Source organism: Rhinoderma darwinii, chromosome 1 (assembly GCF_050947455.1).
Source record: "Rhinoderma darwinii isolate aRhiDar2 chromosome 1, aRhiDar2.hap1, whole genome shotgun sequence".
NCBI classification, from domain to species: domain Eukaryota; kingdom Metazoa; phylum Chordata; class Amphibia; order Anura; family Rhinodermatidae; genus Rhinoderma; species Rhinoderma darwinii.
The window spans coordinates 19,974,477-20,046,565 of NC_134687.1; positions in this window are offsets into that span (position 1 = coordinate 19,974,477).

The window sequence follows — 72,089 nt, forward strand, 5'->3', positions numbered from 1 at the left end:
CAGATAGCAGTTTTGTTTGTTTTATCTCTCCTTAGTCAACAGTAAAGGATCTCGGAAGTACTTAGTAAATTAATCATCCCTAAAAATAGTCAAGAAACTTAAAATCGATAAAACTAACTTAAAGAGACAGAGATTAAAATAAAATCTTGAGTGTTCTAGTTAAAGTGTCAAAAAAGCTTGAAGTCTGTTGATAAAGCACTAGGAGAAAAATGAGTTTGAAAAATGTCTTTTCCGTGATTACTTACTCTGGAGATAAGCAGCCGTCCCATTCATGCTGATTAATAGCTCTTTGCTTCCATTAATATATCTCTTTCAGTTGTAGATATGTGATAGATACACGCTGTCGTCTGGCAGTTCTGCTAAATACAATTACTAGGTTGCCGGCTAAAATGCAGGGCAAATGGTTTTACATTCTGCAAAGTATATTGGTAATTTAAAGGAACAGTCATCTAATTTGGCTTTGCCTTTTTAAAATTGTAATTGCAATTACAGTTTCTTCCACAAGAATTAAAAGGGGTATTCCCACCTCAGACATTTATGCCATATTCACACGATACGTAAAATTTGTCTGATAGATGCGAAACCCAGCTCTGGACTCACACTAATCTTGAGAACAGGGATCCCCAGACCCCTTCCCTCCCACTAGCCCTCACATCCAGGTAGGAACATAGTGGCAAGGTGGCCAGGAGTATGGAAACAGCCGAGTTTGCTGTTCTACGCTGTTTCCATAGCTCCCATAGAATTGAATACGAGTTACAGAACTAAGCATAGCTCGGAGAGTTCGGCTGGGTTCACACGACCTATTTTCAGGCGTAAACGAGGTGTATTATGCCTCGATTTACGCCTGAAAATATGGCTCCAATACGTCGGCAAACATCTGCCCATTCATTTGAATGGGTTTGCCGACGTACTGTGCCGACGACCTGTAATTTACGCGTCGTCGTTTGACAGCTGTCAAAAGACGACGCGTAAAATTACAGCCTCGTCAAAAGAAGTGCAGGACACTTCTTGGGACGTTTTTGGAGCCGTTTTCTCATAGACTCTATTGAAAACAGCTCCAAAAACGGCCAAAAAAACGCCGCGAAAACGCAGCGAAAAACGCTGCGAAAAACGTGAGTTGCTCAAAAAACGTCTGAAAATCAGGTGCTGTTTTCCCTTGAAAACAGCTCCGTATTTTCAGACGTTTTTTGGCTCAGCGTGTGAACATACCCTTCAGCTGTTTCTGTAAACTCGGCACCTTGCCACTAAGTCTCCGTCTGGATGCAGCGGCCAGCAGCCACCTTATAAGAAAGGAGGGTGTCAGATGACCACTATTCTGGGGATAAATGTAGGTCCCAGATATGTGACCCACATCTATCAGACATTTATGGCATATCATGTAGATATGGAGTAAAAGTCTGAGATAGGAATACCCTTTTATTAAAGGCATTTAGATAATTTTATGATTTGCAGACAGTCAGTAGTGGATCATTTGAGTTAAAGGTGTTTTCTCTGCAGGGCAATCCAATTTCCATGTGTCCTATTAAGGCATACAGGTCCTTCTCAATTAATTTTTACATTTTTTTTTATGATATTCTATTTCAGTAATCCAATTCAAAAAGTGAAACTCATATATTATATAGATTCATTACACACAGAGTGATCTATTTCCATCATTATTTTCTTTTAATGTTGTAGATTATGGCTAACAGTTAATGAAACCCCAAAATGTAGTCTCTCAGAAAATTTGAATATTGGGTAAAAGTTGAAGATTGTCGTCTCATGGTGTCACACTCTAATCAGCTAGTCAACACAACACCTGCGAAGGTTTCCTAAGCCTTTAAATGGTCCAACAGTCTGGTTCAGTAAGCTACACAACAGGGGCGTAACTAGGAAAGACTGGGCCCCATAGCAAACTTTTGACTGGGCCCCCCCTCCCCTGGGCATCACACAACCCCTCCCTTGTAGATAGTGCCTCCCTATAGATAGCACCATACAGCCCCTGTAGATAACATCATATAGCCCCCCTGTAGATAACGTTATGCAGCCCCCTTTTAGATAACGCCATACAATCATCCCCCTGTAGATAATGCCATACAGCCCCCTGTAGATAACATCATACAGACCCCCTGTAGATAACGTCATACAGCCCCCTTGTAGATAACGCTATACAGCCCTCCCCTGTACATAACACCATACAGCCCTCCCCCTGTAGATAACGCCATACAGCCCCCTGTAGATAACATCATACAGCCCCCTGTAGAAAACGTCATACAGCCCTCTTGTAGATAACGCCATACTGCCCCCCCTGTAGATAACGCCATACAGCCCCCCTGTAGATAACGCCAAACAGCCCCCCTGTAGATAAGGCCATACAGCCCCCTGTAGATAACGCCATACAGCCCCCTGTAGATAACATCATACAGCCCCCCTGTAGATAACGTCATACAGCCCCCTTGTAGATAACGCCATACAGCCCTCCCCTGTACATAACACCATACAGCCCTCCCCCTGTAGATAACGCCATACAGCCCTCCCCATGTAGATAACACCATACAGCCCCCTGTAGATAACGCCATACAGCCCTTCCCCTGTAGATAACGCCATACAGCCCCCTGTAGATAACATCATACAGCCCCCTGTAGAAAACGTCATACAGCCCTCTTGTAGATAACGCCATACAGCCCCCCCTGTAGATAACGCCATACAGCTCCCCTGTAGATAACGCCATACAGCCCCCTGTAGATAAGGCCATACAGCCCCCCTGTAGATAACGCCATACAGCCCCCTTGTAGATAACGCCATATAGCCCCCTGTAGATAATGCAAGACAGCCCCCTGTAGATAACGCCATACAGCCCCAAACCCCCCTTGAGATAATGCCATACAGCCCTAAACCCCCTATAGGTAACGCCATGCAGCCCCAAACCCCCCCTCAAAAAAAAATGCCTACAGTTTGTCCTACAAAAGCCATGCTTCCCCTATCCACAGTATAGGGGATACATGTGTGGTCACTGGCATCGATAAGGAGAACAGGGGACCGAAAATCCCTCGAAATTCTCCATGACAGACCTCGGACTTCCGGGGTCTGCACAGTTCAATAAAAATGAAAGGAGCGCTGGTCACGCATGCGCACAAGCGCGACCGGTGCGCAATTCATTTCTATGGAGCTGCCGACAGACTCCGGAAGTCCGAGGTTTGTCATGGAGAACTTCGAGGGACTTTCAGTCCTTTGTTCTCCTTATCGCTGGGCGTCCCAGCGATCCCACGTGTATCCCCTATCCTGTGGATAGGGGATGCATGTCTTTTGTAGGAACAACCCCTTCAGTGGCGTTGCGCTGTAGCAGCCATAGCGTCTTCTAGCGGAGCCTCCAGCCATGGGAGGGGGTGCCCGTGCCGGCGGGTGGCAAGTGCCCCCTCATGCTGCGGGCCCGTAGCAGCCGCTACGGCTGCTACAGCGGTAGTTACGCCACTGCTACTCAATCATGGGGAAGATGGCTGACTTGACAGGTGTCCAGAAGACAGTCATTGACACCCTTGCGGTCCAGTGTGAAGTTTCCACAGTCAGTGATGGTTTGGGGAGCCATGTCATCTGCTGGTGTTGGTCCACTGTGTTATATCAAGTCCAGAGTCAGCGCAGTCATCTACCAGGACATTTTCCAGCACTTCATGCTTCCCTCTGCTGACAAGCTTTATGGAGATGCTGATTTCATTTTCCAGCAGCACCGGGCACCTGCCCAAACTGCCAAAAGTACCAATACCTGGTGTAATGTCCACAGTATCACTGTGTGTTAAGGATCTGCCAGGCACAGCTTCTGTATCTACGCCCATAGGTAATTAGTCTGCACCTGCTTCTATGTCTGTGAGACTGACTCCATCTTCCACCACTCAGGATGGCAGGCTTAGGAGTGGGAGAGCCTATCACAGCCTGGCCAGACGGAGCTAGCTCCCGCCCTCTGTCTATTTATACCTGCCTTTCCTGTTCCTCCTTGCTTGTGATTCTTCTCATTTGGTTTCCTGGCCCTGCTGCAGCTTATTGAACTATTTGACCCTGCTTCATACTGACCCTGGCTTACTGACTACTCTCCTGCTCTGCGTTTGGTACCTCGTACACTCCTGGTTTGACTCGGCTCGTTCACTACTCTCCTGCTCTGCGTTTGGTACCTCGTACACTCCTGGTTTGACTCGACTCGTTCACCACTCTTGTTGCTCACGGTGTTGCCGTGGGCAACTGCCTCTTTTCCCTTGCTTCTGTGTACCCTTGTCTGTTTGTCTGTCGTGCACTTATTTGAGCGTAGGGACCGTCGCCCAGTTGTACCCCGTCGCCTAGGGCGGGTCGTTGCAAGTAGGCAGGGACTGAGTGGCGGGTAGATTAGGGCTCACTTGTCTGTTTCCTTCCCCCATCATTACACTGTGCTTGATTGTCTAGCAAACTCACCTGACCTAAACTCCATAGAGAATCTAAAGGGTATTGTCAAGAGGAAGATGAGAAACCAGACCCAACAATGCAGACGAGCTGAAGGCCGCTATCAAAGTAACCTGGGCTCCCGTAACACCTCAGCAGTGCCACAGGCTGATCGCCTCCATGCGACGTCGCATTGATAATACCTCAGCAGTGCCACAGGCTGTTCGCCCCCATGCAACGCTGCATTGATAACACCTCAGCAGTGCCACAGGCTGATCGCCTCCATGTCACGCCAAATTGATAACACCTCAGCAGTGCCACAGGCTGATCACCCCCATGCATGCCACAATGATAACACCTCAGCAGTGCCTAAGGCTGATTGCCTCCATGCCACGCCGCATTGATAACACCTCAGCAGTGGCACAGACTAATCACCTCCATGTCATGCCACATTGATAACACCTCAGCAGTGCCACAGGCTGATCGCCTCCATGCCACGCCACATTGATGCAGTAATTCATGCAAAAGTCGCCGCGACCAAGTATTGAGAGCATAAACTGTACATAGGCCAACATTTCGGTTTTGAAAATAACTATTGAAATTGGGCTCATATAATGTTAAAATTTTCTGAGAGACTAAATTTTGGGTTTTCATTAACTGTTACCATAATCATCAACATTGAAAGAAAAAAGAATGCTGGAAATAGATCACTCTGTGTATAGTGAATCTATATATGAGTTTCACTTTTTGAATTGAATTACTGAAATAAATTAACTTGTTGATGATATTCTAATTCATTGAGGAGGACCTGTATAGTCATTATGGAAGGATGTTCTCTCCCGGGGACCCCCATCTATTAGCCAGAGCAGAAGGGCCCTGGAAAATATTCTTGTTTGCTCTGGTGGAACTGACCCGCTGCAGGGAACGCTAGAAGGAGCTTCTTCTGGCAATAGCAGCTAATCACTGGGTCAGTTTCTATTTAAAAAGGGGTTGTCTTCATGATTCACAGCTGTGTATGCGATGTTTGTGGTGGAATCCCATTAACTATTATGGGATACAAACTGATGAAAAAAAGCATTTGTTTGAACCTGTGCTGCATTAACAAACTCAGCTTGTAGACATCTGTATTTCGTCATAGCTATCTTAATATATTATTTGAGATGGACTGTTAATCCAGTGATTTTTTTTCCTACCATATTTATCCCCTAAGATGAAGTCACTTGTCTACTTCATCAGAATGTTGTCTTGTCTCTTTCTGGATCAGCACTCAAATGTGTCTTACTTTTTTTTTCATATCCCAACATGTGTGGCACAAGATGATCAGCTTTGAAATAAACATGAATTTGTGATACTCTGTCACGAGATGTCTATGCTATATGTGTTAGTATGTGACCACCCAGTGGTTGTAATGTGGATTGCAGCCTGTCAAAGATTTTACTAGCAGGTCGCAATGTTGTTTTCAATTTGTTTCATGAGAAAAGTAAGGGTGGAAACATCTGTACAGTATAATAAGTTGAATTAGTTGGATCCATGTATTTTACAATCTTGCTAGCTATTTTACTAGCTATGTAACCCTAGAGTACTTGTTTACAATGAATAGCTTATCACTGCTCCCTCACTATAGAGGCAATTTTGCACAAGTCCCATACTTTATAATGGACACTCCTACATCTGTCTATTCATCCTTTCTTTACTGTCTAATCAAACTCACTTTTGAAAACGCCAGAACACTCAAAATATTCTGCCAATATATTATTGTTCTTGCATATCAGCAGGGCTGGATCAAAATTGGTGGAGGTCCCTGAGCAAAAACTTTGGTGGAGGCATCCTCCCCAAAAACAATGTCACAAAATATCACGTAAAGTGGGAATAACTTCAGCTGCCCATATACATTAGATAATTGTCAACACATTTTGCTGGTGTCGTAAAAGACGACATCAAATGTATATTAGAGCAGCCTCACTGTCTTCTGGTATCTGTTATTGAGGAAAACAAGGTACATTACTTTTAACATGCCCAATGCTTTATTTAACCAGGAGATACGTTTCCAGATTAATTTTGCAGCTGCCTATCTACTCTCCCTTTAGCAATAAAAATGCATATTCATCCACCAGCAGGGGCGTAACTTGGAAAGACTGGGCCCCATAGCAAACTTTTGACTGAGACCACCTTGCCCGCAGCCAACACCCCCCCCCCACATCCCTCTCCCTCTCGACAATGAATATTTATCAGTTCTGTGTGCAATGTAAAAACACAGCTATGCCACCAGTGTACTCTTATTAACCTTTAGTTACAGGGTTACGAAAATTGTAACAGACAGTTAAGCGCTCATATTTTAACATTTGTTATCACTTAATTATGTTATTTTTAAAATTGCCTGAAACTTAAAGCACTGGGACACACCCCTGTAGATAGTGCTACACACAACCCCCTTGTACATAGTGTCCCACACAACCCACCTTGTACATAGTTCCACACACAACCCCTCCTGTATGTAATGATACACACAACCCCCCTTGTGCATAGTGCCACACACAACCCCCCTTGTGCATAGTGTCACACACAACCCCCCTTGTATATAGTGCCACAAACAACCCCCTTGTACATAGTGCTACACACAACCCCTCTTGTACATAGTGCCACACACAACCCCCCTTGTGCATAGTGCCACACTGCCCCATGTACATAAGGCCACATAGCCCCTTGTACATAGTGCCACATAGCCTCCCTTGTACATAGTACCACATAGCCACCCTTGTACATAGTGCCACATAGGCCCCCTTGTACATAGTGCCATATACCCCCATTGTAGATAGTACCACATATCCCCCTTGTAGTAGTGCCATACAGCCCACCCCTTGTACATAGTGCCACCCCAAACAAATAAAAAAACTTCTACTCACCTAGCCCCATTCCCGCAATAAACTAAGCTGACTGCTCCACAGCAGCCTGAGACGAAACTCTTGTGTAGGCCAGCATGATGATCACGTCATCACGCCGGCTTGTGCATGGACCCTGTCAGAGCGCCTTATAGGCTGCAAGCCTAACGTGGCCTGTAGCCTAGTAAACAGCAGAGCAGGGATCTAGCTCCCTGCTCTGCAACAGTGTTCAATTGTATCTGCATCCTAAGGACACTGATACAATTAAACGTGTCAATTGCCTGGGGCCCTAGATGCCCGGTGGTAGCAACGTCACCGGAAATGAGGCGGCCCGTGCCGCCCGGCCGAACACATATGTGTCAGACAGGGTGGCACAGGCCCCCTCATGCCGCCGGCTCTGTAGCAGGCGCTATGACTGCTACAGCCGTAGTTTCACCAAGGGCCGGTCTTAGGGGTGTGCGGGGTGTGCGAGCTGTGTGAGTGCACAGGGTGCTGCCCCCTCCAAGCATGTAGGGGGCACCAATGGGCTCTGCCTCTACTCTGTGCTCTTCTCTTAGTTACACACGGAGTAAATGAGAGCCGAGGAGCAGAGGAGGAACCTCCGCCCACAGCTCATCCTGCACCAAGCCTGTGATCCTGTCAGCAAGAAGAGATGGTGAGTATCTATGTGTGTCTGTGTGTCGGTGTGTATATGTGTGTGTATACAGTATGTGTCTCTTTGTTTGTATTTGTGTATGTTACAGTTGTGTGTGTGTGTGTGTGTGTGTGTGTGTGTGTCTCTGCATGTGTTTATTTCTCTTTGCAAGTGTAAAGGATTTGCCTGACACAGCTTCTGTGTCGACGCCCGTGGTTAATCAGTCTGCATCTGTGCCTAGGTCTGGTAGAGTGACTCGATCTGCTACCACTCAGGCTGGTAGGCTCAAGAGTGGGAGAACCTATCACAGCCTGGCCAGACGGTTCTAGCTCCCGCCCTTGGTCTATGTATACCTTCATTTGCTGCTTGTCCTTTGCCTGTGATTCTCTCTGGTTCCTGGCTCTGCTGTTCCTGCTACTTACATTTGACCTGCTCCATATTGACCCTGGCTTGATTGACTACTATTCTTCTGCTCTGCTTTTGTTACCACGTACTCTCCTGGTTTGACTTGGGTCGTTCACTGCTCCTGTTGCTCACGGTGTTGCCGTGGGCAACTGCCCCACTTCCCTCTCTTCTGTGTATCCTGTCTTGTGTTGTCTGTCGTGCACATATTGAGTGTAGGGACCGTCGCCCAGTTGTACGGCGTCGCCTAGGACGGGCCGTGCAAGTAGGCAGGGACTGGGTTGCGGGTAGATTAGGGCTCACATGTCCGTCTCCCTACCCCGTCATTACAGTAAGAGTGTGTGTTCAATATTAAAGTAGAACAGATAAAACGAAGATATCTGTGCTGCCTCCTATATACCCTGCTGCCCCCTATATACCCTGCTGCCCCTATATATCCTGCTGAGACCTGTATATTCTGCTGTCCCTTATATAACTTGCAGCCTCCTATATACCCTGCTGCCCCTTATATTTCTGCTGCTCCTATATACCCTGCTGCTCCCTATATATCCTGCTGCCCCCTATATATGCTGCTGCCCCTATATATCCTGCTACCCCTTATATACTCTGCTGCCTCCTATATACTCTTCTGTCCCTTATATACCCTGATGCCCCCTATATATCCAGCTGCCCCTTATATACTGTTGCCTCCTATATACCCTTCTGCCCCTATATAACCTGCTGTCCCTATGTATCCTGTTGCCCCTTATACTCTGCTGCCTCCTATATACCCTGTTGCCCCCTATATACCATGCTTCCCCTTTATACCCTGATGCCCCTATATATCCTGCTGCCCCTTATATAAACTGCTGACTCCTATATACCCTGCTGCCCCTATATAAGCAGCTGCCCCTTATTTATCCTGCTGCCCCTTATATACCTTGCTGCCCTTATATACCCTGCTGCCCCTTATATACCCTGCTGCCCCTATATACCCTACTGACCCTTATATACCCTGCTGTTCCTATATACCCTGTCGCTCCCTATATATGCTGCTGCCCTCTATATATCCTGCTACCCCTTATATACTCTGCTGCCTCCTATATACTCTGCTTTCCCCTTTATACCGTGATGCCCCCTATATATCCTGCTGCACCCTTATATACTCTGCTGCCTCGTATATACCCTGCTGCCCCTATATATCCTGCTTCCCCTTATATACTCTGCTGCCTCCTATAAACCCTGTTGCCCCTATATACCCTGCTGCCCCTATATACCCTGCTGTCCCTATATATCCTGATGCCACCTATATATCCTGCTGCCCCTTATATAACCTGCTGACTCCTATATACCCTTCTGCCCCTTGTATACACTGCTGCCCCTTATATATCCTGCTGTCCCTTATATATTTTTCTGCCCCTATATACCCTGCTGCCTCTTATATACCCTGCTGCTCCATATTCCCTGCTACCCCTTATATGCCCTGTTGCTCCTTATATACTCTGCTGCCCCTTATACACCCTGCTACTCCATATACCCTGCTGACACTTATATACCCTGCTGACACCTATATACCCTGCTGCTCTTTATATACTCTGCTGCCCCTTATATACCCTGCTGCCCCTATATACCCTGCTGCCCCTTATATACCCTGATGCCGCTATATACCCTACTGCCTCTTATATACCCTGCTGCCCCTTATATACACTGCTGCCCCTTATATACCCTGCTGCCCCTTATATACCCTGCTACTCCTTACAAACCCTTTTGCCCCTTATATACTGTGCTACCTATGTGTGTGTTTATATGTGTCTGTGGGTATAGTTATCATCTACGACATTATCTGTACTCAGGTAGTTATCACTGTGTTATCAGCGGTGTTACATAGGACTGTAGGTAACACTACTACATTATCTGTACTCAGAGAGTTATCACTGTGTTATCAGCGGTGTTATATAGGACTGCAGGTAACATTTACAGCTTTATCTGTACTCAGAGAGTTATCACTGTGTTATCAGCGGTGTTACATAGGACTGCAGGTAACACTACTATATTATCTGTACTCAGAGAGTTGTCACTGTGTGTTATTTGTGGTGTTATGTTACATAGGACTGCATATAACATCCACTACATTATCTGTACTCAGAGAGTTATCACTGTGTTATCTGTGGTGTTACATAGGATTGCAGGTAACGTCTACTACAGTATCTATACTGAGTTATTGCTGTGTTATCTTTGGTTTTACATAGGGCTGCATGTGAAATCTACGACATTATCTGTACTCAGAGAGTTGCCACTGTGTGTTATCTGTGGTGTTACATAGGACTGCATGTGAAATCTACTACATTATCTGTACTGAGTATATATGGGTCTGTTTGTGAATGTGTCTTTGTGCTTGTATATATGTGCCTTTTATGTATTTGTATATGTTCCTGTCTGTGTATTTATATGCCGGTGTGTGTGTGTGTGTGTGTGTGTGTGTGTGTGTGTGTGTGTATATGTGTCTGTACGTCTATATATATTCACCTGTATTTATATATTCCAGATTTGTGTATATTTGCCTGTATGTCTAAATATCTGTCTTTATGTATGTACAGTATATATGCTCCAGTATGTGCGTGTCTATATATGTGGTTAATTTTTGGTTTGTGTAGGGGGCGGCAATAGAGAGTCCCACACAGTGCGCCATCTAACCTATGGCCGGCCCTTGTTACGCCACTGACCACCAGATGTCTTCTAGACAGCAGCATAGACAGGAGAATGGTGACCCCTAGTAATTGATATTAAAGTGATTCTCCATACTCCCATTACAAAGGCTTATTTGCATCAGTATATGTGTGGCAATTACCTGATAATTATATTTTTCTCACTGGTGGTTTAGTCATCTATACGTTATAATAATTCTTCCCATGCTGTAATGGAAATCAGCTCTCCATCTATTCATTTCCTGGTGAATCTGTGATAGACTTGTGTTTATACATAGCAGTCAATCTAAAAAGGCAGAGCTGTAGTGGGAGGGAGAGAGCAGCAGCCGGAACCAATCATCAAACAGAAGGTGTGTCTCAGACTATCTCAGATTACCTTTAGGCACTGTATCTAAACTGTAGTCACAGATCGCAGCTCCCCACTAATGGAGTTGAGCTAAAAATAAGGCAAGCAGCAAGAACTGAGAAAATAAATAGCAGGAATCATACCCTGTAGGTACTGACTTACATATTATTTTTGAGCTTCTGACTGGGCAGTCATTTTAATAAAGTCAACATAGTTACCTCTTCTGCCACATTTTTAATCATGTTGAGGATATTCTCAAAATATTTTTAAAGCCCCATGTCTTGCTTCTGGGATATTCTGGGGGGAACTAAATAAAGTAGGCCCTGAGTAATTGTTCCTTTTACCCTCTGTATAATTTAGTCCTGTATAGAAGAATGATATAGCCGACCATGACAGTCAACAATTTTTTAGACTGAAGTTACAGAACATCAACATATTTTGTATCTTCCGGTTATGAATTTTCCTCTTTCGATGTTTCGTTGAACAAATCAATTTACATTATGAATATAAAATTGCATGTTGCTACAGTCTATAATTCCAAATGTTATTTGCGTAAACATGTCCTTGAGCTTTAACTCACTTTAATTAATCTCTGTCCAGTTTAAATCCCTCAGATTTATGATTATCCCTTCTTCATTGTTGGAAATCATACCTTGTGTACTGAAGTGGTTTGATGCATGCTAAATAGGTTTGATTTTCTGTTTCATCAAATGAAAATGTTTTTCAACTATTGTTAACTTGTCATTAAGCGTTTAAAAATGAAGCACATTCATTGAGTGCCTTCATGATGGCGCATTCATTTAGATCAGATCTCTCTGTCCCGTGAAGAGCTTTTGTGTCAAAGCTATTGATTCAGATTTTGCCTGGCTAATGCAAATGCAATAGGCAAATTTGTTTCATTTTGCAGTTGTCTGGATGTGTAACATCTCAACTAATTTAGAATTTATCACATATAAATAAAATCTTTCATTCATGGAGCCATTAGAATAAATAATTTTTCTCATTATGGCTATAAACAGCAAGTAAAAATATATTTGCATTTTATCATCATCATTATGAATTGAATTCCTAATTATTATGTAGAAGTAAAAATGGCATGCTATCAGTGTCCTGGCTTGCTCTCGCTGTAAATGAGATGAATATTTGACTTCGGTATTAGACTTTTCCTTTTTAACCTTGAGAACTTTTTAAGTCACATAAACAGAATAAAGTTTCCTTTACTAGTTGGCCAATAACATAAACAAGAAACAGAGGAATCAAATAGATCAAACTGTATGTTACGCATTGCATATACTAGTACATATATACACCCCCCAAAATTTTGTGAATGCTTTGTTGTACTAAATGAAAGAGTAGAGTTTAAAATGTGTTGAAACTGGGGCGATCTGAGAGTTGTCTCGGCCTCGGGCAATATGTATCAAGGGCCCTCACCATCCATTTGAGATATGATAGATGTTTTTAATTTCACATGATATAAAAATCATTAATATTTTAATTTACGCAACTGCTGCGTGACAACTGTAATCCATTATGTTGTAGAGACAAACAGCCCTCTAAGATTTTTCCCTGAATTGTCAGCAGAGATTGGAAACCCAACTTTAAAATGTAAAGTTGTGTAGACATAAATGCTGAGTTTTCAGTCGAATAAAAAAAAAAAACGTGATTCAACCTAACAGCCCTAAGCCCATACAGTGTCCTCTTATAATATTGTCACCCAGTGCCCACAAATACCACCACAATGCACAAAAAAAACTGTTTTACAGCATCTAAATAATACCACCATATAGTGCTCAAACATTACTGCCATATAGCTCCAAAATGTCACCATAAAAAATAATATTGTTGTACAGTGCCATGATAATATCTACACACAGTGCCCAAATTACTGTGCCATATAGTACAAATTTGTTACACAACTATACACTGCCCAAATAATATTACCATTTTTAATATTACCATGCACTGTACAAAATAAACTGTAACACAGAATACAAATAATACCCCCCAGCATTGTTTAGATAATGTCAAAATGCATTACATTTTACATACCGCCATACACCATGCAAATATAATTGACATTCATTGTTCAAAACATATTACCATTGCTCAAATAATACAATTACACCCCACACTGTATACATTATACTGTACTGCAGCATACAAATAAGGCCATGCATTGTACAAATAATGTTAAAAGGCATTGTACAAATTGTACCGCCATACACCATGCAAATAACTCTGACATGCATTGTACAAAAATATTGCCATTGTTTAACCCCTTAACGCACCATGACGTAACTGTACGTCATGGTGAGCAGTAAGTTCGCGCACCTTGACGTACAGTTACGTCAGTGCTTTGACAGTTAACCGCCGCGCGGCGCTACACCGCAGCGGCGGTTAACTGTGCAGGGTGTCAGCCCTGCTCTCCCCGTTGCCGATCAGCGGCCTGTCGCCGCTGATATCAGCAGTTAACCCCTTAATTGCGGTGCTCGATTTTGAACGCCACAATTAAGGTCTTTAGCGCCGATCGGCAGCCCCCATGTGAAATCACGGGGGCTGGCGATGGTACCCATGGCAACCGGACGCCAGACAATGGCTTCCGGGTTGCCATGTACAGAAGCCTATGAGGACCACCCCGAGGGTGGTCGTCGTAGGCTTCCTGTCAGTGTGACTGTCACGTCACAATGACAGTTGAAATGCATTACACTACGTGTGTAGTGTAATGTATTCCAGCAGCGATCAGAGCTGCAAGTCTAAGTGTCCCCTAGTGGGACAAGTGAAAAAAGTAAAAAAAAGAATAAAAATGTTTTAAAAAAAGTGTAAAAATAAAAGTTATAAGTGATATAAACAAGAACTGCTTTTTTTCCTATAATAAGTCTTTCATTATAGGAAAAAAAATGAACACGTAAAAAAAAAGTACACATATTTGGTATCACCGCGTTCGTAACGACCCCAACTATAAAACTATAATATTATTTTTCCCGCACAGTGAACGCCGCAAAAAAAATAAACGAAAAACAATGCCAGAATCACTATTTTTTGGTCACCACCCCTCACAAAATATGTAATAAAAAGTGATCAAAAAGTCGCATGTACGCCAAAATAGTACCGATACAAACTACAACCCGTCCCGCAAAAAACAAGCCCTTACACAGCTTTTTTGACTGAAAAATAAAAAAGTTATGGCTCTCAGAATATGGTGACACAGAAAATACATTATTTTCTAAATAAGTGATTTTATTGCTCAAACGCTGCAAAACATAAAAAAACGTATATACATATGGTATCGCCGTAATCGTACCGACCCGCAGAATAAAGTATAATAATCATTTATAGCCCAGGGTAAACGCCGTCAAAAATAAATAAAAATCATTGTCAGAATTGATGGTTTTTGGTCACCTGGCTTGCCGAAAAATTGAATAAAAAGTGATCAACAAAATCGCATGTACCCCAAAATGGTACCAATGAAAATTACAGATTGTCCCGCAACAAATAAGCCCTCACACGGCTCCGGTGGTGAAAAAATAAAAAAAGTTGCGGCTCCCAGATTATGGCGATGCAAAATGTGCAGAGTGTTCCAAAAGTGGATAAGATCGGGCACCATTTATCAGTGCGACACCGGCCACAGATCTGTGGATTATTATTTATTTACCCCATTATTATACCCTCTTATTATGCCCCTGATGTACTCTGCCCAGCCTACATGTACCCCCACATTATAAACTGAAATACCAGCAAAACGCCAGAGCTACTACCAAGCAAAATATGCGCTCCAAAAGCCAAATGGCGTCCCTCCCTTCTGAGCCCTACAGCGTGCCCAAACAGCCGTTTATGTCCACCGATATGGCATCGTACCAAAAAATGGTACCAATAAAAACGACAGCTCGTCCCGCAAAAAATAAGCCCCCACACCGCTCTATTGACAGAAAAATAAAAAAGTAGTGGCTCTCGGAAAGCGGGGAGGAAAAACGAAAAAGCAAAACATGAATCAGTTCGTAAAGGGTTAATTACTTTCTAATGAAAAAACATTTATGACCACATGTGGGGTATTGCCGTACTCGGGAGAAATTGCTTTACAAACGTTGGGGTGCATTTTCTCGTTTATCCTTTGTGAAATTGAAAAAATTCAACATTTTAGTGGAAATAATGTTGATATTAATTTTCACGGCCTAATTCTTATAAATTCTGCAAAAGACGTGTGGGGCCTAAATGCTCACTATACCCCTAGATAGATTCCTTAAGTGGTGTAGTTTCCCAAATGGGGTTACTTTTGGGGGGCTTCCACTGTTTTGGTCTCTCAGGGGCTTTGCAAATTCGACATGACACCCAAAAATATTCCAGCTAAATTTGAGCTCCAAAAGCCAAATAGCGCTCCTTCCGTTCTAAGCCCCGGTGTGGGTCCAAACAGCAGTTTATTACCACATATGGGGTATTTACGTAATCAGGAGAAATTGTTTTACAAATGTTGGGGTGCTTTTTCTCCTTTATTCCTTGTAAAAATTAAAAATGGCTACCTTTTTTCAGAAAAAAAGTAGATTTTCATCTTCACATACTAATTCAAATAAATTTAGCAAAAAAACTGTGGGTTCAAAATGCTAACTATACCCATAGATAAATTCCTTGAGGGGTATAGTTTCCAAAATGGGGTCACTATTGGGGGGTTTCCATGGTTTTCTTCCCTCCAGTGCATTGCAAACGCGACACGGCACTGAAAACTATTCCAGCAAAATCAGAAATCCAAAATCCAAATGGTGCTCCTTCTCTTCTGAGGCCTGCTGTGGGTCCAAACAGCAATTTATTACCACATATGGGGTATTGCTATAATCGGAAGACATTGCTTTACATATGTTGGGGTGTTTTTTCTACTTTATTCCTTGTAAAAATTTAAAATGTCCTACTTTTTTCACAAAAAAAGTAGATTTTCACCTTCACATACTAATTCAAATAAATTTAGCAAAAAAACTGTGGGTTCAAAATGCTAACTATACCCATAGATAAATTCCTTGAGGGGTATAGTTTCCAAAATGGGGTCACTTTTGGGGTGTTTCCAGTGTTTTGGCAGCACAAGGCCTCCTCACACCTGACATGGTACCTAAAATATATTCTAATAAAATAGAGGCCCAAAATACACTAGGTGCTCCTTTGCTTCTGAGGCCGGTGTTTCAGTCCATGACCGCGCTAGGGCCACATGTGGGGTATTTCTAAAAACTGCAGAATCTGTGCAATAAATATTGAGTTGCATTTCTTGGGTAAAACCTTCTGTGGTACAGAAAAAATTTATTACAAATGATTTTTTGAAGAAAAAAAATGAAATTTGTAAATTTCACCTCTACTTTGCTTTAATTCCTGTGAAACGCCTAAAGGGTCAAAATACTTTCTGAATGTGGTTTTGAATACTTTTATGGGTGCAGTTTTCAAAATGGGGTGATTTATGGTGACTTTCTAATATATAAGGCCCTCAAAGCCATTTCAGAACTGAACTGGTCCCTGAAAAAATAGCCTTTTGAAATTTTCTTGAAAATATGAGAAATTGCTGCTAAAGTTCTAAGCCTTGTAACGTCCTAGAAAAATAAAAGAATGTTCAAAAAACGATGCAAACATAAAGTAGACATATGGGAAATATAAACTAGTATGTATTTTGTGTGGTATTACTATCTGTTTTACAAGTAAATACATTAAAATTTAGAAAAATGCTAATTTTTGCTAATTTTCTCTAAATCTTTGCGTTTCTTACAAATAAATATTGAATTTAATGACAAAATTTTTTCAGTATCATAAAGTACAACATGTCACGAGAAAACAATCCCAGAATCGCTTGGATAGGTAAAAGCATTCAGGAGTTATTACCACATAAAGTGACACATGTCAGATTTGCAAAAATGTTGCTGGTCCTGAAGGCCAAAACAGGCTTAGACACTAAGGGGTTAAATAATACCATTCTATCATACACTGCACAAATTGTACTGTACTAAAACATACCAATAATGCATTGCACAAATAATGTCAAAAATGCATTGTAGAAATCAGGGCTGGCTCCAAGTTTATGTGGACCCGTGGACAGTGATGTCAGGGGCTTCCCCAGAGGCGGAGTCCTGGAGCAGAGCCGCTTTTAGCGCTCTGCCTGGGACTCCTTCTCTCCTCCTGACATCACTGTCCATATATGGACAATAATATCTGGGACTTTCGCAGAACCGGAGTGTTGGGCAGAGCGTTATTAGCTACTAGCACTCTGCATGGGAGTCTGTAGAGTAGTTAGTGGCAGAGTGGGGAGATAATTCCCTGCTCTGCCATAGAGTTCAATAGTATCTGCGTCCTACCAAAGCAGAATCCCCAGCAAGACTCTGGCCGGGAATTCCACTCCTGGAGGAGCCATGATGACAGCGTCAGCACCCGGCATCCAAGTGGGCCCCCCCCAAGGGTAGTGGGCCATGGAACTTGCCTGGGTTTGCCGGGTGCTGATGAAGACCCTGGTACCAATAGTACCAATCTGCAGTAAATACCCTATTGGTGCAGATACATAGATGATGTGTTGCTCATATGGTCAGACTCTGAATCTATATTTTTTCAATTTATTCATTATATTAAACCTTTCCCGCACCTTGACATAACTGCACATCCTGGTACTTCCCACACCAGGATGTACAGTTACTGCGCAGTTCCCGGTGCACACTGTCCTAACGGTATAATGCCACCCATAGATGTCCCCACAGTATAATGCCCCCCATAGCTGCCCCCACAATATAATGCCCCCATAGCTGCCCTCACAAAGTGTAATGGCCCGCATAGCTGCCCCCACAATATAATCCCCCCATAGCTGCCCCCACAGTATAATGCCATACATAGCTGTCCCCACAGTATAATGCCCCCCATAGCTGTCCCCACAGTGTAATGCCCCTCATATAGTAAAATGCTCCTATAGCTGCCATCATATCAGCCCCCCTTCCCTACCCAGTACAATGCCCCATAGTGCCTAATAGAAAAATAATAACATAATTACTTACCTATCCCCGTTCCCACGATGGGTGGAGGATACTTCTACTCCGGTCTGTGCTATGAGTGACTGGGCGCAGACTGTAGGCCCCCCAGGCTTAGGGGCCCGGTTGAAATTGCGACTGTTGCGACCCCTAGAGCTACGCCACTGTATACAGTATCTTATGGCAGAGCAGAGAGATGCCTCCCTGCTCTGTCATAGTGTTGAATAGCATCTGCGTCCGAAGGACACAGACACTATTGAGTGTGGCATTGCTACCGCTATAGCAGCCATCGCGGATGCTAGCTAAGCCTTTGGGCATGGGGGGGGCGTGCCGGCCGGCGACATGGGCCCCCTTATGCCGCGGGCCCTGTAGCAGCCACAATGTCTGCTACTGTGGTAGTTACGCCACTGGTACCAGACCAAGATGGTGAAGTTGCATGTGATATTCGGCTTGGCATGGGTACCGGACACAGATGGTGAAGTCGTCTCGGACATTCAGTTTAATACGGGCACTGGACACAGAAGGTGAGGTCATCTCGGACACTCGACTTAGGCACTAGAACTAGACACAGATTCTGGATATGGGAAACGGGATTCAGGATATGGGATACAGGAAACGGGATACAGAAAAAGAACCATTTGCAAGACAAACATAGGAAAGACACAATATTGCTCAGGCAAAGGAGGAGAGGGAAGGCCAGATTAAATATCCCTGTGTGTACAGGCATAGGCTAGGGAAACTTTTAGTGGCGCGCGCTGGCCCTGTAAGAGGCCACTAGAGCGCACGCGCACCCTGCGGGAACGGGGAGCAGGAAGTAACACACGCCGGTATCCCAGGGGATGAGGGAGATGCCGGCATTGAGGTGAAAGAAGCTGGCACCCACCAGGGAAGGTAGGATGGCGGTGGTCGGCGGCCGTAAGCGTTAAACTAGTCATATAGAAGTTGAATACATATGAGTGTTGTTTGACTTTTATGTTAAAGTGTACCTAACGTTATAGATAACTTTTCAGAATAAGCTGTCATATGTGTGTACACTACCGTTCAAAAGTTTGTGGTCACCCAGACAATTTTGTGTTTTCCATGAAAACTCACACTTATATTTATCAAATGAGTTGCAAAATGACTAGAAAATATAGTCAACACATTGACAAGGTTAGAAATAATGATTTTTATTTGAAATAATAATTTTCTCCTTCAAACTTTGCTTTCGTCAAAGAATGCTCCATTTGCAGCAATTACAGCATTGCAGACCTTTGGCATTCTACCTGTTAATTTGCTGAGGTAATCGGGATAAATTTCACCCCATGCTTCCAGAAGGCCCTCCCACAAGTTGGATTGGCTTGATGGGCACTTCTTGCGTACCATACGGTCAAGCTGCTCCCACAACAGCTCTATTGGGGTTGAGATCTGGTGACTGCGCTGGCCACTCCATTACAGATAGAATACCAGCTGTCTGCTTCTTCCCAAAATAGTTCTTGCATAATTTGGAGGTGTGCTGTGGGTCATTGTCCTGTTGTAGGATGAAATTGGCTCCAATCAAGCGCTGTCCACAGGGTATGGCATGGCGTTGCAAAATGGAGTGATAGCCATCCTTATTCAAAATCCCTTTTACCTTGTCCAAATCTCCCACTTTACCAGCACCAAAGCAACCCCAGGCCATCACATTACCTCCACCATGCTTGACAGATGGCGTCAGGCACTCTACCAGCATCTTTTCAGTTGTTCTGCGTCTCACAAATGTTCTTCTGTGTGATCCAAACACCTCAAACTTCGATTCCTCTGTCCATAACACTTTTTTCCAATCTTCCTCTTTCCAATGTCTGTGTTCTTTTGCCCATATTAATCTTTTCCTTTTATTAGCCAGTCTCAGAAATGGTTTTTTCTTTGCCATTCTGCCCTGAAAGCCAACTTCCCGGAGTCGCCTCTTCACTGTAGACGTTGACACTGGCGTTTTGCGGGTACTATTTAATGAAGCTGCCAGTTGAGGACCTGTGAGGCGTCTATTTCTCAAAGTAGAGACTCTAATGTACTTGTCTTGTTGCTCAGTTGTGCAGCAGGGCCTCCCACTTCTCTTTCTACTCTGGTTAGAGCCTGTTTGTGCTGTCCTCTGAAGGGAGTAGTACACACCGTTGTAGGAAATCTTCAGTTTCTTGGCAATTTCTCCCATGAAATAGCCTTCATTTCTAAGAACTAGAATAGACTGTCGAGTTTCACATGAAAGCTCTCTTTTTCTAGCCATTTTGAGAGTTTTATCGAACCCACAAATATAATGCTCCAGATTCTCAACTAGCTCAAAGGAAGGTCAGTTTTATAGCTCCTCTAAACAGCAAAACTGTTTACAGCGGTGCTAACATAATTGCACAAGGGTTTTCAAGTGTTTTCTAATCATCCATTAGCCTTCTAACACAGTTAGCAAACACAATGTTCCACTGGAGTGATGGTTGCTGGAAATGGGCCTCTATACACCTATGTAGATATTGCATTAAAAACCAGACGTTTGCAGCTAGAATAGTCATTTAGCACATTAACAATGTATAGAGTGTATTTCTGATTAATTTAATGTTATCTTCATTGAAAAAAACTGTGCTTTTCTTGCAAAAATGAGGACATTTCTAAGTGACCCTAAACTTTTGAACGGTAGTGTACATAAGGAATAAAACAATTTTGGGCTTTTATATGACTTGTATTCTGCATCATTTAGTAGTTTTCCTCTCTGCATGCTCTGTCACTAAGTCTCAGTTGTCTCTGAGCTAGTGGACAGAGCCGAATGGCTATCATGTCTTCTATATAATGCTCTCCTATATCTATCTATGAAATATATAAGCAGCTGCTGCATGGAGGAGATTATACATCAGTAATGAGCAGGGTAGCTGAGATTCCAGTACTGGGGTGACATATAAATCATACCAGCAGCCTGTGGTTTTTCTCACTCTGCTCCTGCTTCCTCCTCCTGATCCCCTCCCCTCTAGATAGACTTGAATGCAGCGTGTCTGTTGGTGACTCGCTCTATCTCTCTGCTCACTCCTCCTGCTCCCCTCTCCATAGATTTGTGTCTCTGTCTTGTTCTCTCTCTGCTCCCCTCCCCTCTCCATAGACTTGTATGCAGCATGTCTGTTGCTGATTCACTCTTTCTCTCTCTCTCTCTGCTTCCTCCAGCTGCTCTCCTCTCCCCTCTCCATAGACTTATATAGGCAAGAAGTGAAGTGATACACCCCCTTCTACAGCCCATCAATTCTGCTCTGTAACCAGGGATGGACTTTGTTTGACAACAGTGGGTAAACATCAGATTCCAGGAAGGGAGACCCCTAGTAGAAAAAACTTCCCACAGAATTTGCATGGATAAAACAACTACATTTTAACAGTAAGTAAATTACAAAGTTGATATATATCAGATATACTATCAGATTAGCATAAGTTGTTTGAAAAGTTTATGTTCATTTAAAACAATAGGAAAAAAGTTATTCCAACTTGCTGCATCTGTCATGTATGTACATGTTACTGCCTTGCAATGTAATGTCATATATGTATTTGTAGCTCAGTCTAGTCTAGCTGCTAGGCTTGTTTTCCTTGCTAACATGCTTTTTAGTAGTCTCATCTAGCACTACATTCCCACATCTCTTATTGTATCTCAAATAGCCTTAATTTCTTTTTAATGCTTTATTGTTAAACCTTTCATCAAGAAGGTAAAGCCCTGAAGACACACATGAGAATCCTGCTCATAATTACTACAGGAGTAACAATTATATTGCATTATAAATGGGATCTACGGGTTAATAATATCTGCCTAGACAACAATTGAGTTATTCCAATTAGCAGAATGCTATTTATCCCATACATGCAGGCCAAACATCCCGATCTAGAGACTCAAATATCATGACAATGATCCGATTTAACCATGAAACGCCCTTGACTATATCTACAATCGTAACAAACCTTTTACCTAATTTCTTAGGTCATAGTTTCATGACTGCGACAGAGATAATTTCAACTTCTTATCTGTCTTACTAGGGTACAGTATGGGAACATACACGTCTATGTGTGCTGTGTGCCATATTACAACTTTGTACAACTTGGAGCTTGTACAGAGCCAGAAAAATGCTGCTTTCACATACTGTATACACTATGTTTCAATTTCTTGCCATTTTCAAAACCTCTGCTTGCATTCAGTGTATGGATACATGCATATTTTATATATTTATAGACTTTAAATCCATCCTGATTATAGCCAACTGATACATGTGTTTCACCTATTACAAAAGAAAGCTCTGATGCACTGTATTTAGACATGATCACAACGGTGTTTCAGCCCCTGAATTTAAAATTATTTTTTCTATTTACTTACAGCAACAGAGTGTTATGTTCAGCCCACATGCTGATGTATGAATAGGCAGTCAGCTTGACGCTGGCTAAAATGGGGTGCATAGTCTAAGAGATCCCTGGTTTTACCCTTTAACCTCTGTACGGAATTGTGGACTTTGCTGCTGCAGAGCCGGATGAGCAAATGTGTTTATACGAGCCAAAAAGTAGTTTTTATCAGGTAACAGTCTAGAGAATGACAAAAGAATGAATACATCAGAAGCTAAATCAGGGATGGGCCAAGGGTCAAATATCAGAAGAAGGACTACTTGTGCATAAATAGAAGGCAGGCATGATAAGAAAATCTTAAACAAATTCTCTTGTGTCCTGGACTCCTGGTGAAATTAAATGAAAGGTTTATTAAGAAGCAAGTTTACAATAAAAAGTTTAAGAGAGAGAAGTAAAAACTAAGGCTTTTTTAGAGGCTCTGTCACCAGATTCTCAAACCCCTATCTCCTATTGCATGTGATCGGCGCTGCAATGTAGATAACAGTAACGTGTTTTTTTTTAAAAAAAACGTTCATTTTTGGCCAAGTTATGAGCTATTTTATATTTATGCAAATGAGCTTTGAAATGGACAACTGGGCGTTTTCTTTCTCGTTATGTCCAACTGGGCGTGTATTGTGTTTTTAACTGGGCGTGTTTATGTGTATGACGCTGACCAATCAGTGACCAGTCAGCGTCATACACTCCTCAACATCTGCACGCTCCTGTCCTGAAATATTCTGTGCTGCTGTGAACTCTGCTCTTACCATTACATAGCTCTCAGTCTGTTACCTCTCCTCCACTCCTGTCCTCAATAACACCTTCACTTGATTGGCAAGTCACCACCCCGCACAAGATCCGCACGCTCATCTCCTGAAATACTCTGTGCTGCCTTAAACTCTGTGGACAGGTCAGGATCCTGTTTTTTTTAAATGCTGCTGGGGAACCCGCTCGATCCACTATATAAGGCTGTGCCTCCATCCTGTTCTGCCCCAGTCACTTATTCCCAAGCACTGTGAACTTTCAGATTGGTTGTGCTGTGAATATTCGGAGAACGTGATTGGTTTATGTGCAGGGTAATGAACATACAGACAAGCAGTAGAAGACGGACTAAGGTCTGAGCATTTCATTGAATTCAGTCTTCTACTGCTTGTCTGTATGTTCATTACCCTGCACATAAACCAATCACGTTCTCCGAATATTCACAGCGCAACCAATCTGAAAGTTTACAGTGCTTGGGAATAAGTGACTGGGGCAGAAGAGGATGGAGGCGCAGCCTTATATAGTGGATCGAGCGGGTTTTCCAGCAGCATTTAAAAAAACAGGATCCTGACCTGTCCACAGAGTTTAAGGCAGCACAGAGTATTTCAGGAGATGAGCGTGCGGATCTTGTGCGGGGTGGTGACTTGCCAATCATGTGAAGGTGTTATTGAGGACAGGAGTGGAGGAGAGGTAACAGACTGAGAGCTACGTAATGGTAAGAGCAGAGTTCACAGCAGCACAGAATATTTCAGGAGAGGAGCGTGCAGATGTTGAGGAGTGTATGATGCTGACGGGTCACTGATTGGTCAGCATCATACACATAAACATGCCAAGTTAAAAACACAATACACACCCAGTTGGACATAACGAAAAAAAAAACGCCCAGTTGTCCACTTCAAAGCTCATTTGCATATATATAAAATAGCTCATAACTTGGCCAAAAATGACCGTTTAAAAAAAAAAAAACGTTGCTGTTATTTACATTGCAGCGCCGATCACATGCAATAGGAGATAGGGGTTTGAGAATCTGGTGACAGAGCCTCTTTATTTACATGACCGGGTGTCAAATTGGCCTTAAATAACAACCCTTTTCCACCGCCTATTTGCACCCAGGCGGACCCATTTTCGCGGATCCCTCGTAGAATTTAGTCTATTGAGGGATCCAGGAAAACAGGCAAAAAAAAGACATGTCTTATTTTTCACGGGCCGTTCACACAGTCCGTAAAACAACGATTGTATGAATAGCCCAATAGACATTGATTTTAATGCAGCCATGTGGCAGTCGTTAAAAATAACGTCCGTCACCCGGCCAATTATCCCTGTTACAGAGATCCTATCAAGTGTTAGACAGAAGATCTAAAGATTGGCATTTAGATTAGACATTTAAAGGTATTTTATGGCCTTACAAGTTACTAGCCACGTAATATATGCGTAATAATAACACATCCTTTAGTTTAGAAGCTTTACGTTGTCCAGAATATCAAGTTTGTCTCCAGTAAGCTTGGAAGTCTTATATCAGAATGGCCTTGAAGGCCTGGTAAGGAGGCCAGCAGTCTAATATTCAGAGAATACTGTTTTAGAACAAACCTTAGCTAGCAACATTATACAACATACATTTGAGAGGCAAAGTATACATATATGTAGCATAGGCATTTCTAATGATTATTAGCAAAAGCTATAGTGATCATTTTGCTTTATTAGGCAAATTATCAGACAATCCAGAGTTAACAAATGGATAGCAAGAACAAGCAGAATAAGAAATGCTATCAGACAAGCTGGGTCAGAATATAGGCTTTACAATAGATAATATACAACACAGGTACCGGGTTAGGTAAACTGATAATTGACATAGGCTGGACACGGGGCTCTCTGATTGGCCGGACTTCCTTACTGGCCTTACGGCCTTACCTGTAATATTGATTGGCTTGCCGTGCGCACGGTGCACACTGCACCCTCTACCTAACATCCCCATCATTCCTGTTGTGACTCTTGCAGCGGCTGGCAGAGGAGATTGGCGCAGGATCGTGGTCAGATAACATATTATACAGAAGATACATAGACACACTTAGACTTGCTAGATATAGTCATTGGCCTCATAATAAAGCACATAAAACATGCTAGCAAACTGCTAAATACTGCTAATATTTAGCATATTGCTAAATACTGTACAGTGCCGTAGAGATAATGCACCCAAAAATAGTAACACACATAATGCCTCCCAAAATAATGGCATACATGTATTACCCTTTAAAATTGTGGCATACAGTGTGCCCTGCAAAAAGTAGCCACTATTCATATTTACATATTCACACGTCGTCATCTAGCATCATGCAGGACTACTTGGGCTCTCTGGACCCAATGTAGATGTATATCATCACATCATGCAGGGGAGAGGGTACCTGGTATGTGATCTAAAAGAATAATGGTGCTGCAGGGAGCCAAAGGCCCTTCTTGTACTCACAAGACAACTGGTTTTCCTGATCCGATGTGATATTAACAACTGGATGGGAAGAACCTTCTTGGCCGTACCCTAGTATTCAACTGTATCTGAGACCTAAAGATTTAGATACATTCAAATTAAATGATCATTGGCTTCTGAGGCTTGGCACTGGTTCGGTTGACCGGCACTCTGAAATAGGGCAGCAATAGGTACTGATTTCCGATTATACTCCCACTTGCATTTGCTGATATAGAACTTGATGAAACCCTGCAGGGTTATTGGAAAGTCTCAAAATTGTAAAGGCAGCCATTGTGATAATAGCATAATAATACTATATTAAGGCAAATCCCTAAAAGTGGTTCTTAAAGGGAATATGTCAGCAGTTTTGTGGCATCAAAACTACTGCCAGAATAAAAAAAAGGGAGGGGGGACCTTTATTCTTGGCAATGCAAATTGCCTGATCGAGAACATTATGTTTTATTCTCCCGGCACACTGATTGCAAGTGACACTAAGGCGGAACTTGATGTGCAAGTACTCCTTCACTGCCCACTGCAAACCCTGCCTCTCTGCTCTGAGTGACGGCTCTTGCGGACTCCTGATTGGCCACTAGAGCCAACACTTAGAGCATTGAATGGCATTTGCGACTGCTGCAGAAGAGAATTCAAACGTTGGTTTGTTTAAAATGCCCTCCCCTATATCCATCTGTCAGCAGAGCCTCAATACTGCTGACAGATTCCCTTTAGGTCTTTACTATAATAATCTACCTTGTATGAGCTTCTATGCCCCAGACTATACATAACTAAGGTCTACTGAACTTGAATGTTTAGGCTCTATGTACTTTACAGAACATTAGTGTCGTACTGTTTTCTTTACTTCAATGTTTTTCTATTAGAGCCGAGTAACTTAAGCCAAATTTTATTACAAGAAGAAATATTCTTAACAGAACATTCGGTGAGACCACAGCACCTACTGTTGTGATTTATATGTCGCTATTATCAAGGTGATCTCTTTTTTCCTGAGCCGTTGCCTTTCATTAGCTAATATGTCCTTTCAATGTTGCAAGACAATTACTGTTTTTGGGCATATTTAATTGTAAGAGATACTTGTGCTCGAGTGATTTAAAGCTGAGGAAGGAGAGATGACACAAGGGACATGGATTGCTCCATTAACTTATGGAAATAGCAAATTAGATGCATTATAACTGTTATTCCCTTTATTTCTCTGCCATGTCGCTTTGCTTAATTCTTGCTTTTAGTTCAGCTCATGAGCAGATAGTGTCCTCCATTATAACTTCAGTGGAATAAACATGCAGCCTTTGGAAAGAAGAGAAGGCAGCATCATTTTATGGTTAATGAAATGTACAATGCACAAAAATGATCCTTCAAGGCTAAAAAAACAAATATAAGATAAAAGAAAATGTAAGCAGCAAGAAGTATATATATATGACGTAAGTCACATGACCTTGCATTTACATTTCTTATACATTGTGCCATGCTAAATAGGGACATACATAAAATAGATATGGCTCTCTACCCAGAGAATAGGCGCTTCGGCAACAACAAAAGTTGGTCCTCCCACTTGCGATTATACACATCAGCATCGAGCAGGAGACAGAGACCGTATAATGACCATACAGTTATCTGTATTGTCAGGGATCTGCACAACTCTTGTAACTGTCAGTGGAACTTAATTCATTTGTGCTCCACTTTCAGGTCCCTGCTGGGCAGGTGTGTAGCTATAGGGGGGTGCAGAGGTAACCCAATAGCCACTCTGCTACATATTAAAGTACAAGTTTTACAAATGCCATTTGGTTTGGGGGGCATTTGTTACAGATTTTGCATTGGGGCTTAGGGGCTTCCAGTTATGCCTTTGCTTCTGGGGTTCCCATGCTTGGCGGTAACCTAGGAAATTTGGACTACAATCAACGGCAAGATTTTGTAGAAGTCAAACTGTACAACGATATAAAACAGGAAACAACTGGAGACAGTTCCAAATAACAGCAAAAAAGAGGAAAGTGGATCCAGCGTAGATGCATTTAAAATGGAAGCTTGTTCCAAGTTTAATTGGTCAAAAAAATCTAAAAAGTCAGGACTTGGTTAGAGGTGTAGAATCCTGAGGTGTAAGGAGAGATACCATTCTTATATACAACCAATAATAGGCACATGGCTCCTCACTCCTTCCCCCAAACCTATTACCTGCCCTCCTACATGTGCTTGTGACCTTCCAAAACTGTGGAGGAGAGTAGATAGTTGGTATAGGGGAGAGGCATAAAGCCCTGTATATGTTTAATTGAAATATTCAGGTATTACATTTTTGTGGGGGAGGGACCATTCTTCTATTTGCCCTCATATGTTTAAGCATGGCTCTTCACCGCTCTTCCCCCCAATCTATTGCCTGCCCTTATACAGATGTAGCCATCTTTATCTTGAATTTTACCGCATTAAATACACAGTGTCAAGAAACTTTAAGTTGACTTTTCAATGACTTCTCAATGTCTTTTGTTGTGTGATATCACGCTGCAGCAAGATATCAGAGTCAAAATAAAGATGGCGACATCCGTACATGTGCTTGCGGAGGAGAGTGAGATGTTGTTATGGGGTAGAGAAATTAAGCCCTGCTTATGTTTACTGTAAATGTAGCATGTATTATGAGTTGCTGCTTTTTTTTTTTTTTTTAATTTGGCTAGAATCAGAAACCATATTGATTACCTGCTCTCCTTCATTTGCTGGTCAGCTTTACACATTACTTATGATCATGGAGGACGGCAGGTAATGGATTTGGGGGAGCGATAATAAGCTTCCCCAAAAAGAGATGGTGCAGCTACATATCCCCGATGTTAGTTATTGTGGCCTCCAAAGCGTGGGAGTGAAGAGCTAGTGACAGATGCAGCGCTGTTACTATGTTTAATGGCTCCTTTTTCTCTTTTTTTCATTTACGTAAATTTTAGCTTACTGCAGGGAAAGGTCGTGGTGGACATGAGAGGGGGAGATGAAGGCGCCATTAAACTTTATTACAGCGCTTCTTGGCTGTCATTCTTACAATTCCCCTGCACTACAGAAAAATTTAAAAAAACAGTCAAAACCGCTGCTAATGTTCCCTCCATATCCCACGAGCCGCACAGCAGGAACATGCAAGCCAAGTTGCAGACCCCTGATCTGAAAGAAGACTTAAATACAACTCCTATTAGAGTACTGTTCACCTGCCTAATTTCCTTAGCACATGAACACCACGTGCTTGTTCACCTCCCTCTCTACTTTCTTTAGGTATAGGGGATCATTTTTTTGTTCACCCCCTTGCCACATCAGGAGAGGATTGCCGAATGCCTGTCCACCTCCCCATCTCAGGACATCTATGTTACATTTTGGGTGAAAATTATTTTTAACTCATTGTAAGGTTGTAAAATATCTCAGAAGTACAATTATTTGTCACTATAGTTGTTCACTCCTGGATTGAGTTAGATATATATTTATCGGAGCTCCATAACCTTGTATAGACATATAGTTAAATTATAAAATACTTGCTGACTGCTGCCACCACTAGGGGGAGATAAGGAACTTGTGTACCCAGTCCAAAGTCCCCATAAACTACAGTGATCAATAAATAGCTTAAAAGATGCTGATTCCGAATCTGTAAGTTTTTACAGCCAAGTGCTTCATGCTGATGACGAGTCCTAGAAATCCTCTTCATCATATTGATGAGCTTAGGAGTTCTCTCTATGTATAAGCATCCAGCGCACAGCCTTTTTTTCCGGGCCTATAATAATGAAATGCAAGTAAGTAAAAAGATATAAATTAGACATTCGGAATCAGCGTTATTTAAGCTATTAACTGATTACTGTCGTTTAGAGGGATTTTTCATAGCTGAATCCCACTGACAATTTACTGACTAATTAGAAAAGTGGTGGAAAACTACGCCAGGTCTGACATGTCATTGTTATTATATCACACAACATACATCAACAGAGGGTACTGAAAAGTGAAAAGGTCAGTGGAAAATTTATTGCAGAAAATGCGGTTTCATGGCTGCATAAAGCAATGGCGCATACACGAGCATTTGAGGAGGCGGGAAGTAACATATAATGGCCCGGGGGATGTCAATCAAGGTCGGGGTTGTCGCCATTTCAATTTTCGTCTCAGGCAGTAGAAAAGCTAGAATCGGCTTTGCTAATAGGGCATATGGAAAGAGGCTGTCTAGGAGTAGCCTCTTTTATGATAAGTAGGAACAAGCTCATGGCAGCCGATATACAGCCCAGGAACTAGCTCTTCCTGTTACAGTTTTTATTCATTTCAATAGAGGTCACAGCCTGGTAGAAACATTTCTGATCATTTAGTAAGACTTTTGATGTTTATGATAAGAATACACTGTTTAGTAGTGTCCCCCGAAGGCACATCTCTACAAGAACAAATAACAGGAAAAATGCTGTAACTTATGAAGATGCATTTGCACAGTTTATTCTTGGTGTGTCATTGTGAGCTTTATTTTACCTTATCTGCTTTGCACTATTCCTCCTTTCATCCTCCTATCATTTCCTATTCTCCTGATAAAGTACCAATTACTGTTTGAAGCTTTGATGTCAATTCAGTTACCAGAAAACGGCTCGGCTATGTGACATTTCAGAAGGAAAAAACATATGCTGTAAAAATAGGCGCCTTTTAGTTGTTAAGGGTTGACGGCAACTAAACTACTTGATATTCATAAATTCCTCAAAGGTTATAGTTTTGTGGTGTTCTTTTGTACAGCTCTGTATTACATAAACTAATGTGACTTTCCATTGGTAGAACAATATGTTGTAGCAGAACATGGTTCATCATGTCCTAAAATAATGATATAACTAGCATTCATTCATTATAAATTAGTAGTTAATAATATTAAATGTTTAAAATGTAAAATTCTACTGGTAGATAAAGCTTTATGTCATTGTTTTTTTTTTTATTATAATAGGTGTTTTCTCATTAAGATAACTTATTTTTAGATTAAAGCTGGCCCAGTGCTTAGCTGATCGCTCTTCTGGAACCATACATTTTCCCCAGCAGTGGCCACTACAGGGAAAATGTAGTATTACAGTACAGATGTAGTCAAGTTTATCTTGCCTCTGATAACGTGCAGCATTATATAAACGTTTCTTACCACTGTATATTTAATGTGTTAACAGTCAAAATAATGATGACTACATCTGTACATGCTGACTGTTCGAATAAATAGCCATCCATGTAAAACATGGTTTACCAGAGCAAGAGGGGGTCTCGAGATATTTACATGTCCTATTAACTACTAAAAGTTATATTCTGGGTTGCAAGAAGCATATTTGTTGTATAATGAACAAAAAGTTCTACAATTTTGTAATATACTGTCTATGATGCTTTTCAAGATCTTTTCTGTAGACATTGAATGGGGACCTACGTCCAGAGGATGATAATCTGTTCTAGACATATGATGATCACACAGGTGCTCAAATATCACAAGAGATATGTGATAACAGACGCCCGTAGCACCACCAGCGGGATAGGATTTATTTGTTAAAACTGAAGTAGTTCTAAAGTAGGTTCTATAATTTTTTAATAAATATGTCTAAACTATGAGGTCACATGTAGTCACGTGTTTCTCTTAATCCCTTCCCGCGGCAGCCAGCTTTAGTTTTTTTATTTTCGTTATTTCACCCCCGCTATACAAGAGACACAACTTTGTTCCTCAACAAATTCGTCTGAGGGCTTGGTTTTTTCCGGGATGAGATGTATTTTTTATTGGCGCCATTTAATGCACCGCATAATGTACTGAACACTTTAAAAAAAAAAATTGTGGGGTCGAATTGAAAAAAAAGAGCAACTTCGTCATTATTTTATGGATTTTGAGTTTACGGCGTTTACCATGCGGTAAAAATGACATGTTAACTTTATTCTACGAGTCAGTATGATTATAGCGATACTACATTTGTTTTCTGAGCTTATATTTTGATCGTTTGAATAGTTACGGACATGGTGATATAAATTATGTTTTGTTTTGTTTTACATTGTTTTCCATAAAAAATGGGAAATGTGGAATTCTTTGAATTTTTTTATAATCTTGACATTTTTTATAACGTCTTACATTTTCTTTAGGGGATGTGAACATGCGATCATAGTGTACTTTAGCGTTAGGAGTGATATGATGATAGGCCTAGAGGCCTTTACTAGGCTGACATGACAATCCATTGGCACCCTGCAGTCCTGTCGAAAGAGGGAGAATAGGTTGACAGAGGGATACCCTTCTGTCTAACGACTTAGATGACGTGACCACCATTGACCATTGAATCTGACCAGCCCATTTTAGGCCTTAATGACCAAGCTATTTTATTCGTTTTTCTATAGTCGCATTCAAAGAGCTATAACGTTTTTATTTTTTCGTCTACATAGCCGTATGAGGACTTGTTTTTTGCGGGATTAGTTGTGCTTTTTAATGGCACCATTTTTGGGTACATATAATTTTTATATTAACTTTTATTAACCTTTTTGGGGGGGATTATAAAAAAAAACTGAAATTCCGCCATTGTTCTATGCGTTTTTAAATTGACGCCGTTCACTGTGCGACGTAATTAACATGTGACCTTTATTCTATGGGTCGGTACGATTACGGCGATACCACATATGTGGAGGTTTTTTTATGTTTTACGACTTTTGCACAATAAAAACACTTTTGAACTAAAATTATTTGTTTTTGCATCGTCGCTTTCCAAGAGCCGTAATTTTTTTATTTTTCCATCAATGTAGTGATTTTTTGGGCTTGTTTTCTGCGGGACAAGACGTAGTTTTGAATGGTACTGTTTTGGGGTACATGGGACTTATTGATTCATTTTTATTATGACTTTTTTGGGGGGCAATGGAAAAAAATTGCAATTTCGCCATAGTTTTTGGCATTTTTTTTTTACGGTGTTCACTTTGCGGTTTAAATTACATATTAACTTTATTAATGGAGTCATTACGGTCGCGGCGATTTTTTTTTTTTTTTTTACTGTACTTTTTATTAATAATCTTTATTTCACTTTGATGACTGATTTCATTAGTCCCACTAGGGGACTTTACTGTGCGATGTTCCGATCGCTGCTATAATGCTCTGGTATACTTCGTATACCAGAGCATTATTGCCTGTCAGTGTAAATCTGACAGGCAATCTGTTAGGACGTGCCTCTGGCGCGTCCTAACAGGCATATGTCCAGGGCAGACCTGGGGGCTTTTATCAGTCCCCCGGCTGCCATGACACCCCATCGGAGACCCGCGATTGCATTCGCGGGCCGCCGATGGGTGAGAGAGGGAGCGCACTCCCTCTGTAAACAAAGTTAAATGCCGCGGTCGCTATTGACGGCAGCATTTAACGGGTTAAACGGCCGCGATCGAAGTAAACTTCGATCGCGGGCGTTGGAGCAGGAGCTCAGCTGTCATCAGACAGCAGAGCCCCGGCTCCTGCCTGCACGGGAGACCCGTGCAGGACTTAGACTAGGCTGACGTGAAAAGGCGTCAGCCTAGCCTAAAGCCCAGTAGTGAATCACGTTAAAAGGCGTATTAGTGGTCACTAAGGGGTTAAATGACCATGATCGGAGTTAACTCTGATCCCAGCCATTAGAGCAGGGTGTCAGCTGTTGTATATAGCTCACACCTGCTGCATATGGAGCTCCATACTTGACCCCTCTAACTATAATGTACATGTACGTCAAATGTTGGGAATTAATTACAATTCTTTCTCTTCTGTACAATTGTTTTTGCAAACAAAGAGCGGCACTTGCTCTGCCAGACCCATCAGTCCATAAATTATATAGTCAGCCTTTCATTAAATTTTATTTCACAGCAGTGGCCGCCACAGGGGAGATGAATGGCCAGTCACAGCTTCTCCCAGCAATAACACCTGTTCACCAGGGGTCTTAGTAGCCGACCCCATAAAGAGCAGATGATCGCTGGTTTAATTTCTATTTAGGGGTGATCTTAACCCCTTCCCTCTTTAGCCACTTTTGACCTTCCTGACAGAGCCTCATTTTTCAAATCTGACATGTTTCACTTTATGTGGTAATAACTCTGGAATGCTTTCACCTATCCGGGCGATTCTGAGATTGTTTTCTCGTGACACATTGGACTTTAAGATAGTGGTAAAATTTGGTCGATACATTCAGTATTTAATTGTGAAAAACACCAAAATATAGTGAAAAATGGCAAAAATTAGCATTTTTCTCAATTTAAATGTATCTGCTTGTAAGACAGGCAGTTATACCACACACAATTGTTGCTAATTAACATCCCCCATAAGTCTACTTTAGATTGGCATCGTTTTTTGAACATCCTTTTATTTTTCTATGACATCACAAGGCTTAGAACTTTAGCAGCAATTTCTCATATTTTCAAGAAAATTTAAAAAGGCTATTTTTACAGGGGCCAGTTCTGTTGTGAAGTGGTTTTGAGGGCCTTATATATTAGAAACCCCCAAAAAGTCACCCCATTTTAAAAACTTCACCCCTCAAAGTATTCAAAACAGCATTTAGAAAATGTCTTAACCCTTTACACATTTCACAGGAATTAAAGCAAAGTAGAGGTGAAATTTACAAATTTCATATTTTTTTGCAGAAATACATTTTTAATACAATTTTTTTTATAACACAGAAGGTTTTACCAGAGAAATGCAACTCAATATTTGTTGCCCAGTTTCTGCAGTTTTAGGAAATATCCCACATGTGGCCGTAGCGTGCTACTGGACTGAAGCATCGGCCTCAGAAGCAAAGGAGCACCTAGAGGATTTTGGGGCCTTATTTTTGTTAGAATATATTTTAGGCACCATGTCAGGTTTGAAGGGCTCTTGCGGTGCCAAAACAGTGAAAATCCCCCAAAAGTGACCCCATCTGGGAAACTAGACACCTCAAGGAAATTATCTAGGGGTGTAGTGAGCATTTTGATCCCACAGGTTTTTTACAGAAATTATTGGAAGTAGGCCGTGAAAATTAAAATCAACATTTCTTCAAAGAAAATGTAGGTTTAGCGATTTTTTTTCTCATTTCCACAAGGACTAAAGGAGAAAAAGCACCGCAAAATTTGTAAAGCAATTTCTCCCGAGTAAAACACTACCCCACATGTGGTAATAAACGGCTGTTTGGACACACGGCAGGGCTTAGAAGGGAAAGAGCGCCGTTTGGCTTTTGGAGCTCAAATTTAGCAGGAATGGTTTGAGAGGCCATGTCACATTTACAAAGCCCCTGAGGGGACAAAACAGTGGAAACCCCCCACAAGTGACCCCATTTCGGAAACTACACCCATTGAGGAAATTATCTAGGGGTATACTGAGCGTTTTGACACCACAGGTTTTTTGCATAAATTATTGGAAGTAGGCTGTGAAAATGATAATCTAAATTTTTTCAAAGATTATATAGGTTTAGCTAATTTATTCTCATTTCCACAAGGACTGAAGGAGAAAAAGCACCATAAAATTTGTAAAGAAATTTCTCCCGAGTAAAACAATACCCCACATGTGGTAATAAACGGCTGTTTGGACACACGGCAGGGCTTAGAAGGGAAAGAGCGCCATTTGGCTTTTGGAGTCCACATTTAGCAGGAATGGTTTGCAGAGGCCATGTCACATTTATGAAGCCCCTGAGGGGACAAAACAGTGGAAACCCCCCACAAGTGACCCCATTTTGGAGACTACACCCATTGAGGAAATTATCTAGGGGTATAGTGAGCGATTTGACCCAACAGTTTTTTTGCAGAAATTATTGGAACTAGGCCCTGAAAATAATAATCTACATTTTTTCAAAAAAAGTCTAGGTTTAGCTAATTTTTTCTCATTTCCAGAAGGACTGAAGGAGAAAAAGCACCACAAAATTTGTAAAGCAATTTCTCCCGAGTAAAACAATACCCCACATGTGGTAATAAACGGCTGTTTGGACACACGGCAGGGCTTAGAAGGGAAAGAGCGCTATTTGGCTTTTGGAGATCACATTGAGCAGGAATGGTTTGCGGCGGCCATGTCACATTTGCAAAGCCCCTGAGGGGACAAAACAATGAAAACGCCCAAAAAGGGACTCCATTTAGGAAACTACACCTCTTGAGGAATTCATCTAGGGGTGTAGTAAGCATTTTGACCCCACAGATGTTTCATAGAATTTATTAGAATTAGGCAGTGAAAATAAAAACAGTCCTTTTTCTTCAATAAGACGTAGCTTTAGCGCAAATTTTTTCATTTTCTCAACAAATAAAGGAAAAAAAGAACCCAAAATTTTTAAACCAATTTCTCCCGAGTACGGCAATACCCCATATGTGGTCATAAACTGTTGTTGGGGCAAACGGCAGGGCTCAGAAGGAAAGGACCGCTATTTGGAGTGCAGATGTTGCTGGATTGGTTTCTGGGCGCCTGTGGGCCCAAAACAGTGGAAGCCCCCCAGAAGTGACCCCATTTTGGAAACAACACCCCTCAATGCATTTACCAAGGGGTGTAGTAAGCATTTTAACCCTGCAGGTGTTTTGTAGAAATTAGTGTTCACTCGATGTTGCAGAGTGAAAATGGGATTTTCTTCCATAGATATGCCAATATGTGGTGCCCGGCTTGTGCCACCATAACAAGACAGCCCTCTAATTATTATGCGGTGTTTCCCGGTTTTAGAAAAACCCTACATGTGGCCCTAATCTTTTGCCTGGACATATGACAGGGCTCAGGAGTGAAGAGTACCATGCGGAGTGGAGGCCTAATTTGGCGATTTACAAAGTATTGGTTCACAACTGCAGAGGCTCAGATGTGAAATAATAAAAAGAAACCCCTGAGAAGTGACCCCATTATGGAAACTGCACCCCTCAAGGCATTTATTAAGAGGTGTAGTGAGCATTTTCACCCCACAGGTCTTTTCCATAAATGAATGCACTGCGGATGGTGCAAATTAAAAATTTATATTTTTCCCTAGATATGCCATTCAGTGGCAAATATGTCATGCCCAGCTTATGACGCTGGAGACACACACCCCAAAAATTGTTAAAAGGGTTCTCCCAGGTATGACAATGACATATATGTTGAAGGAAACTGCTGTTTGGCACGCTGTAGGGTTCAGAGCCGAGGGAGCACCATTTGGCTTTTGGAGAGCGGATTTTGCTTGGTACTATATTTGTTTGAGTATTGCTGGTGTTTTATAATGTGGGGGTACATGTAAGCGGGGCGGAGTATATAAGGGGCATAGTCAGGTGGTATAAAAAAATAAAATAATCCATAGATGTGTGTTACGCTGTGACACAATCCTTTCTGCACAGGCTGGTGTCGCACTGATAAATGGTGTCATTTCTTATCCCCCTTTTGATCCACACTCTGCACCTTTGTAGTTTGAGGAATTTTGCTGGGAAGGGTTGTCCTGGTATAATACGGGCACCGTCGCTTCCAGCGGATATGTTTGGGCCCTCCCTTTCCTGGTTACCTAATTTTAGGTCCTTGATAAATCGCCTCTTCAAACTGAAGAAATGTTCCCCTCGGGCACAACTGCATATTTTTTTATTTCCTGACTTATTGGAGCCATAACTAATTTTATTTTTCATATACGTAGCGGTATGAGGGCTGGTTTGTTGCGGGATGAGCTGTAGTTATTATTGGTACCATATTGGGGTACATGCGACTTTTTGATCACCTTTTATCCTATTTTTTGGGATGCCAGGTTAACAAAAAAATTCAATTCTGGCACAGCTTTTTTCGTTTTTTTTATACAGCGTTCACCATGCTTTATAAATTACATGTTAACTTTATTCTGCGGGTCAGTACGATTCCGGCGATACCTAATTTATAGCACTTTTTTATGTTTTACAACTTTTTTCACAATAAAATTACTTTTGTAAAAAGAATGTATTTTTTTTCTGTCGCCAAGTTGTGAGAACCATAACGTTTTAATTTTTTTGTCGACGGAGGTGTATAAGGGCTTGTTTTTTGCGGGACAATCTATAGTTTTTATAGGTACCATTTTTGGATACGTGCGACTTTTTGATCACTTTTTATTCTAATATTTGTAGGGCAAAGTGACTAAAAAACAGAAACTCTGGTAACGTTTTTTACGTTTTTTTTTACGCTGTTCACCGCGTGCAATAAATAATATAATATTTTGATACCTCAGGTCGTTACGGTCGTGGCGATACCAAATACATATGGTTTATTATTATTTTTCAATAATAAAGGACTTGATAAGAGTAAAAGGGGGATTGTGTTTTATTTGATTACTTGAAACTTTTATTTTTTGCACTTTTTTTTACACTTTTTTATACTTTTTTTTACACTTTTCTTCAGGTCCCACTAGGGGACTTGAAGGTCCAACGGTCAGATTTTTTTTTTTCTAATACATTGCACTACCTATGTAGTGCAATGTATTAGATCTGTCAGTCATTCACTGACAGCAAGCCGATTAAGCTTCGCCTCCCGGCGGGGCCTAAATCGGCTTCCGTAATGGCAGAGCAGGAGACCATTGTGTCTCCTGTTGCCATAACAGCAGTCGCCAGTCCCGATTGCCTGTCAGGGCTGGCGATCTGCTAGTAACCGCTACGATGCAGCAATCGCTTTCGATTGCTGCATCGAAGGGGTTAATGGCAGGGATCGGAGCTAGCTCCGGTTCCTGCCGTTACAGGTGGATGTCAGCTGTACAGTACAGCTGACTTCCACCGCTGATGACGCCGGATCAGCTCCTGACCCGGCGCCATCTTGCCGGCAGCTACGGAAGCCGATCAGGCTCCGCCGCCGGGCGGATCTTGACTGGCTTCGGTGCTAGGCAGACCGGGAGGCCAGTATTAGGCCTCCGGTTGCCATTGCAGCCACCGGAACCCCGGCAATTTCATTACTGGGGTTCCGATGAGCTGCAAACACCTTAAGTGCAGCGATCGTGTTTGAGCGCTGCACTTAAGGGGTTAATGGCGGGGATAGAAGCTAATTTCGGTCCCCGCCGTTACAGTCGGATGTCAGCTGTAAGATACAGCTGAGATCCGACGATGATGGCACCGACTCAGCTTCTGAGCCGGTGCCAAACATTTGACGTACATGTACGGCATTTTGCGGGAAGTCAATGCTTTCCATGACGTACATGTACGGCAAATGTCGGGAAGGGGTTAATGGGACAAGCCACTTATGAAACATAGTTGCTTGAGTGTGAGGGGGGAGTCCAATGTTTCTTCACATACATTACGGTATCTGTCTATTTCCATAGAAATCTACACACAAATGTTGGTTATGAAGACAAATGGTATCTGACATTTCAAGTAAACATCTTGACTTACAGGTAAGGCTTTGTTCACATCTGCATCAGGACTCCGTTCATGGGTACCGTCAGAGCTTTCCATCAGGGGAACCCATGAACGGAACCCTGACTGAAACCAACCTAAACCAAAGGTTTCCGTTTGCATCACCATTGATTTCAATGGTGACGGATCCGGTGCCAATGGCTTCTGTTTGTCACCGTTGTTTAAGGGTTCTGTCGTTTTGATAGAATCAATACCGTAGTCGAATGCGCTGACACAGATGTGAACAAAGCCCAAAATGTGTTGTACAAGAGACTTCTTCGCTCTGCTAAGGCGGGATTCACACGACCGGGTCGTTCCCGAGCCCGAGTGCCGGCCGGTAAAATCGGCCATTCTGCCCGGCCGGTTTGCATAAAGTTATGCATCCGTGCCGGGCCGGGCAGATCCGGACAGTGACATCAGCGGCAGCTCCTGAAGGGGAATCCCCATGTGTTCGGGGATTCCGCTTCAGGAGTTTCCCCTGATGTCACTGCCCAGATATGGACAGAGACATCAAGCGCTCTGTCCAGGAGCGTGATCCCCGAAAACACGGGGATTCCGCTCCTTTAAGGAGCTAAAGTGCGGCTAGCACATAGCAGAGCGGGGAGATACCTCCCTGCTCTGCTATAGTGGCGTCGCTGCAGTAGTAGCAGCCGCAGCAGCAGCAGCTGCTGCTACTAGCGGCGCCATCGAAGGTGTCGCCGAGCCAGGGTGCTTTTAACAAGCAGGGGAAGGGAGCCAGCGCAGCGCTCCCTCCACCTGCTGTACACCCCGGCCCTGCAACACAGTGTACAGCGATGCCATTCGTCAGAATGGCATCAACTCCTCCTCCTCACATGCACTCTGCGCTGTGAGGAGGAGGAGATAAAGCGCAAGCTCCGGAAAACCCGGCCATCACTCGGAACACATTCCGGTGATGGCCGTGTAATACCCGGCCCCATAGACTTCTATGGGAGCTGGGCGGCCGGGTGTCCGGGCAAAGATAGAGCATGTCCTATTTTTTGACGGCCGGATTTCCCGGCCGTCAAAAAATCGGTCGTGTGAATAGCCCCATTAGGGGTCTATCATTCCTAATGCAGCCGGGTGCCGGTGCCGGCCGATTTATGAACGGCCGGCACCCGGCCGGGAAACCCTGCCGTGTGAATGAGGCCTTAATAGACTTGTTTATATCCCTCCCACTCAGCAACTGGAAAGATAACATAAACGACAAATAGAAAATGAGCAAGAAAAATAAAGATTGTATGTTATGTGCTATCTGTGTACTGGGAAGATAGCTTTTGGGAGAAACTGGGAATGTATTAAGATTGGGATTTCAAATACTAGTCCTAAAGTAATTTACGTGGGTGAAAAATGCGTCAAATTTATTAAGAGGTGCGCACCTCTTAATAAATGTGGTGCATCTTTAGCTGTCCCTGTGACAGAAATTCAAATCCAGATTTGTGCCATAACTTACGCCAGTTTCTGGCGTAAAGTATGGTAAATCTGTAATTCCGGCGGAGGCCCCAACCTATTTGGCTAAACTCCTTGTGAAAAGTGTAGAAACGTAAAAAGTCACGCATTTCGCTCAACTGCTCAATTGCGCAAAATGTTGTTATTTTTTTTGCGCCAGTAAACTAGCGTAAACTTTTTGATATATTCCCCCGATTGTGTACAAAAACAGTAGAAAAACAAACACTCTTAAAAGAGTTTTCTAGGATTAGAAAAAAGGGGTTGTCCCTCGGCTGTGTCTGGCATTGCCGCTCAGGCCCAGGTGAATGAGGCTTAGCTAATATAGCTCATGCAGTACATGCACAGAGGTGGCTTTGTTTCTGAAAAAAAAAAGCATATGGACAACCCCTTTAAGTAGTGTTTTTCAGGAATACACGTTGATGGTTTATCCTACCGGTGGGACTGAGTGGCTGTACCACATGTATGGATGCACCACTGTGCCTGGAAAAATATTAATAACCTATCCTTAGGAGCCCCTTCATTCTGCTGATTTTTGTGCGTCCTGGGGTTTACACATTGGTGGGTTATTATTTTCTGAATTTTTTTTTAACACACCTATAGCACACGGCTATGTAGCAGAGTAGAGATCTCATATTCATTTTTATGAATGTAAAAAAATATTTTTATAAAGATTTATGTAAATTCGGAGATGCCGGGAAATAAAGGTGCGCTAATGGATGACAGCAGAACAACAGCTTTTAGTGATTTGTAAGTGAAATTCTGTGTAGGGTTTGGTAAAAATCTTCTGAAAGTAGAGAAGAATCTTGAACCTTGTCTGCTATTCTCCCATTATTATTCTTCTGTCCTACACTGTAATTAAAATTTCAAAAATAATGGAAAATAGAGGTGAACATTGTAAGAAGACTCCGCAGCAGCCAGGAACGTCTCTGTGTATTCAGCCTGAGAGAGTGTTATTAAAGATTTTCTTCCAGAAGTGACTTGATATATTCATTAACCAGAGGAAAAATACTGACCCGGAGTTATTAGTTGTCTTATGCCTGACATACGATTAAAACATTGCTCGCCTCCTGGCTGTTTATGTGACGGTTGGAAGAATTACTTTAGTAATCGTATCATTTCAGCCTAACCACCTGCAATATTGTTCAGGAAAGAGCCTGCCGATAAAATTAAATGCAGAAAATCCAATAATACAAATTCAAAGGGAATCTTTTTGTTTCTATGTGGACTTTTTTATTTAAATAAATTATAAGAAATGTAATCATTTTCTGATTACATTTGTTTATTGCCTGTGCTGTAGTAGTGGGATTTATTGTTTATTTGGAAATAAATATGACTTTAGTTTTGTTTTGGGAAAGTACAATGACTACAACATTTGCAATTGAACAAATGGCATATTTGTTTAGAATATATATATATATGGAGTACATTGCCAAAGTTGTAACCTTTCGGATTAAAAACAACAACACTTAGGCCTTATATATCCAGTGCCCTTTCTTCATCTCTCTTCTCAGCTGAGGACTTTGCCACATATTTCCAGAGGCGTAACGATCACGGTTGCAGGAGGTGCGACTACGACCAGGCCTAAAGGAAAGAGGGGTACCGTGCGAGCGCAGCTTACTATGGTGGAGCAGAGAACCATTGGCTCCCTTCTTACTCGCTAACTCTGGTAAGCCACGGGCTGTTTTAGGCTTGTGGTCTACTAGACGTTCCTTAGGACGTCAGACTGACATCCCGGCACAGGTGACTTGACAACATCACTGTGTTGCACCACCTGTGCTGAGCAGTAGGCAGAAGACGCAACAGCTCGTTGTGGGAACAGGATTAGGAGAGTTTCAATAGTTTTTTTTTTTCATTGGCGCAAACAAGGTATTATTAACCGAGGAGGGGTCCTGACTACAAAATGGGGACTCCTATCTACTATGTGGGGTGCCAGACTACCATGTGGAGGCATAACTACTATATTGAGGTACCTATCTACCATATGGGGGCTTAACTACTATGTGTGGGGGGCTTACTATTATATGGCGCATCTAAATAATAAATTGTGCACCTATCTACTATATGGGGGGGGGGAATAACTACTATATGGGGGTACCTAACTACTAAATCTGGGTTTATCTACTTTATGGTAGAACCTATCTATTATATGGGGGCATTTACTACTTTATAAGGACACTTAACTACTATATAAGGTACAAAAGAAAAGTACTATACTGGGACACAAAAGAAAACCAAGGGACACACAAAAATTACTACTGTGTGGTAGCACTATTACTGTTTTGGGGGAACTATTATTGTGAGGGGAACTAAGAGGAGCATTATTACGGTGCAGGGCCTACAAAAAAGACACTATTAGTGTTTAAGAATGGGTAGGAAGAATGCAGGAATACGAAGTAGCCAAAGATATCTGTGTTGTGGCTGGAAGCAGCCGTCATGGTGGTCTGGCCTGGATGAAGAAGAAAAGAGAAAGCGTATGACTCCAATCTGAGAAATTATCACCTGTGAGTCACTAGATGTAACTGTGCTGTAATCACTTATACGGTCTGCAGGCCGCCTATGTAGAAATGATATCTACCACTACGTATATTGTCACTATATGGTGGTAATATTGGTCTATGTATAGTGTATTTATTCAGTAACAGTATGGTGATATTATTCAGTCACTATGTGGTGGTAATATGTGGTCATGATGTGGAGGCATTATTCAGTAACAGTATGGTGGTATTATTCAGTGTAGATTAATGACAGGATATACTTATATATTTGAAGACATAGCAAAGGGTCTTTATTCCTCCCGTTTCTTTTTCTCTGTTTGATTCACCAGGCCTGATAGTAAGGGCCCAATCCCGCTGTGGCAATGGTTCTTTTTCAAATCTTCCGGACATGTGGCATGTATACCGGTTTGAACAAAAAGCGTCAAATCATAATGCTGAGACCTGTAATTTCTCCAGTTATACCCGGGAATGTGGCATATGTTACTGGTTATCAGGGAGCAGAGGGAATGTGAAAGACCCAAACTTCGTGCTGGGTATATGTGGTGTTATAGGTAATATCATCAAAAGTAGGTTATTAAGTGGTCAGTGGTTGGGGATCCATATCTTGGTTGGAGTGACTGCCCATATTTTCAGCTGTCCCCACAGCCAGGATATCACCGCTGTACATCAGTAAAGTTTTGTTCTGTTTCTTTTAGCCCTTTTATTTTTTTAAACTGAATGCATTGTAACTGTATGTATATTTTTTCATCTTTTAATTTGACAACTATTTTTTGTATTGCACTGCACTAGTGTGTATTAAATTTGAAATATTAATAAGTCTCTTCTTTGTAGTCTTACAGAACTTAATCTTCCGAAGGTGAAGAACGTTACCTGTATTTTATGTTCCATTTAGATAACCTGTTGTCACGGCGCGAGGTGTGGACCGACTGGGCCGTACCGCGTAGCGAGTTAGCAGCTGGCCAACTAGGTACAAAACAATGTCTATAGTCCAGACCGGGTACCTGAGGCAACGTAGACAGTAGCGGAGGCACAACTTGACTTTCACTGTAGAAGGCACAGTAGATGCAGCGGAAGACACGACATGACTCTCTCTGTAGATATGATAGCACGGGATACAGGGTACAGGCAGCAGTAACGGGTAACACTGGGAACTGGAAAACACTGGGAGACCATTTGCAAGGCAAACATAAGGTAGACAACAACACTCAGGCAAGGATTGAGTGGGCAGAGCCCTTTTTATAGTCCAGCAGCACTCTGGGCTAATTATTGAGTGATGACAGCTGGACGCATACTGGCCCTTTAAGGACCCAGGACCCGGAAGTGAGTGCCGGCGTCTCCCTGGAGGGAGATGTCGCCGAGAAAACAGAGGTCCATGGCCGGGGCCGTCAGAGGGTAAGCCTGAGCGAGGGCCCTCGGCCATAGATGTTACACCTGTGTTATGGTACCTGGTGTTAATGGAACATAGAGACATAGGCCCCTATTGCCTTTATAAGTCTAGCTGGTGGTAGCAGTGGCGTAACTATAGGGGTCGCAGCGGTCGCAATTGCGACCGGGCCCCGAAGCCAGGGGGCCCCGCGTCCCCCCGCACCACTTCAATGAAAAGTTACTATAGTAACTGGGGCCTACGAATTAAACTACACAGGCCCCTGTTACTATAGTAACTGTCAGTACTTACCCCACCTCTTTCCCGAGGTCACAGCGCCGTGCGCATCGCATGACGTCACAACGCTATGCGTTGCGCACAACATCCCGACCCTGGATGGAATGAGGACCTCCGCTGCGGCCAAAGAGGAGGGTAAGTTTAATATTACTATCTGCTAAAGCTGATGGGTCGGGGTCCGACTCCCGGGACCCCCGCCAATCAGCTGTTTTGAAGGGGGTGCAAAGCTTGTACGAGCGCTACTTCCCCTTCATTCCGGTCACTTTCTCACACTGTGAATTGCCGACACTGACGTGTCAGCGATTCACAGTGTGAGCAAGTAAGGAAAATGAAGGAGAAGCAGCGCTCGTACGAATGGCTGCACCCCTTCAAAACAGCTGATTGGCGGGGGTCCTGGGAGTCGGACCCCGACCAATCAGCTATTGATGGCCTATCCTGAGGATAGGCCATCAATGTTTAGGGACTGGACAACCCCTTTGAGCCTACCATGTGGTAAGCTTAGATACAGGGCCCCAGCAGACAGTAATCTTATGCTGTATCACACATGCACATGGGCCCTGTATCTAAGGGCCTGTTCACATCTGCGTTGTCCTTCCGTTGAGGGGTTCCGTCTGAGGTTTTCGTCAGGTTAACCCCGCAACGAAAAGGCAAACAAAAACCTTAGCTTCCATTTGCATCACCTCTGATCTCAGTGCCCCTCCATCACTACAGATTGTCTGGTACTGGATCTAATCCGGCTCTTCCCGGTACCCCTGGTGGCGGTGGGTACCGGGTAATATTGGGGGTTAGTGTTAGCCTCTTCATGTCTAACCCTAAGCCCTCCTTAGTAATGGACGCTGACAATCAGTCAGTGGCCATTACGAAGGTGGTAGTAATAAAGTTTAAAAAAATACAAAGACATAGAAAAAATATTTTATTGAAATAAAAATCCTACACACAACCCTCATTAACCATTTTATTGAGAATAAAAAAAAAACGCCGTTCTCGAAGTACGGTAGTACATAAATCTGAAGTAGTCCAACAACCGAACTTGTAAAAAAAACACAAACACACAAACATAATTACTGACACACACACATATATATATATATATATATATATATATATATATACATACACATATATACATAGACATATATACATACACGCACACATTTTTTTGGGGGGGTATATGTATTGAAGCTATTTCCCCTGATGTTTTAAGTCCTTAGTGACGCCCCTGGCTGCTAGTGCTGCATCTTTGGGTCATTTAGGAGACCCAGTGATGCAGCTGAAAGCTGCGGGCCATCGGCCATGAGAAGCTTAGGGGGGCCCAAGTAGAACATTTGCATCGCGGTCCATGAGCGTTTAGCTACGCCCCTGGGTGGTAGCATACTGTGATATAAATTATTGGGGTGTTGGAAACCTACGTGAGTAATTTAGCATAATCCTATCATCTAGAGTAGGTTGGCCTGAATTTATGTGGTAAATTAATAAGCTCAGTAGTGTAATTCGCCCCTGTGATGTGACCTGAAATCGGCAATCGTCACAGTATATATTATAAATATTATGTTTCTGCATGCTGTTCTCATCTCCTGCCTAGTCTACTGCAACATCCACCTCTGTGGCCTTCCATCTAACACTGTTGCACACCACCAATCCATAATCGACTCTGATGTACGGTTAATATACCTCTCCCCTTGTTGCTCTACTGCCTCTTCCCTCTGTCAGTTCTTTCACTGGCTACCCATTGGCCATCAAATTCATTTAAAAATACTAACCCTGACATACAAGAAGGTCCACAACCTTTCCCCTTTCCCATAATCCCCTGATACCTCCCCACACATAATCTCCAGTACTCACAAGCCCTTCTTCTCTGCTCCTGATGCCTTCAACATTTCTCCCATGCATCCCCAATACTCTGAAACTCGCTACCCCAACATGCTGTTCCTGGCAGCATTTCTCCAGGTTTTTTCGGTTGGTTGTTTACATTGTGGACTGCATGTAAGATGCCATTTCTATTTCCTAATAAATCATCCTATATAAAACTATTCCTCTCTCTAATTAATTATTAAACAACAAATTTATTATTTTTAACTAGATTTAGAATTCTCCAACCAAATTAAGTGGAGATCTACCCTTTACCCAGACAACCTTGACCTGAAGTAGACCAGCACGATCTGGCCATAGGAACCTATTTCTCCGTCAGCCAACACACACTAGTCTCCAAACCCAGACCAACACCCTATTTCTAATTTTGAGATTTGGATACTACTCATAGAAACAGATGGAGCCCAAGTCGCGGTTCACATTGTGGGTGTCAAATTCATATAAGTCCTTGGGGAACAAAGCAAAAATCATGAGAGAATGTGACAAACCGTATGCTCATCTTTTTATATTACCTAAATAGTCATATAATTATTTAACTACAGGGAAAATGAAATATCAGCGAGGCCATCTCACATAATAGACACAAGGATCTTCATTAGACCTATTCACCTCCCATTTAAATACTTTATCTAATCATCCTGGTAATTAAATTCCTACTGAAGAGTCTGTGAGTACGTAGAATTCAGCGGCAGAGGTATTGTTACGAGACAAAATATTAATTATGTTAACGTTCCATTTGTCAAATCAACATCCGCTCTGTTCTTAGGGGATGAACAAGTTGGTATTAATAATCAGACGCATAAACCATCCCAGCTTATGTGTATAGTAATCAGGATACTCATCACTTCTATATAACAACCTTGTCCTGCTGGGAAGTAATATTTAGATAGTTTACGGTATGAGAAGAGTAAGATAATAAGATATGCTTACACTTTGCAGATCTTCTTACTCTTCTGGAAACATTGGATGTCTAATGCTGATATTTCACATTTGCATGAAGACTGTATTCTCTTCACATGTTAATATTAGTGTTAAAGGTGATTAATGGAGATTGATTTAACAAATGTTACCCAAATCAGTATCTAAAAAAAATAAATAGATGCAGATGTAGCCATCTTTATCTTGGCACGTGCTGCATCGTGATATCACACAACAAAAACCATTGAAAAGTCATTGAAAAAGTCAATGACACTGTGTATACAGTATAATGGGTTGAAAATCAAGATAAAGACAGCTACATCTGTATAGTGAACTACCTTACTTTACTTCCAATGCACCCTGAAAAATGATGGGTGATGAGTGACCAATACCTAGAGTACATAAAAGAGGGTTTATAGACGACACACAATAATAAGAACAAACCTAATGTAACCGCCTAAAAAACAACTTGATCCAAAACTCATTGGTAGCCCCAGTGATACCCAATCTATGGCTCTCTGGCTCTCTAGTTTTTGTAAAACCACAACGTCCAGCATGCCATGACTGCTGTAATTGAGTGCCACAGGTTGAAGATCACTGCCCTAAAAAGTGTTTTTGACCAAAAGTTAATTCATTGTAATGAGATAACTACAGTATTTAGGTGCTGGTAGGTGGACTCCTCTGAGGACGGCTCCTTCTAAAAGCATGAGCACAATCTCTCTGCTTTAATTCAAGCCTGATTGTGTTCTTGTGGATGTCCTTAGTGGGGCAAAATAAGGCTTAGATCCCCTCCCCCAGGCAAGAAATAGTTTTTAGAACAGCATCTATGACATCATTTTTTGAATGTCTTTATTTAAACAGAAATCTTAGATCTAATCTAGTTTAAGTTTAAAAATATTAAAACAGTCACCAGAACAGGTGACCAATAAGGTACTATAAAACCCAAAACCCAGAGGGAGGAATAAGAAAAACAAAAAAACAATTCAAGCATGCTGGATCAACAGAAAGAGGGAAAGGAAGGAAAACAGGGAGAAAAGAACGGAAGGCAAAAAGGTAGGGACTAAGGAAAGAAAGCCAGATTCAAAGTAAAAAGGGAAGATGCTGGGGTAAAAAGTGATGTGACCCTTAGTGTCCTTCTACACCGGCCCATTTTGGCTGTAACAATGATCGCCGATCAACGAGACAGCTTATTGATCGGCGCTCGTTTGTTGCTTTCACAAGGAGTTGTTAATGTTTGGAAATGAACGTCGGTTACTCTGATCCCTCGTCCCCATTGGCTGATCGTTGCCATGTTTACACAGGGCAATGATTGGGAATGAGCGTTCTGTTAACGCTTGTTTGCCCGATAATTGACCCGTGTAAAAGGGCCCTAACAAAAATGGATTGATTGATTGATTGATTGATTGATTGATTGAACAACCCAAATTATTGAATGACTACCCCAATTGTATTACATTTTAATGTGGATTTGTCATTCACAAACATATAGTGAAAATAAAAATATAGTCCACCGGGTCAGTTGGGCCGATCATCTTATGCATGCACGGGTAGTTAGTAATAGAAGTAGTATTTTTTTTAAAGACTAACAATAGCAAGATCCTTGTTCCAGCAGGGAAAAACAAGTCCCCTGTTGGCTCCTCTGACTTGACACTGTAATAAAAAAAATTAATAAACATTTTTTTTCCATGTGATCTGTCATGGAGGGGGCTCTGTCATGGAGGGGGCTCTGTCATGAGTGATTTCAGTGGCTTGCGGTTGTGTAGCCTTATTTTTCCAGATGCAACAATTATCCGTAAAGATTTTTCTAGCTGGTCCTAAGATACAAAAAAAAATAATTCCATCTATGGCCACCCTCGTTAATTTAAAAGAAAATAAATATCTCGTCTTAGAAAGTTACCTAGATCTGTAGACAATGTGTGGCTTATGCCAATTATAAAGTTTCATTTAGAATAGAATAAACATAGTTTATGCGGAAAAAATACAGACATTTGCATCTAAAGTAGTCACGAGAAATATCAGGATAAAAATAGGGCTTGACCTTGCCAGTTTGACATTTAAAGACATTTGGTTCAAGCCAATTAAGTTAATTCAATAAGAATTTAATGTTCTTTTGAAGCTCTTTAGAAGTTAATGACTGTACGTTTAGCAGGCTACAAAGAAACTCTAACTGAGCAATATATGCCGGCGCTCTCTCCTTACTTCATGCCTTATGTTCACTTAAGTGAATGTATGTATGTTTGTATGTATGTTTGCATGTATGTTGTATGTATGTATGTATGTACACTATATACATAGATATATATAGTATGTATGTATGTCTATATATATATATATATATATATATATATATATATATACAAATGGACTACATTTTTAGAAATATAAACATTCAAAAAGTGCGGAATATTATACATATTATAACATCACAGAAACTGCCCTTCTAAAATGGGGATATACCGATTATTTAAAATTTTTGTAACGGGATAAATAAGTAAATTAAATGAAACAGCAGAAATCTGAAACATAGGTTTACCCCTTTTTCTCATCATCGTTATTTAGTCTCAAAATGTCTCATAAGTTTATATTCCAGGCCAAGGGGGCCCATTATTTTTAGGTTTCTGTAACGACAGCTCTAGGATGGGGCTGTAGTAGGGCCAGCAGGGGAGCAGCGTGAACCCTCCTTGTCATCATCGAATTTGACTTCGGGCTACACCAGGGAGCGGAGCCTAAGGGAACCCCCAGTCTTCACCTTTAACCCCTGTACAGGGATGTTGACTTTGTTGCAAGGGAACTTCAGGTCGCTACCCCGGAGTACACTCTCTTGGTGACAGCTGATGTTGGCAGAGGCAGAGTGGTAAACATAGCTATAGGTCTGGGCAGGCGGCGAAGGTTCAAAACATTTAACGTAGCAATAGGTCTGGGCAGGCAGCAGAGGATCAACATGGTGAACATAGCAATAGATCAGGCGCCAGCAGTGGTGAGGAGCGGAAATAATTATAGTTTCCATGCAATGTCTAAGGTACTGAGGTAAACAGTCGAGCGCTGTTTCCGTCATTCCCACAGACTTTGAAAGGCTTTGTAAACTTTTGGGGGTATTTTTTTTTTTAAATAAATGGACATATTTATTGATAAAAAAACATTTTTAATTTACTTTTATTAGAAATTGGATTTACCTTCAATATGCAGCTTTGATGCATTGACTATATAAAAAGCTGCATCTCAGTGCATTCAGCCACATCGCCGTCAGTGCAGTTCACTGACGGATTCGGCTATTAGTGCCGAGATTCAGCTTTTCTATATGGTGAATGCATATAAGCTGCATCTCAAAAAGTAAATACAATTTTTAATAAAAGTCTATTACAGGTATGTTTTTTTTTATCAACAAATATGTACATATATTTAAAAAAAATAATATCTCGAAAAAGTTTACATAGACTATTTATTGCAATTCAATTATTATATACATTTATCATATTGATTAGGATGGTGCAGGGGTTAGTCTTGGTCTCGGGTCAGAAAGTGTACCTATAATTTAATTTTATTTAAACAAAAAAAGTTCCACAATTCTTATAAAGGTCAGGGCTGTGTTTTTTTTGCTTTTGTTTTTATTTTTATAAAGAACACCAAATTTAGAATAGAGTAGGAAGAGACTTGAATAACTGCAGCCCCTTGCTTTCTACCTGCTGAGAGAGAAAGACATAGAAAGAGATTGAAAGATAGACATAACGCTGAAATAACTTACAAATATTACCCACAAAGGGAATTACAAGCTATATGTATGTATGTAGAAGAAACTAATTAAGTCCTGTGATTACAGCAGCATCTGCACAGATTTAAGGTAAATGCCAGGCAAAACATTTAGATTTTTTTTTTTAGTCCTAGTGCAAGGCCTGGAGGTTAGGTAAGAAACAGGAGTTCTCTCTTTGAAGTTCTTTGAGTTATACATCACTCCCACAGGCACTGCAATAGGCATAATATAGTATGTTAGATTTGCCTAAAGTATTTAATTTAGGCGCAGAATGCCTGTATGGCAGCACATGAAGCGACCCGGTGAGAGCTAGGAGAGAATGGGAGTAGTAGTAGGGGCCCAGGTAGTGATGTGGGTGGTAGTTGTCCACCCATATGGGGTCTTCACGGTGGCTGGTATTACCTCCACCAAACCTTCCCTCACTCCTTAGTGCCAGAGCAGTGATGAGGGGGGGTCACACCTGGGATGATGGTGGTAGTAGTTCTTCCCCCGGGCACTTCCAGTTTATTGTCTCCTGCCCAGATGGATGTTGGTGTGCGGATGCGGGTCAGGAGACGGAGGCTGGACAGTATTTGAACTGGTTAAACTCACAGTTTATTGCAGCTCAGAGGAAAATGGTCTTGAGAGGACTCTGGCTGGGTTGGAGCTGGTTTCCAGTCTTCCTGTGTTCTCTGAGTGGCAGCTATAGGTATCTTCTGAGACACAATTACTATACCTCCATAGTTCAACTCTTCTGTTGTGCTGTTCCCAACTCGGGGTGCACGCTAAGTCCAAAATGCTGTGTTTGGCCGGAGGCCTATGACCCAAGCAATTGCTGTGAGGACGACAGATAATCACTTTTCCTCACAGACTTTACTTCATCAACCAACAACCTCACTCTTCATTTGCCAATCTCCGAATGCCAACCTTCAACTGCCTAGAAGACAGGGAAGCTCCGCCTACTCTAACTTGGCTCCTCCCTCCAAAGCTTCCAAACCCACTCCAACCTCATCCATGAGCCATCTCAAAAACATACCACCGCATTAAACAAAAAACAATGTGAACAGTGCAGAACCTATTAAACATGAATCCTCTATACTTTAGTAGGGTCCTAGTGGAACACTACACACGACATCCATGAGGCTCCATGGTACAGACTCCGATCGAGAATATACGGTTCCCGACAAAAAAAAACAACAAACCTGTATGTCTACATATAGCACCAGAGGCATATGACAGTCCAGTAGATATGCATATCATTCTTTGGGTGCCTAAAGTATTACGGCTGTATAACATACGTGTGAATGATGCCTAACAGTAACATTATAGGTTATGCAGCTCTGCTTATTGAAAGTCAAACTAGAAAAAAAATGTGTGATGTGTTATTATGCTTTGTTTTTTTTCCCTTAATATTCTAAAGCAACCCAGTATTTGATTTAATGATACCTCTTAGAGATCAGAACATTCTGACCAGTTAATTAGGTTTTTGTTTGATCAATTTAGGAGAACAATGCCTGCAACATCAATCATTTCATGAAAACCACAAGGAATATTCAGAGAAAACACACTTCTCATTGACAAAGTTCTAATGCTCCATTACATTGTGGTATGCACTAATTTTGTGCACTCTAATGAAGTTACGGCCTTCGGCAATAATGTTTTCAAGCGTACAATTATCCTTTGTGGCTTCGCTATAGAAGTGGATATAAGTATAAGTATATAAGTAGATATTTTGATAAAGCTATAATTGTAACTAACAGAAAGATCAATCGTGTTACCGCTGATCCGTTTCCATTTTTGGATATGATAAATTACTTAAAGTGTACCCGTCACTATAATTTTTATTTTTTGCTTAAATCCGTAATATACACCATTCAGCCATAAAATTAAAACCACTGATTGGTGAAGTGAAAAATATTGATTATCCCCTCACAATGGCACCTGTCAAGGGGTGAGATATATTAGGCAGCAGGTGTCCGTCAGTTCTTGAAGTTGATGTGTTGGAAGTAAAAAACATGGTAAAGTGTAAAGATGGCTGTGACGGCTAGATGACTGGGTAAGAGCATCTCCAAAACAGCAGGTCTTGTGGTGTGTTCCCGGCATGCAGTGGTTAGTACCCACCAAACGTGATACAGAGGAGGACAACCGGTGAACCGGCAAAAGGATCATGGGCACACAAGAGTCATTGATGCATGTGGGAAGCAAAGGCTAGCCCGTCTGGGCCAATCCCGCTACTGTCGCACAAATTGTTGAAGTGTTAATGCTGGTTATAATAGAAAGCTTTCTGAATCCTGTCCGCTGCCAACAGCACCTACAATGGGAACAGGAGCATCAGAACTTGGCCATAGAACAATGGAAGAAGGTGGCCGGGTCTAAAGGGTCAAGATTTATTTTCCAACATGTAGCTGGCCGGGATGCATGTGCATCGCTTACCTTAGGAAAGAAGGCACCAGGATGCACCATAATAAGAAGGCAAGCCGTCAGAGGTAGTGTAATGCTGTAAAACCTTGGTTCTGACATTCATGTGGATGCTACTTTGAATGGCACCCCCTATCTAAACATTGATGCAGAGCAAGTACACCTCTTTATGGCAGTGGTATTCCCTAAGCAGGATAATGGCCCTGCCACACTGCAAAACTTGATCAGGAATGGTTTGAGGAACATGACTTTTACGTCGGGTGCGTGGACCCACTGGGCCGTACCGCCTTGACGGTATGGCAGCTAGCCAACAGGACGCAGGTCACAGACTATAGTTCGTATAGTGTACCTGTGGCAGCTCGGACAGTAGCAATGACAGGCTCAGCTGGGACTTACGCAGCAGGCAGATGTCAGGCGTTGTGTAGCAGGACAGGTGTGGAATACAGCACAGCACGACTACAGCTCAGCACGGCACTTGACCAGGTAGCACGGGATACAGAATACAGGTACAGGAGTGGGGAACACTGGGAACTGGGAAACACTAGGAGACCATTTGCTAGACAAAGTTAGGGTATGACAACAACGCTCAGGCATGGAAGGAAGGGTTTGGGCCCTTCTTATAGTCCAGGGTACTTGTGGGCTAATTTAGACACTACTGGACCCGGCCAAGGTTAGCGGAAGTGAGCGCTGGCGTCTACTGAGAAGGATACTGGGGCCAGCGCTCGCAGACCTATGGCTACGGCCGTCAGGAGGTGAGTGAACCTGATGGCCCGCGGCCATGGACATGAGAATGACAAAGTGTTCAAGGTGTTGACTTAGCCTGAGAAATTCTCAGATTTTCATTTAATCTGTAGGATGTTCTGGAAAAAACAGTCCATGAAGGACCCACCTCATAACTTACAGGACATAAAGGATCTACTGCTTGATGTCTTGGTGCCAGATACCACAGGATACCTTGCGAGGTCTTGTGGAGTCCATACCTCAACCGGTCAGAGCTGTTTTGGCAGCACGAGGAGTACCAACACAGTATTAGTCACGTGCTCAAATGGTGTAGCTCCCCTATAGAAAAACACACTTCTATTCATCTGTACTCTATAGTCTATAGTCCGAAGTCAGCATTTGAGAATTTATTCAGACAGAAATGATTAATAACTGATATGATCTATACCTGGGACAGTGCTGGGAATCCAAAACGGTCTCACTGAATCCTGGACTGTTACTTGGTGTGAGGTTAGTAAGTCGAGAGCTGCATTGTATAGACCCTCAAGCCTCATGTAGTCCTCGAGCCACACTATGGCCACTCCAGTCACATAATAAAATATAATATGATGTAATAAAACAAGAAATAGAAGAAGATGATTTTAATCATTGCTTAGACATCATGTGGGTATTTAGCATAAAAGGGCTGGACTGGGACCTAAAATCAGCCCTGGCATTTTTAAGCCCACGGGCCCACTGCAGGCCATACACAGCCGCCAGTGTTGGGCTGGGACCACCTTTCAGCTATACAAGACATGGGGAGATTTAATAAAACAGGTGTAAACAGGTGTAAATGAAAAGAGGAATAGTTCCTGATAGCTCCAACTACAACAAATCCACTGCTTTTCTACGAGAATAATGAACATGCTCATTATTCTAAAGGATTTTTTTCGTGGAGCCCAAAAAAATTGAAGCAGATTATTTCTGCTGCATGTGAATGGGGTATAAGCCCATTCAATTGTAATGGATTCAGAATGTTAGTGGATTTGAAAGGGATTTAGGTGTGGAATCAGGAATTTAGTCCTAATCAAATCCTGATTGTGTGATCATGGCCTAATACTGAGGTATAAAGATTGAAAATTATACTATTATACAATGCTAAAATATCAGCATACTGTAACTAAATAGTATGATTTAAATTGTATATTCAGCCATATACACACACACACTGGACAAATGACACACAGATGCAACCCAGAAGCTGGACACATGCTGCGTTCGTGCCACTCACACCTAGGACACATGCACACCACTCACACCTAGTACACATACGCACGCACACCACTCACACTTATAACTCATGCACAGTACATATATACACCAGAACCAAGTTCAGCACATATATACAGCACCAGAACAAAGCTCAGTACATCAATACAGCATCAGAACAAAGCTCAGCACATAACAGCACCAGCACAAATACAGTTCAATGTAGTGAAACCCCTGCCATATAGGTTTGTATGGCGTAAAACTACAGCTCCCAGCATGGACAGAACCATGGTAAATATATACTGGGAGTTGCTGTTTCACAAAAAAAATAAAAACATACCACCCATCATCTCACTGCAGATCATACAGTGACTACAGTACTGATTAGAGGCAGAATAAACATTTATATTAAGTAACTCATCGGTGATGATCTCAATTTCTAGTTGTTCTTTTTCTCTTTTCTTCTCCATCCGATCCAGACATCTATGATGAATGACTTCCCACGGCCACGACCCATTTCTGCAGAGTTTGCCGCTCAGATGTTTTCAGCTATTCACTATTCAAACATTTCTGCACCTATAAACGAAGATAAAATTCTCATGGTGATACACACTGTACCCCTAAATATAATAGTTCCATACACTGCACCTCTATAATAGCACCATACATTATGTCCCCGATTATAATAGCACCATACACTGTGTACCTGATTATAATAGCATCATACACTGTGTCCCTGATTGTAATAGCACCATACACTGTGTCGCACACACACACACACACACACACTGCTGTAGATAGTGCTTCCATAGAGCCCCCTATAGATAGTGCCCCCATAGAGCCACCTGTAGATAGTGCCCCACATAAAACGCCCCCTGTATATAGTGCCCTACATATAGCCCCCTGTAGATGGTGCCCCACATGACGTCATTGCGCCGCTAGCATCGTTGAAAGGTGCTGATTGGCCTGGCAAGTCATTCTGCCCTGCCAATTAGCGTAATTGTAAGACAGGTACACTTAGTGCAGGAGGGTGTGTCAGTGGCTGGTACCAGTGGCGCCGCCGCCCAGGACCGATTCTAGCTTTTCTACTGCCAGAGGCAAAATTTAAAATGGCTCCCCCCAGATATTGATTGGCATCCCACTGACTGTTCTACACTACTACCAGCCTTCTCCATTGCTTTATACTCCCCTGGTATGCGCGGTGGAGTGATGAAGCCGGGCAGAGTACACCCCGCTGAACGGTGCATGCTCATGGAGTACAAGGCAATGGAACATCCAAGAAAGTTGGAGGAGACTGGTAGTAATGTATAACAACCAGGGGGATGTCAACCAAGCATGGAAAGGTGGGTTTGCAGTTAGGACTTTGTGACTCTACAGGATAGCGGCACCTACCCATGACCCTTAATAGAGTAGCATATAGCATGCACTATTATAAAAGTTGATTTTATAGATTTTACTGTATCTGAAACAAAGATACAGGGGAATGTTTGGAAATATTGTCAGGCCATGTATTACTGCATGGTGGCGGTTCAAGGGGTTAAGACTACCTGACAAGGTTCCCATTAAATAAACAATGAATTGCAACAATGCCATCTGCTCTGCAATTTGTATTATAAATATATCCTATATAATTACAGGACCAGAACCAAGCTCATTACATAAATACAGTACCAGAACCAAGATTAGTACATATATACATCACCAGAACAAAGCTCAGTAAATATATACAGCACCAGAATCAGGCTGTCAGTCTCCGTTTCACAAGGTTTCCATTTTTTTTGGCGGCATCAATAGAGTACCCAACTGTATCCACCTGTAATCTATCACATCTAACTTAGATGTGATGTATTACAGCTGGATCCTGCGTGTCAGAGACATACAGGACCCGCTGACACTGAAACTGTCAGTCCCACGAACCTGACGTGTTCAGGATACAGCTGCTCTGTATACTGGGCAGCTGTATCTCAAAGAGTAAAAATATTTTTTAATCAAAACGAATTATAAAGTTGCACAAAAAAACACTGACTAACATATATATATATATATATATATATATATATATATATATATATATATATACATATATTAAAAAAATGTCTTTCAAAGGTGTACATAGCCTTTAGTGCAACCATTGTCCTGTACAACACGTAGCACATGCAGTTTTACCTGAAGTCGGTGCAGTTTTCAAATGATTGTTAATGTCTTCTAAAAACTGCATGGACATTAACAATCGTTTGAAAACTGTGATGAAATTGGACTGAATTACTGCGTTCTTCAGATGAGATGTCACCATCTCCCAACATTGTGAAAAATTCAACAAAATACGCACCATAAATAAAATGTTTTTTTTAATACTTTGTAGAGAATCCTGTGCCGGCAATGACTGCCTGAAGTCTGGAACCCATGGACATCACCACACGCCGGGTTTCCTCCTTTGTGATGCTTTGCCCGGCCGTTACTGCCGCTGTCTTCAGTTGTTGCTTGTTTGTGGGTCTTTCTGCCTTAAGTTTTGTCTTAAGCAGCTAGATCGGGTTGAAATCTGGTAATTGACTCAGCCGTTGCAGAATATTCCCTTTCTTTGCCTTATAAACTCCTGGGTTGCTTTTGCAGTATGTTTTGTGTCATTGTCCATCTGTACTGTGAAGCGACGTCCAATCAACCTGCTGCATTTGGTTGAATCTGAGCAGAAACAAAATCCCTGAAAACGTAAGAATTCATCCGGCTGCTTCTGTCTTCAGTCACATCATCAATAAACACTAGCGACCCAGTGCCTTTGGCAGCCATGCATGCCCATGCCATCACACTGTCTCCGCCATGTTTTACAGAGGATGTGGTGGCTTTGGATCATGAGCCGTTCCAAGCCATCTCCATACTTTCTTCCTCCCATCAATCTGGTAAAGGTTGATCTTAGTTTCATGCTGTTCCAGAACTGGGCGGCTTCTTTACATGTTGTTTGGCAAAGTCTATTCTGGCCTTTCTAATTTTGAGACTGATTAATGGTTTGCGCCTTGTGGTGAACCCTCTGTATTTGCTCTCATGAAGTCTTCTCTTTATGGTAGACATAGATACTGATACACCTACTTCCAGGAGAGTGTTCTTCACTTGTGTAGATGTTGTGAAGGGGTTTTTCTTTACCACGGAAAGGATTCTGTGATCATCCACCACTGTTGTCTTCCATGGAGGTCCAGGCCTCTTGGAGTTCACGAGATCACCAGTTCGATCTTTTTTTTCAAGAATGTACCAAACTGTTGATTTGGCCACTCCTAACATTTGTGCTATCTCTCTGATGGATTTCTTCATTTTTTTCAGCCTAACATAGTCTGTTTCACTTGCATTGAGAGCTCCTTTGAACTCATGTTGTGGGTTCACAGCAACAGGTTCCAAATGAAAATGCCACACCTGGAATCAACTCCAGACGTTTTACCTGCTTAATTGATGATGGATTAAGCAGGGAATATCCCATACAGCCCATTAAATAGCTTTTGAGATAATTGTCCAATTACATTTGGTCCCATGAAAAAGAGGCAGGCACATATTAAAAAGCTATAATTCCTAAACCCTTCCTTAAATTAGGACGTGAATACCCTCAAATTAAATCTGAGAGCCTGCACTTTAACCCCATATTGATTATATAACTGTATATTCAATATGTGTTTGTAAACAGCTAAAATGCCAAAACTTGTGTCACTGTTCAAATAATTCTGGACCTAACTGTATATATATACACACACAGACACACAGCCACACAGACACACACACACACACACACACACACACACACACACACACACACACAGCCCCCCTTATAAACAGTGCTCCCTGTAGAATGTGCCATTCAGCCCCCCTGTAGACAGTGCTATATAGCCCCACCTATAGACAGTGTCACACCCCATTTGTAGATAGCGCCCCCACCTCCTCCTTGTAGATAGTGCCATACAGCCCCCCTGTAGATATCGCCGTAAAGCCCCCACTGTATATAGCACTATACAGCTCCCACTGTATATAGTGCCACACAGCCCCCCTCCCTTGTATATAGTGCCACACATTCCCCCTTAGTAGAAAGTGCAGCACAGCCCCCTCTTAGTAGATAGTGCCACACACAGACCCCTGTAGATTGTGCCACACTCAGCCCCCTGTAGATAGAGCCACAGCCCTCCCCTTGTAAATAGTGCCATACAGTTCCCCCATGTGTATAGTGCCACACGGCAATGGCGCAACTGAGAAAGTTGTATCAGCCAGGGAGATGTCACTCAAACATGGAAAGGTGGGTTTGGAGGCAGGACTATTTGACTCTTCAGGATAGTGGCACCGCCCCATGACCCTCTGAGTAATTATCATATAGTGTGCGCCGTTTTAAAAGTGGATTTTAAGGATTTTGCTGCATCTGAAAAAAACATTCAAGGGAATGTTTGGAAATATTTACAGGTCATATATTACTGCATGGTGGTGGTTCAAGGGGTTAAAACTACCTGACAAATTCCCATTAAATATACAATTAATTGAGAACAATTCCATCTGCCCTGCAATTTTGTTATTATAAATATATCCTATATAATTACAGCACCAGAACAAAGCTTAGTACATAAATACAGCACCAGAACAAAGATCAGTACATAAATACAGCACTAGAACGAAGCTCTAACACATATACAGCACCAGAACCAAGCTCAGTACATAAATACAGCACTAGAACCAACTTTAGTACATAAATACATCCCCAGGACCAAGCTCAGTATATATATATACAGCACCAAAACCAATCTCATAATATATACAGCACCATAACCAAGCTCATTACTTACATACAGCATCAGTACCAAGATCAGTACATATATACAACACCAGAAATACAGCTCAATTTAGTGCAACCCCTGCCGTATAGGTTTGTACGGCGTAAAACTACAGCTCCCAGCATGGACCAAACAATGGTGAGGATATGCTGTTTCACAAAAAAAAAAAATCATACCACCTATGATCTTGCTGCAGATCATACATTGACTACAGTACTGATTAGAGGCAGAATAGGCATTTACATTAAGTGACTCACCGGTGACATCTCAGATTCCAGTTATTTTCTTCTCCCTCCAATCCAGACATATATGATGGATTTCTACCAGCCATGACCCTTTTCTGCAGTTTTCCGCTCAGATATCTTCAGCTTCTCACTTTTAAAACATTTCTGCACCTATAAGTGAAGTTAAAATTCTCAACACCTCTAAATATAATAAAGCGCCATACACTGCACCTATAACCGTAATAGCGCCATACACTGTGCCCTGATTATAATAGTACTATACACTGTCACACACATCGTGCCCCCTGTAGATAGTGCCCCCATAGCCCCCTGTAGATAGTAACCCCCATAGAGCCTATGTAGATAGTGACCTACATAGAAGCCCCTGTAGATAGTGTCCCACATACAGCCCTTTGTAGATAGTGCCCACATATGGACTCCAGAGCTGAAAGACAATAGTGCTAACCACTGAGCCACCGTGCTGCCCTACATATAGCTTCCCTTATAGCTAGTGCTCCATGTATAGCCCACCTCTGTATATAGTCTCACATATAGCTCCCCTGTATATAGTGGCCCACATATAGCCTACCCCTGTAGACAGTGCCCTACATATAGCCACCCTGTAGCTAGTGCCCCACAGTTAAGGGCCTGTTCACATCAGTGTTGGCTTTCTATTCCGGGGTTCCATCGGAGGTTTCCATCGGGTGAACCCCGCAACGGAAAGTCAAACTGAAACCACAGCTTCCGTTTCCATCACCATTGATATCAATAGTGACGGAAACATTGCTAATGGTTTCCGTTTGTCACCATTCCGGCAGGTTTCCGTTTTTCCAACGGAATCAATAGTGCAGCCGACTGCGCTATTGATTCTGTCATTAAAGCGGAAACCTGCCACAAATATAGACCACACTGTATATAGTGGCCCACATCCCCACATATAGACCCCCCTGTAGATTGTGCCTCACATCCCCACATACAGACCACCCCTGTAGCTAGTGCCCCACATCCCCACATATAGACCCCCCCTGTATATAGTGGCCCACATATAGACGACCCCCCTGTAGATGGAGCCCCCACTATAGATAATGCCACTCACAGTTTTATGAGAAAAAAACTAAAACTGTACATACTAACATGATCTAATTCCCACGCCGTCCGATGGCAATGCAGACCTGCTCTCTGCTGGAGCTGAACGTCACATCGTTCAATGATGCTGATTGGCGGGGCAGAGTGACTTGCTCCGTCAATAAGCGCCTTTCAAACATGGAAGAGGCGCGAGATGTCATCGTGCCGCTAGCCAATCAGTGTCATTGTAAGGCGCTGAATGGTCGGAATATGCCTGGCCATTCAGCGCTAATGCATGTATTTGGTTGTCGCTAGCACCGGGGCCCCCTCTGGTGCTAGCGACGCCAACGGGCATGAGAGGGCCTGTGTCGCCCGGCCCACCCTTGTTGGAGGCTTAGCAGCGCGGGCCCCATAGTAGTGGCGCTGCCGCTGTAGCAGCCATAACGGCTGCTAGCGGCACCACCGGGCATATGGGGGGGCGTGTCAGCTGGTGGAACGAGCCCCCTGAAGCCGCGGGCCCCGTAGCAGCCGCTATGGCTGCAACCGCGGTAGTTACGTCACTGTATATATATATATATATAAACATACACTATATATATATATACAAACACACAATATATATCTATATATACACACATACACATCACACACTATATATATATATATATATATATATATATACACATGTACACATCACACACACTATATATACACATGCACACATCACAGACACATACAAATATGCACATTGCATGCATACATTATACACATATAAAGTACACATTTTGTTATGTAGGATAGTTGTGAAGGGAGTTCAGCAGCTTGATGGGGTGAGATCTTTCACTCCAGCATTTCTCCTGCCCAGTGCCCACAGACAGTTTCCCCTCCCCCTTCCTCATGTCCCGACTAGTAACAGCAGCAGGAGGAGGAGAGGTGTGAAAAGTAGGGAAGAGTGGCTGGAGGGGGAGATTATAAAGTAGCACAGGGAGTTTTGTTAGATAGCAGCACAGACTTATAAAGTAGCACAGGCAGTTTTGTTAGATAACAGCACAGACTACAGCTGCTATTACAGTCGGACAACAGTTCTTAGCTGCTGTGCCACCCCCTTAGAAATGCTCTACCCTGCTGTCTGAGGCCGGCCGTCGACACTGATCGTTTCAGCGGCCAGCAGGCAGCCCACGGTAGCCCGGCCCATCTGGAATTTGCAAGAACTGCCGGATGGCCAGTCCGGCCCTGCAATTCACCATATAGATTCACAAGCATAATAACAGTAATTTAGAATGTGAATGTTATGGAATCACTGGTTGTGCAATTCCCAAAAGGCTGCTGAAGACAGTCAGGAGTAAGCGTGCAATTAAAACCAAATCCCAAATCCGTCATAACCCTTATCGTCAGAACCTAAGGCTGGGTTCACACACCCTATTTACGGACGTAATTTGGGCGTTTTAACCTCGAATTACGTCCGAAAATACGGCTCCAAAGCGTTGGCAAACATCTGCCCATTCATTTGAATGGGCTTTACGATGTACTGTGCCGACGGTCATTTGACGATGCGTAAAAAAGACGCCCGCGTCAAAGAAGTGGCTGTCACTTCTTGAGACGTAATTGGAGCCATTTTCCATTAACTCCATGGAAAAACAGCTCCAATTACGTCCGTAATGGACGCAGCGAAAAGCGCCTGCACATGCCATTACATCTGAAATTCCGGAGCTGTTTTCTCCTGAAAACAGCTCCGTAATTTCAGCCGTAACGGAGGCTGCCGTGTGAACATACCCTAAGGCTACTCTGAGGTATTAGCCAAAAAGTCCAAAACAGAGCGAGTGGAAATCAGGTACAGCAGTCGTCAGAGCCGGCCGGGAGCAGATAATCAACATCGGTAATCAAGGGGTAACGAGAGACAAGCCGAGGTCAGTTTCCAAGAAGTCCAGTAGTCTAGAGCACAGGGTGAGAGCTTGATCACCACACCTAAGTAAGGAGAAAAATTACCAAGCAAAAAAAGACGGAGGAGGCCAGTTATAAATACCCCACCCAACACCTGACAGGAAGAAGACTGAGAAGTGGGATAGGCAAAGGAAGTAAACAGAACCGCCAAAAAGCTAGATCAGTAGTCATGGCAATCTTAAAGACACAGACACTTCCTAACAGTGAATACATAACCTATAACTGAGAAGGTAAAATTAAGTTTATTTACATAATGATAATCAATTAGTTTATTAATATTTATATAAAAGAAATGCTCTTAAGTATTGTTGTCTTATGAGAACAACCCCTTCCCATATCGCCTTTTAGATAGTATGGATGTGATAAAGGGTGGTCCTCCACTCGAGACCCTCCTCTATGAATCACAACAGGAAGCTACTAAGCAGACCAGGCATATTAATGTTTTACATCTAGGAGCCAGACCCATGGTGAGTAGCTAATTAGTGGGGCAGCAATCTTTAGCAATGTGGTTGTCTTCATGAGACAACTCCTTTAAATTAGGCTTGACAGATCCTCTATACTACACCACACAGGACAGCTGACAGATCCTCTATACTATACCACACAGGACAGCTGATAGATCCTCTATACTACACCACACAGGAGAGCTGACAGCTCCTCTATACTACACCACACAGGAGAGCTGACAGATCCTCTATACTACACCACACAGGAGAACTGACAGACGCTCTATGCTACACCACACAGGAGAGCTGACAGATCCTCTATACTACACCACACAGGAGAGCTGACAGATACTCTATCCTACACTACACAGAAGAGCTGATAGATCCTCTATACTACACCACACAGGAGAGCAGACAGATCCTCTATACTACACCAGACAGGAGAGCTGATAGATCCTTTATACTACACGACAAAGGAGAGGGGAGAGATCCTCTATACTACACCACACAGGAGAGCTGACAGATCCTCTATACTACACCACACAGGAGAGCTGACAGATCCTCTATACTACACCACACAGGAGAGCTGACTGATCCTCCATACTACACCACACAGGATAGCTGACAGATCCTCTATATTACACCACACAGGAGAGCTGACATATCCTCTATGCTACACCACACAGGAGAACTGACAGCTCCTCTATACTACACCACACAGGAGAGCTGACAGATCCCCTATACTACACCACACAGGAGAGCTGACAGATCCTCTATACTACACCACACAGGAGAGCTGACTGATCCCCTATACTACACCACACAGGAGAGCTGACAGATACTCTATCCTACACTACACAGAAGAGCTGACAGATCCTCTATACTACACCACACAGGAGAGCTGACAGATCCTCTATATTACACCACACAGGAGAGCTGACAGATCCTCTATACTACACCACACAGGAGAGCAGACAGATCCTCTATACTACACCAGACAGGAGAGCTGATAGATCCTTTATACTACACGACAAAGGAGAGGGGAGAGATCCTCTATACTACACCACACAGGAGAGCTGACAGATCCTCTATACTACACCACACAGGAGAGCTGACAGATCCTCTATACTACACCACACAGGAGAGCTGACTGATCCTCCATACTACACCACACAGGATAGCTGACAGATCCTCTATATTACACCACACAGGAGAGCTGACATATCCTCTATGCTACACCACACAGGAGAACTGACAGCTCCTCTATACTACACCACACAGGAGAGCTGACAGATCCCCTATACTACACCACACAGGAGAGCTGAGAGATCCTCTATCCTACACTACACAGAAGAGCTGACAGATCCTCTATACTACACCACACAGGAGAGCTGACAGCTCCTCTATACCACACCACACAGGAGAGCTGAGAGATTCTCTATACTACACCACACAGGAGAGCTATCAGATGCTTTATACTAAACTACACAGGAGAACTAACAGGTCCTTTTTTTAGTACTACAATCTGGTTGTATGGAAACAATATATCTTTGCAAGGGGCCAATCTATATAGGCAGTCCTGACAGGTCCTCTATACTACACCACACAGGAGAGCTGACAGATCCTCTATACTACACCACACAGGAGAGCTGACATATCCTCTATACTACACCACACAGGAGAGCTGACATATCCTCTATGCTACACCACACAGGAGAGCTGACAGATCCCCTATACTACACCACACAGGAGAGCTGACAGATCCCCTATACTACACCACACAGGAGAGCTGAGAGATCCTCTATACTACACTACACTACACAGAAGAGCTGACAGATCCTCTATACTACACCACACAGGAGAGCTGACAGCTCCTCTATACCACACCACACAGGAGAGCTGAGAGATTCTCTATACTACGCTACACAGGAGAGCTGATAGATCCTCTATACTACACCACACAGGAGAGCTATCAGATCCTTTATACTAAACTACACAGGAGAGCTAACAGGTCCTTTTTTTAGTACTACAATCTGGTTGCATGGAAACAATGTATCTTTGCAAGGGGCCAATCTATATAGGCAGTCCTGACAGATCCTCTATAATACACCACACAGGAGAGCTGACAGATCCTCAATACTACACCAGACAGGATAGCTGACAGATCCTCTATACTACACCACACAGGAGAGCTGACAGATCCTCTACACTACACCACACAGGAGAACTGACTGATCCTCTATACTACATCACACAGGAGAGCTGACTGATCCTCTATACTACACCACACAGGAGAGCTGACAAATTCTCTATACTACATCTCACAGGAGAACTGACAGCTCCTCTATACTACACCACACAGGAGAGCTGACAGATCCCCTATACTACACCACACAGGAGAGCTGAGAGATCCTCTAAGCTACACTACACATAAGAGCTGACAGATCCTCTATACTACACAAGACAGGAGAGCTGACAGCTCCTCTATATCACACCACACAGGAGAGCTGAGAGATTCTCTATACTACGCTACACAGGAGAGCTGATAGATCCTCTATACTACACCACACAGGAGAGCTATCAGATCCTTTATACTAAACTACACAGAAGAACTAACAGGTCCTTTTTTTAGTACTACAATCTGGTTGCATGGAAACAATGTACCTTTGCAAGGGGCCAATCTATATAGGCAGTCCTGACAGGTCCTCTATACTATACTACACCACACAGGAGAGCTGACAGATCCTCTATACTACACCAGACAGGAGAGCTGACAGATCCTCCATACCACACCACACAGGGGAGCTGAGAGATCCTCTATACTATGCTACACAGGGGAGCTATCAGATCCTTTATACTACAATACACAGGAGAATTAACAAGTTAGTACAACAATCTGGTCGCATGAAAACAATGTATCAATGCAAGCGGCCAATTTATATAGGCAGTAGATCAGGTCTATTCTAGTGTTCGCTATGAAGCTTTATGATAACTATCTCTTCACCGGGTTATTCCTCTTTCTCTCCTTATTATTATAAAGCATTTTATTTTGTAGAGAAGGTTTTTTTTATCTTATTTTATGAAATGCAACGTTCTTCAGACAGTTTACCACAAGTATTACTTTTGTAATTATAAGTATAATGTGAAGGGACTAATAGCCAGAAAGATAAAATACAACTTAGCAGTAAAATATTCTTCAAAGGGTTCTACAATCTGTGTTTCTAAAGATTTCTAAAGAATATAAAACTACACAGATATATAAAAGAAAGAAGCCCATGTTAATTATAATTTTATGAAATATTTCATGTGGTCGAAGTACATATTAAAGAACTTTACACATGAAAGCCCATCACCTTCAGTGTAGGATTATGGGAACTGCTGCAGATGAATACACACAAAAAGACACAAAGTCAGACATCTAAGGACTCTGTTCTGCTTTATATTTTTAACGTCCTATTCCAGCCTAAAGCATTTTTCACCAGTTCATTGGTTAGGTGAATAATGCTAGTTTGGTGGGGTTCAACCACGGGGTATGCCACCAATCGCCAAAACGAGCTGCTCCATTTTCCCCATGTGCAACACCGCGGCTAGGAGGAGTTTAAATGAAGCCGCAGTCGAGCATTTGCCTTGTCGTTCCATTCAAAGCCTAGCGCACTGGCAGAACCACCCGGGCACATGCTAGTCCCTAGGGCGCCAAATTACAGATTCATACACACTCCAAGGGACAATGTATTTTGCTCTTTTCAGCATTGAATACCACCAAGAGATGACATGCAGATTTTCACGGAATTTATTATTCCAATGTGTGCCTCCATAGAAAACCGATGTTTACAGAGGTGCAGTATAGCTATGGGATTGTTTTATATATCCGTAAAACATGGCTTTGTGCATAATATTTACAAATGTTTTTTGCTCTATTTTGGATGCAGAATTCATTATTCATTGCAACTAATAATTTTACAATAATAACATTAACAAAATATTTGTATTTTTGTATGCATGATGGGTTTTGGCTGGGTACACTGTGGTGTCGGAGAAGAAAGTAGATCATGGCCAGAGATGGTCAGTGATGGTAAATTTGCAGTCATTGGAGCTTGAATGTAAGGGTATGTTTACACGGGCTATTTTCAGCTGTTTTTCAAGCCGTAAACATCATGAAAAACAGCTGAAAAATCAGAAGCAGAATGCCTGCAAACATCTGCCCATTGATTTCAATGGGAAATACAGTGTTCCGTTCCGACGGGGCATTTTTTTTACGCCTCATTTTTTTAAAAATGCCGCGTAAACAGACGCCTCGTAAAAAGAAGTGCATGTCACTTCTTGAGACGTTTTTGGAGCCATTTTTTATTGACTCAATAGAAAAACAGTTCCAAAAATTGCCGTAAAAAATGCTGCAAAAACGCTAGTTTGATTAAAAAAACGCCTGAAAATCAGTAGCGGTTTTCCTTTGAAAACAGCTCCATATATTCAGCCGTATTTTGTTAACTGTGTGAATATACCCTTAGAGTATCATAAAAGTGTGCATTAAATGTATTGTATGCTTCTAGACGCTTTTGCTTTTATAGACAAAAAAACAACAATCTAGTGTTTCTGATGTAACTGGAACAAGTATGTCTGTACCTTCAGGCTGGTTTCACACGACCATGTTACGCGCGTAAAGTACGGAACGTATTTCGGCCGGAAGACCCGGACCGAACACAGTGCAGGGGGCCGGGCTCCTAGCATCATAGTTATGTACGACGCTAGGAGTCCCTGCCTCTGCGTGGAACTACTGTCCCGTACTGTAATCATGATTACAGTATGGGACAGTTGTCCTGCAGCGAGGCAGGGACTCCTAGCATCGTACATCACTATGATGCTAGGAGCCCGGCTCCCTGCACTGTGTTCGGTCCGGGTCTTCCGGCCGAAATACGTTCCGTACATTACGGACGTAACATGGTCGTGTGAACCCAGCCTCAAAGGCAACAAAGCGACACCATAAAATTACTACATGCTCTATGTAGAGATGTAGTCGTCTCCATCATGACTTTTAACGCATTAAATACACAGTGGAAAAATCTCTTATCTTGACTTTTTCAATGACATTTCAATGGCTTTTGTTGTGTGATATCACGCTGCAGCAAGTTATCAGAGTCAAGATAAAGATGGCTACATCCGTAATTATTCATTATCCCCTACACCCCCTTATTTATAACATGGAGCTTAAAGACATCAAGGTATGGGATGATCTTTGCCATCCAAACATTCGAGTCATGGAGTCGACAAATGTCCTAAATAGACGAAGACGCTGATTAGATGTACAACTGCTCATATTTTCACCCTTTTATTAAAAAAAAAGTCACACAATATGTGACAATCAGAGATCACAGTATCCTTTTTGGTTAGTGAAGAATGTGATCACAAAAGTTCATGTATACACACTTCATTAGAAGGCCGTACAGGAGGAGAGATGACAGTGAAGGACTCTGTTCTTTTTTTCTGCTCTCGCTTGCAGCTCCCACTCCTACCTCACACAGACACAGAGCCAGGAAGTAAAACTTTTTACCCTGCTCCCTGACTTTTTACCGTGCTCCCTGACTTTTTATCCTGCTCCCTGACTTTTTACCCTGCTCCCTGAATTTTAATGAGCGCTGTGCTTTGAATATTACGGCCTGAGCTTTATTCTTGGTGTCATTTGAAAGCTAATGGGATTTTAAAGAGGCTCTGTCACCAGATTATAAGTGCCCTATCTCCTACATAATCTGATCGGCACTGTAATGTAGATAACAACAGGGGTTTTTATTTTGAAAAACAATCATTTTTGACAAGGTTATGAGCAATTTTAGATTTATGCTAATGAGTTTCTTAATAGACTACTGGGCATGTTTTTACTTTTTACCAACTGGGCGTTGTACAGAGGAGTGTATGACGCTGACCAATCAGTGACCAATCAGCGTCATACACTTCTTATTGTTCCAGACCATTGTTCCACAGTGTGATTGTGCAGTGAAAGAAGCTGGGCTGGAACAATGAGAAGTGTATGACGCTGATTGGACACTGATTAGTCACTGATTGGTCAGCGTCATACACTCCTCTGTACAACGCCCAGTTGGTAAAAAGTAAAAACACGTCCAGTTGTCTATTAAGAAACTAATTAGCATAAACCTAAAATTGCTCATAAATTTGTCAAAAAGATATAATCTGGTGACAGAGCCTCTTTAAATGATTCAGAAAGCAAAGATCTAGCCCTTATATTTTATTTGTGGCAATTGTTTACAGTCATGTTGAAAATGTTAAGCTTTCATATAGGGTCAGCCTACCTCACAACTTTCAAGTATTGCAAAGAGGGACAACAGGGCAAATTTTTTCCCTGTTAAGCCACGCCTCTAACCCTGCCCAATCCCTGCCCATACACACCCCACAGAGTATAATGCTCTCATAGTGCATCCCCACAGTTTAATGGCTCCATAGATGCCCATACACAGTATAATGTCCCCATAGCCACCCCCCACACAGTATAATGCCCCCATAGTGGCCTCCACATAGTATAACGCCCCACAGTGCCTCCCACACAGAGTATACTGCTAAATAGCTGCCCCCACCCAGTATAATGCTCCCATAGATGCCCCCATAAAGTATAATGCCCACACAGATGCCCCATTCAGTATAATGCCCACACAGATTACAGATTTACGGTATAATGCACCATAGATGCCCCCATACTGTAAATGCCCACAGCTGCCCCATACAGTATAATACCCCCATACAGTATAATGTCCCATAGATGCCCCATGCAGTATAATGCCCCATAGCTGCCCCATGCAGTAAAATGCTCCCACAGCTGACATTAAACAGTATAATGCCACATTACTGCCTAATAAATATAAATACTCACATAGCCCCGTTCCTACGATGAATGGAAGAGATACCTCTGCTCTCCGCTCTGTGCTATGAGCAGCTCGGCACAGACAGGCGCGATGACGTCACTGCATCGCGCCTGTCTGTGCCAAGCCGCTCACGACCAGCGTTACATAGGAAATAGGGAGCTCCCTGCTTCACCATTGGATTCAAATGTATCTGCATCCTGACGCAGATACAGTTGAAATCGCACATACCACCGGACGCCTGGGACAGCGGGACACCACCCAGAATCCGGGACTGCGGTTGGGTTATCTGTCCATAAGTTAAAGATGAAATATAATTGGCTAATAAAGATTTGATCCACATATGAAAATCCACCACTATGTCTGAATTGCAATCACGGCTATCAGCTCTCAAATTTGATCTGAAAACCTGATCTCAAATTCTAGAAAGATTTTGTTCCCAATTATTGCTGCTCTATGTGCAATTGGTTATTTAGGGGGACCGTTTTTTTTCACAAAGATAATATTTGTGTCAAATTAAATATATTTATACTCAAACTGTAAAAGAAGCCAAATAAATGGTTGTGACTTTTCTTAAAAGAAATAAGTTAATGATGATGTATCTTGAAGAAGTCTGTTGTTTTTCTCCTGTAATCCAGTTATTATCCTTTGAGTTATAAAAAAAGAATTTAGAGATGACACGATCATAAAAAATAACACAACTCTAATAAAGGAAGGAAAATGACCAGGACTGTGTGATGTATATGAAATTGACATTTGTTATGATCTTAAGTATGTCGTTCACTAGAAGAAAATCCAATCATTAAAAGTATAGAAAAACTGGATGACACAGCATGAACATGAGAAAGTAAATATTAGGAAACCTCGAGCGGGGCTAGATTCACAGATGAAGCCAAAAATTCTCTTTACTTAGTTTCAGAATCTGACAGATGAACTTTTAAAGCCACACGTAAGAGCGAATTTACAGGAAAACGGAATCTCACTAAGTCTTCTACTTTTTATTCTAAAAGATTTAAAGGAAAGGTGTCAAGATTTTTTTTTATTAATGTATGTGTTTTTATAAACATTTTATATGTACTTATATGTAAAAATTTATATGTACTTGATATATTTTTTCACATAAAATGTTTTTTTTTTTTTATTAATACTTTTTTACTCTACTGGGGGATGCCATG